We start from the raw sequence: 72,089 nt of genomic DNA on the forward strand, positions 1-72,089 counted from the left end.
TTTGGGATGAAGATGAGGCAGATGAGCATAGATCGGCCATTAACATTTGCCATATGTATATTGAGAATTTAAAAGCTAAAAAACAAATAAACAAAATAATTATATGCTAAAATATTATATAAAATTATAAATGCAAAAAATAATTAAGGGACAAATTGTACAAACCATGGCAATGGTGCACCCAATACACACAAAGTCATACGCATCGGAGGTAGCCATAGACGCCATCTCATGTATCACTGTAACAATTAAATTTGAAATGAAATCAATGAATACCAATTAAATAAAAATTAATTAATTAAAATTAGAAAATAAAATTAAAATAAAATAAATATCAGTTCCAGGCTGATCACCACCTTCCTCCTTGACGTCGGCCTCCTCATACTCAAAAACATCCAGAACATAAATTGGAGTTCCCTTGACCAAATTCTACGTGCAAATCAGAGCCTTTATAGTGGTAGGAGCTAATGAACTCCAAAATGAATCAAATACACGCCCTCCGGTGCTAAATGCCAACTCTGAGACTACAGTGCTAACAGGGATGGCCAAAAGACTGCAGGTTATTTCTCCAAGGACGAGATATTTCATGACATTCACCTTCCACAAACTTAATATATCGACGTCTCGTGAAAATGGTAGAAGCTCCGCTGCTAAGTATCTGTCTAAATCTGACTGAGCCTTTACAGAACTCCGGATGAAGGGGTCTACTCCAACCTCTCACCCCAGTCTAATCTACGTCTCTCCCCAACCTCGACTTTTGGAACTTGTGGAGGGGGGTAGGTGTAGGTACAACAATATTACCACCTCGTATGATGGTAAACTCATCAAATAATCTACTAAGGGTTTCTCGAATCCTTCCTGCAATTAGTCTCGCCCATGCTTGCCTGTACGCAAGGCCCAATCCAAATATCATACCATCCACCTTAAACCTTGGGTCAAAGACGACAGCTGCATATAACAAAATATTAATCTTAGTAAAATCTCCCCAATACTTGTCGTACTTTGTCCTCGTAACCAATGCCATCTTTCACAGCCTAATGTAACCACCCACGACCATGTCATCTAATTCTTCTTTTGCCCTACATATTTGCTAACAGAATTGATAGGATGTAGGATACAAAGTTCCAGATAGCGTCGTGGTGACCTTGTAAAAAAACCTCAAAAACTCTACGAAACAGATACAATTTCTCAATCATCATCTACAAATATCCCCAATCCTCCGTGATTATAAAAATATTTAACATATTGGATGTTTTCGTCATCCAATAATACAAATGCCAGCTTATATTCATGGGCTGCTTCTAACATAAAAAATGTTGAGTTCCATCATGTAGGCATATCAATACAAAAACCCTTCTTGGATGTTAGGCATGCAGACCTTGCAGCAACCTTGAATTTCTCCAACCTCGAAAAAGAAGATCCCACCCATCTCACAGCAGTCCTGACCCGAGCAATCACGTCATGCAAATCCCTCAAACCATCAGTGAGAATAAGATTCAGAATATGTGCCGCATATCTCACATGCATACACTCGCCACTCATGATTGTCTTATTTGCCTCTCTAAGATAGGTTTTCAAATGTCCCAATGCGACATCATTAGATGAGACATTATCAACTGTGACTGTAACATCTTGAGTCAACCCCCACTCCTTTATTAAGGCTTCCAAGGCCTTCCCAATTGTCTCACCTTTGTGATCGGTGATTTGACAAAATTTTATAATTTTCTTATGCAATGTTCAATGACAATCAACAAAATGCACGTTCAAAGACATACAATTAAAATTTTAAACTGATGTCCAAGTATCAGTGGTGAGGCAAACAAATTGACCCGCCAATTGACCATTTGACTTTTCTTTTTCAGATCAAAAATATTTTTTTACATCATTTGCCATTGTGTGGCGAGAAGGAATATTAAACTTTGGTTCCAAGCAGCGAGAATACGTTTGGAACCCTTTTCCAATCAACAACTTAAAAAGGTAACTCGTCCATAATGATCATATGAGCTAGGTGTCTTCTACACTCATTGGGATATGCTTTGTAAACCCCCTCAGAGTTGCACCCCACTAGTCTCATCCGCCATTTTTTGAAGTCCAATTTCTTGCCTAGATTGTCTCTTCTATTTTAATGATCTTAATATTCGACTTTTGTTGCATTGCTCTTCTAAGTGTACTTTTAATTGTGAGGTATCATGTTTCCTATAGTGGCATTCATAATTTTTTCACAATGATTACACTTGGCTTGAGGGTAATTGGAGTCACCACCCTCTAGTTTGATGAAATGAGCCCAAACTATTAAAGCAGATTTCTTGATATGCTTAGGGCAGGGCAAGGTACCACTGTTTTTGATACCGTTCCGTACCGGCCGGTACGGCCGGTACATACCGTACCGGTCAGTTGGCCGGTACCGAAAATATGCTATTCCGTACCGGTTTAAAAACCGGGTGTATCGGCCGGTACCGGCCTGTACCGGCCGGTATTTTATGTTTCGGCCGAAACATAAATTTCGGCCGGTACATATTTCGGCCGGGTCAGTCGAGTTTAAGGCTGATGGCATTTTCGAAATTATGGCAAATAGTTAGGGGCAAAGTTGGAATTTCACCTCAAAATTAAAACCTACATTTCTCTTCTCTTCTTTCACGTTCAGACTTCTTCAGTTCTTACTTCTTCCTTCAAGTTCATCACACGCAGCCGAGTCCCATAGCCAAACAGCGTAGCGCGGCAGCGCCAGCCCAGCAGCCGAGTCCCAGACCGCAGACGGCCAGCCAGCTGCCAGCGTCCACCGCCCTCCGTCTCGTCGCACCGCACGTCGCCGACCACCGCCCTCATCTCGGTATTTTACTATTTTTTTTGTTTTCTACTTAGTTTGATTTTTTTTTTGTTACTTTTTTATAAATAAATCATAATTGTATTTTTATAGATGTTTTAGATTATAAGTTTGTAGATGTTTTAGATTATATTGTTATAGTGTTTATTTTTATAGATGTTTTACATTATATTTTTATAGATGTTTGTTTATATTTTTATAGATTATGTTTTTGTAGATGTTTGTTTATATTTTTATAGATTATATTTTTGTAGATGTTTTAGATTATATTGTTATAGTATTTGTTTTTATAGATGTTTTAGATTATATTTTTATAGATGTTTTATAGATGTTTATTTATATTTTTATAGATTATGTTTTTATAGATGTTTATTTATATTTTTATAGATTATATTTTTGTAGATGTTTTAGATTATATTGTTATAGTGTTTGTTTGTATTTTTATAAATGTTTTAGATTATATTTTTATAGATGTTTGATAGATGTTTGTTTATATTTTTATAGATTATATTTTGATAGATTATATTTTTATAGATGTTTGTTTATATATTTTATAGATGTTTGTTTATAGTTTAGATTTGATTGAGTTTCTTCTTAATGGCTTACTTATAAGTGTTAATGTTTTATACTTTAATAGTTATAAATGTCTAGTTGTCAATCAACCGGTAGTAGGACTTCAAGTTCAACTCCAGCACTTGCTCCTGTAAGATCAGAAGATGCAGCTTGGGCCCATGCACGTGCAGTGCCAGGGGCAAGAAATAATACCGAATGTTTATACTGTAATAAAGTAATTAGAGGTGGCGGAATCACTCGGTTGAAGTATCATCTAGCTGGGATTCCAGGCGATGTAGAAGCATGTAAAAAGGTCACTGAAGATGTAAAATGGCAAATGAATGAGTTGCTTAATGAAATGAAAAAAAGTAAAGAGAAGAAAAGAAAAATAAGTTCAGAGATTGGAGGCGATATAGATTTAACATATGATGATATTGATGATGGTAATAGTATAGAGGGACAGTCTCAGCTTTCAAAAGGTAAGGGGAAGTCGAAAGAATCTGGAACTGGAAAGTCAGTGGGTGGATTGAGTAGATTTTTTGCTCCAAGAACAACTCCTGGGGCCCAACCTTCAATTAAGAGTTCTATGTCTTCAAATGAGATGATTGTAAAAGCAAAGATGGCTGTAGCACGTTGGTGGTATGATGCTAATCTGCCTTTCAATGCAGCTCAATCCAAGTTTTATCAACCAGCTATCGATGCCATGACTGCCATCGGGTCAGGATTCAAAGGCCCATCTTTATATGAGTTGAGAGGAAATTTGTTAAAGATGGCTGTATTGAGGTTCAAGATTATTTGCAACAAATTAAGAAGGTTTGGAATGAGACCGGTTGTTCACTAATGGCAGATGGTTGGACAAACCAGAAGCAACAATCAATAATCAACTTTCTAGTTTATTGTCCGAAAGGTACAATGTTTTTGAAGTCTGTTGATACATCTGGCCTTCGAAAAGATGCTGAAACATTGTTTAATATCTTTGATGAGGTTGTTCAAGAAATTGGAGTTGAGAATCTTGTGCAGTTCATAACGGACAATGATGCAAGTTATAAAGCTGCAGGAAAAAAGTTACAACAGAAGTATGGCTCTTTCTACTGGTCCCCATGTGCAGCTCATTGCATAGATTTAATGTTGGAGAATTTTTCTGATTCAAGATGTTTTCCCCTTATTGATGATGCTATAAAAAAGGCAAAAAAGATAACAAAGTTTATCTATAACCATGGTTGGGTTTTGGCATTGATGAGAAAAGACTTTACTAAAGGTCATGATTTGTGTCGTCCTGCAATTACAAGATTTGTGACAAATTTTTTAAGTATCCAATGTTTGCTATTGTTTAAGAAAGAACTCAGACAAATGTTTACTTGTGATAAATGGATTGCATCAAGTCATTCTAAGAGTAACATAGGGAAGGAGATAGCTGAGATCGTTTTAGAAGATAAAGAGTTTTGGGCTCAATGTCAATTTATTGTCAGAGTTAGTGAGCCTTTGGTTCGTGTTCTACGACTTGTTGACGGGGATGAGAAACCTGCAATGGGATACTTGTATGATGCAATGGAAAGAGCCAAAGAGAACATAAAAGCAAGATGCAATAATAAAGTTGGTTTATTCAGTCCATTCACCAGGATCATTGATTCAAGATGGGATAGGCAGCTTCACAGTCCATTACATGCGGCGGGTTGTTTTCTTAATCCTGGAATTTACTATAGCCCCAATTTTAAAAATAAAAATGATGTTGTAAGAGGCTTCAACAGTTGTGTTATGAAGATGGAACTTGATCCCGATAATCAAGATAAGATCATTGCAGAACTTGACTTGTATAAGAATGCAATAGGTGAGTTTGGACATTCTTTAGCAATCCGCCAGCGTGATAAGATTAATCCAGGTATTATCATTTATCAATATCATTTGTTAAATAATGTGACTTTGTACTTTAAATTTTATCTTATTTTATTTTTACTGATTAATAATTTATAATTGCATTATTGTTATAGTTGCATGGTGGACCCAATTTGGTTGCGAGGTTCCAACGCTTCAAAGGTTTGCTGTTCGAGTGCTAAGTCAATGTTGTAGTGCAACTGGATGTGAGAGAAACTGGAGCACATTTGATTTTATTCATTCAAAGAAGAGAAATAGATTAGTGCATAAACGTTTGAATGACTTAGTATTTGTTCGTTATAACTTGAAGCTGAGAGAGAGGTAAATTTTTTTAATACTAATGTTTTCACTCTTGAAAAATATATAATATTTTCACTTATGTTTGATTTTATTTTTACAGGAGCATAAAAAAGGGAAGAGATGCTTTAAATCCAATCAATCTTGAAAACATTGATTTGATGGAAGAATGGGTGGGTGAAGAATCTGAGCTTCTTGATGGAGAAGATTTGGATTGGGCAAATATTGAGGAGCCATTAGCCTCACTAAATGAGGAAGACAATGATAATGTTGGTATTGATGTTGATGACAGTGATGACGTTGATGAAAATATTTTGATTAACATGTCGAATCTTGATCCTTATTGTCTTTTTGATGAGGATGAGTATCTTTGATGACGTGGTGACGTTAATGACTTTATCATGATAATGTTGATGTTTATAACTTTATGTTAGTTGTAACTTAAAACTTAAGACTTGTATTGAGAAGTATTGAATTTATGATTTATTCTGTTGTTATTTTAGAATACAGTTAATGCTTGTATATATATAATTTATTCAAGTATAAATTATTCCGAAACGGTATACAAAACGGTACCGGTACCGGTACTGGTACCGAAACGGTATCGGGACCGAAATATTATCCCGAAACGGTACACGAAATGGTACCGGTACCGAAATATTTCGTTCCAGTGCCTTGACCGGTACGACTTCCGGTACGGTATTCAAAACTTTGCAAGGTACCGTAGGGATAGGTGTTGGGCCAGGGTAAGAGTAGGAGTAGGAGTAGGGGTTAGGGTACCCTGGGCTTGAAAATGAGAACTTGCACTAGAATCTGCTGGCATATCCATGAACTCAAGCAAACAAAAAATCTGAAATTATAACAAACATAGCAACATGCAAAACAATTAACATCCAAGCATTAACATATATATTGGAAGTTGGAAGATCAAACATCAATGATCAAACATCAAACGTAAAAAAATCAAATACACAAATTAAAAATATCAAACATAAAAAAATCAAATACCCAAATTAAAAACATCGTACATAAAAAAAATCAAGCACCCAAATTAAAAATATCAAGCATAAAAAAGATCAAATACCCAAATTAAAAATATCAAACACAAAAAAAATTCTTAGCTGAGTCAGAGCTAAGAAACAATGTGAAATCACATGTATAAATTACTGTACTTAAAGAAAAAAATTTTAAGGGTCATAAATTTATTTACACAATCACTATCGCTTTTATTTTCTTGTGCTTTTTCAAAACAAGTTACTTCTACCAACTTCATTGTTCAAATGGTGCCCTATTGGAAGAAAGAAAACACTTGTTTCACATGAGAAGTTATGGATGAGTATTCTGAAAATCAAACAAAAGTTTTCTATTTGGATTTGTAAAACCAAGTGTAAGAATTACTATCTAGTAAAAAGAAAATGACAAGGCAAGAAGAGAATGCATATTCACTTGCATCCTGGAACAAACTAAAATGTTCAACATAAAAGGTTTGAAATAATAACTTTGAAAAACAAACCAACAAAGAATATAGAAATAATAGCGAAGAGTTGATTTGATGATGATAAAAGGGTTTAGATTCCAAACATATATAATTTAAGGTATTTCAAAACCCTAAACTAATTTAGGAGTTTTCAATCTTTGAAGCTCCTAAATTAATATAGGGTTCCAATTCGAATTAATTAGCCACAAATCAACTCATCAATGATCAAAATTCACACATATTACATAATACAAACCAAAATAAATATAAAAAACACGTGGACAGATTCACACACAGTCACACATCGATTATCAATCATCAACAATTCAAACCATATGCACAATCAAGCCTCCACAGCACATAATTCACAAAATCTCATCCTACATCTCCAATTAAACCCCATCTTTCCTCCAATCTCCATTCCATAAAATATCAATCACAAAAAATTAAACCTTAATTTAGGGTTTTTTACCTTCGGCGACAGAGATGATGACAGAGTCACGGAAGGCTACGGTGACAGTGATGACGACGGCGACGAAGATGTAGATTGTAGAGAAGGAGCAACCAAGCGAGACTCAGAGAGGAAGTGAGATTCAACTGGGTAGGGTATTGAGCTCGCCGAAGGGTGGGATTTAAACAAATAACGAAACGACGCCATTTTTCCATTGAAAAAACGACGTCGTTTCATTATTTGTTATTAAGTAAGAAAAACCCAGGCATGAAACGCGTTGTTTCATGTCTGGGTTATTTTATATATATAATTATATATATTAATATGCGAGGTGGGGCGGGGGTCACCCTTATCCCACCCCCGCCTTGGGTGCCAGATGCGGGCGGGGCCACCTGCCCCCTGCATCTAACGGACGGGGTAATTCACCCCGCCACACGGGGGCAAGGCAAAAGTGGGGTGGGGCAACGGGGGCCACCCCTAATTAGGCCCATGAATTTCTTCATGAATGATATTAGAGCCTGCCACAAGACGAATATGGATCCACATTACTTACCTTATGACAAGGACTAGGAAAAATATTGGTCTGCACATGAGGGAGGGTGCTAAGGAATAATTTCATATTGCCTGTGAATAAGGTTTTGGGCATATTTATAAGGAATGAACAATCATCTCTTGTGGAACTGGTTTTATGAGATGAATTAGGCCCATAAATTTTCTCTGAAAATGTCTTAATTTGTGTGACCTATTTGCAGACAAAAACTAATAAACAATGCTAGGAGTTTGTTGCAGGAGTCTTAAGGGTTAATTTTCATAACAGTGACTTCAGAGCTCATAAATCACATGTAGGAGGAAAAAGACAATATACAAAAAATTCGTTGTCCAAAAGATGATGTAGGTTATATGATCGTATTTCACAGACAACTAACATTAATCTTAAGGAGTCACTTTTACTTGAGCTTTTATGCTGAAACATTTTTTTGTCTTTCTTGTCCTGAACAATTGAAGGACATGGCTGAAAGGCTACTTTTGGAGCTGCTCGGAGCATCAAATCACATTCTCTTGCTTCTTTTGGCTCCAGTCCAGCTTCCATTAACATTTCTAACATTTCTATTGGCCAAATGAATGGTCAAGCGACATTCCAAGAGTAAGACCCAAATGGATCAAACAACCAGTTACTTTTTAACGGATCAAGCACCAATAGTTACCGTAGTTTAGGCCACAACAAACAATCCCATTCAGATCCAATGACTAGAAATGGAAGCAGAATAAAGGAGTTTGAATCTAGTCTAGATAATGATGTCGAGCAAGATGAGCCCGAGCCCGGTGTATATATTACACTTACATCTCTTCCAGGAGGTGGCAAGGATTTTAAGCGAGTTCTCTTCAGGTACATCACCTGCAGTCCAATTTTCTTTCCATTTAAAAGGGCAGTTATATTGCATTGCTTACATGTCTTGATTATCATTTTCCTCTTATTGTTTTAATACTTAGTTTTGTTTTGGGGGGGGGGGGGGGGGGGGGGGGGGGGTTTACTTTGCATTGCATCTAAAAACCCAGAGCGCGTTGTCTTTGCCCCTTTGGGTTTTGAAGAGATGTAGAATTTATTATGCACCCCTTAATCGAGTTTAAGAATTAACCATATCATAATCTTAGTTATATAGTAGAAAAAAAATCTTATCATGATCTTCCACATGGATAAAATGTGAAGTGTTCTTTAAATGGTGAATGCAGTCGGAAGCGATTTATTGAGAACGAGGCAGAACAGTGGTGGGCAGAGAACAGGGTGAGAGTATATGAACAATACAATGTGCGCATGATTGACAGGTCAAGTGTTAGCGTGGGAAGTGGGGACTTGGCTAGTTGACATATGGGAATGATCATCTGTAAATGAAATGATCTTTTCCACAATACAGCTTCACTTACTGGGAGGTTGATACTAATCGATTAGATGTGGCTTCCATCTGCTATACAAGTTTGAGGGAAGCAAGGTTTGGTATAAAGGGTTTGATTTGTTTTTGTATTTTCGCATAATTTTATTTTTATTTTTTATTCCTTTGAGATTTTTAACTTTCATTTTTTTTTCCTAGATGTGTCTTGTGTGGGGGTTGAGAGTGATGAGAAATGTAAATTCTTGGTAGGTTGTTGTGGGGGTGAGCAGTAGGGGCCCGTCCCCCGCTACCCCTCCCCCGTATGGGCGGGTGGGCGGGCTACCCATCACCGCCCATGCAGGGGCTGGGGCACCCCACTCCACACACTTCCTATATTTAATATAAAAAATTATATTTTTAATATTTATATAAATATATTGTATATAGATATATACAATTTGTTAAAAAAAATTGAAGCCAACCTTTATACAGTAAGTCTCACATTGGTTAAGTATGACTATTGCATTGTCTTGGCCTCCTATATAAAGGTTGGCCTAACAGGTCAAGACAATTCAAAATACAAATCTAATCAGTTTATATTTTTTTAATGTAAAAATTTAAATTTATAATTTAAATTATATTATAATTTGGGTCTAAAATAAATTTTAGACCCAAAAAAAATTATAGATCCAATAGATCATTGGATTGAGCAGGGGGCTGGGCAAGGTGCGGTTTCAACCCCACCTGCGGGTACCAGGGCGGGGTCGAAAACCTTACCCCCCCCCCCCCACATTGTGCGGGGCGGGGGCCGAGGAGGGGGTGCCCCCACACCCCCCTAGGTTGCTGGCTCTTGTAGTTGTGGATACCATGTAAATTCTATAAGTAAAATATATCTGCTTATAATTTCTATTAGTTTATAAATTCATTAGGCTCATACTAAAGGCAACAGTTACATACCATTTAGGGGCAAATGCATCTTTCCATTCATCTTCTCGGCTTGTTGTTACAAGAGAAATTGCATGTTTTTTTTTTGTATTTATAAAAACTTGTAAGAATTATGCTACTTATAGAAGCTCCAAATGAGCGTGAGAAGGTCACACAAATGACAAAACTGATAGAAGATTGAAACCATAATGGTGGGGTTCTTTTTTTTTCTTTTTTTTTTTTTTTTTAATGAAGCTCATTTGGGCTTTCATTTAAAGAAAATAGGTCTAGTTTCACAAAGACAAACAACGGCTAGATAGATGTTCTTGAAAGTAATGGATTTTAAATGGTACCCATTGGTCCAATGCTCTTGTGGAAGAGATTGAGATGTTGGATGGTATTCAAAGAGAATGAAGGACCAAGATTAATTGCAATATGCGAGTTCAGAGGGCGGAAACAAGTCTTGAGAATCTGAGATACCGAGCTTCATAGTTCATAGATAGTATTGAGGCATGCTAACTTTCTTTAGTAGCTGGTGAGGATAAAAGTAGATTCGAAATTGAACATGTGAAATGTGGCTAAGATAGCTCCCTGAAGGAAGTGTTTCTGCTTGTAAGTTACTGGTTGGAGCTAATTTCTAAGATAAGTTTAAAAATTTGAATTTTAAATTTCTTCAATCTAACAGGTCAGCAGTGAGTAGTGTGTGTTCTCTAAATCGGCTACAAATCAAAGTTTTCCCATATGGCCACTTGGGATGTTAGCCATGGAGCATACCATAAACAAGCATATGGAGTATGTGTAATGTGCTTATTGAGAAACTTCTTGTGCCGGGGAAATTGAAAATCAATAGGCACGAAGAAGAGTGAAAAGAATAATGAAAACAAAACTATACTTATCATGCTCATCCTTTTTTTCTATTTAAGTGTGTTCTATCGACCCTAATGCATTATGCAACTAATATTTCCATAGTTCCTTTGTTCATCCTACGTGAAGCCAGGCATTTCGCTAAGAGGCCTGGAGTAACGGGGATTGATGGCGTCTTGGATGCTTCTTCATCATCCCAAGTATCATCCCAATTGTTTTCCCATCTATTTATTGTGTCCAACTCTAATTTTCCCCCACTGGAGGCTGTAAGTTCCATGTCAAGCTTTAGATACTTAGAGCCTTTGCCTGACAAATGCCTCCGCCTGAAGCGGATGCACATCCAAGCTGATACCAATATTAGAATTGTTTCAAAGAAGACAAGTGCAGTAGCAGGGCTTCTTGTCAGAAAGCTTATGAACAAGGGGTTGGAGGTGCTGTTGAATGCCTTATGGGAACTGTGTGCAATTAGATTCCTCACGTCAAGGATGCAATTGCCACTTCCTACTGTTAAGATGATCAAACTGTCAGGTCCTCCATCTATGACAGAAAGCTTCACCTGCACAATTTAAATATCTAGTCACAACTCACTAATAGAAAAAAAATTTAGATTTCAAGTCAAAACCCTATAAGTATTATTAACTATTACTTCATTGGGCGACAAGCTGACAACCAAGCAAAAAGTGCCAAGTAAGCTCATCGATATTTCCAAGTGAATTTGTTGGTTTTCCAGTTATTAGATGCTCAATGAGAAAAGTTATTACCATAAATACTGTCAATGCTATAAGGAAACATCTTATATGAGAAGTGCGAGCCACAAGTATGATAGTCCTTGGCAATGTGTATGTATGCTAACAATCATCTTTGAAATTTCAAGAATCTAAGTGGGCAATCTGCATAAAGGTATCGAGTGTCTTTTATTAAATGTGCTACATGCCCATGGAAAATCTTAACGACTAGATAATTAATTCTAATGTAAGTCCTGTTTCGTGCGTAAGAAGAAATTAACACAAATTTCATGTATATGCATTTGAATCCCAGTTCATCATGGAGCAGGTGCTGCATTTAGAACATAAAATGATTGATTCAACATAATAACTTTATGTAGTTTCCATTTAAGAGCTGGCCAATGAACAGAACTTGTCAGTCTTGTTGGATACTCGAAGTCTATGAAAAATATTTTTGTATCATGTTTAAACAAAGGGGAAAACACGATCATAAATCTTGTATCACTTCACATATCACCACAGGCTATTTAGTGGTCATCGCGGGGAGGGGAGGGGAGGGGGGACGGAGAGAAAAAAGAAAAAGGAGAATAGTCAAATTACATGTGGCTACTTCCTTAAAGGAGATGACTGGAATCAGATCAAGATATTCTTAATGCAACAGCTTGAGATAGTGCCATAAATTCATGAGTTATGATGGAAAATCAAGAACAAAAGTTACAAGGAAATAATCTGTTTTGGAGACAATGATTCTTCCTTAACAATTTTTGGCATGATGTTTGGGTTGGAGATATGGCTCTTAAGGATGTTTATCCTTCTATTTTCATAATTGCACGGGAACAAGATGCTATAGTGGCTGACTTGCGGGAAATTACTAATGGTTCGCATCAATGGAATGTTAGCTTCATTTGGGAGGCACGTGATTCGGAAGTAGGTGTCCTAGGGGAGTTCTTTAATTTTCTATGCAAAATTAGTCCTGCTGTTACAGTGGTGGCTAAGATGGAATGGAGACCTTCTAGCAAAGAAAATTTTCATGTACAATCTTTCTATGGGACTCTTACAATGCAAGCTAGGAATCATTTTCCTTGGAAGAACATATGGAGGAGTAAAGCACCTACTAAGGCTGCTTTCTTTGTTTGGATAGCAGCCTTAGGAAAGCTTATAACTATTGATAATCTAAGAAACCGTGAGCTTATCATCATTGACCGGTGCTATATGTGCAGAAATAATTGTGAACAATGGATCATTTACTCCTACATAGTGAGTTTGCTCGGGCCATATGGAATTACTTTTTTCAGCAAAGTGGGATTAGCATGGGTTATGCCGAGGATGGTGGTTGAACTGCTATCAAGTTGGAGAGGGATCACGGGACACCATAGATTGCAGCTATGTGAAAGATGGCTTCCATTTGTATATTTTGGTGTATCTAGAGCGAAAGAAATAATAGAAATTTCAAGAATCATGAGTGCTCCTTGGAAGAGTTTTAAAGAGCTTTTTCTAGAAGATTTTATTTATGTGGGCTATTGCTATAGATTTAAATGGTTTCAGCTTCCACGATTTCCTTATAACCATTTCTAGTTCTAAAATAGGAATAATCACATGTATACTTCATGTGTACTTGTGCTATGTCTATCTCTATATTAATAAAATATCTTCTTACTTATCAACAAAGAAAGAACTCCAAATAAATAGCAACAAAACCTCATCCCCAAAACAAGCAACATAATTCACAACACATCTTAAAATCACATAATTGATAATTTTTTTTTCTTCTATTAGTTTGTGGTATCATTGTACTATTACTATTATTTTTTTCCAGTTTCCTTAGTTAGCCATAATGACCAGGAACTAATTAAATGAAAGCTCATTTGTGACTGAAACTTCAATAAAGATACATTTTTGTGTTCCCTCTCTTGAATTTGAACTTTTCTTTCTGCTAGCTGGACAAAATCAGGAGCAGAAATGGTAACATCGAAAAGGCCTTTTCCCTTGTTCTGAATTAAAAGTAACAGATCTAGAGTCTGAAGAATTTCCAACCGACATGCATTCCGAACTATAAATATCGATCCTAAAAAAAACAAAATAAAAGGAATTGGAAACATATTTCAGTGTGTCAAACAAAGCAACAAAATATTATCAATATTTTCAAAAGACAAGACATTCTCTGATCCTTCATTTACATACATGGTACTATAAATCAGATCAATCTAGATTTAGAAAGATCGCTTTTCAAGTGATCTAGAAACATTTTTGGAATTAGGAATTGACACCACATTTTCTAGAAAGATCATACAAATCAAACCAATCCATAATTGACACCACATTTGGTCCTTTATCGTTAGAACATATAGTTCAAATTAGGAGCTGACAATATATGACTTCCAAAACCCTCTATCCTATAGTGTGAAAGAAATAATAAAAGTGTTCTGGCCTCAATACCAAAACTATTCCTCTGTTGCTATATTTATAGATATCTTCAATTGATAAGATTACATGAGTTTTGAAATACAAAAATACAATAAGTGCGGAAGGAAGATAAGAGGATGAAACAGAATATAATAGATAAGATCAAGTGCCAGCTCAGATGATTAGTTCAGAATTTGAATTTGGTGATGAAGAATCACATGCAGAGATCTTTACGGAAGTGGATTTAATCTCCTGGTTAACATCCCCCCGCAAGCTAAAGGGGGTAGGCGCACCTGCAGCTTGTTCCTGAGCTCACAAAATCGAACTGTACTTAAACCTTTGGTGAATACATCAGGTATTTGATCTTGGGAGCAAGTAAATTGGAGAGCAATATCTTTATTAATAACTTTCTCACGGATGAAGTGAAAATCCACTTCGATGTGCTTAGTTCGAGCATGAAATACCGGATTGGATGCTAAGGCCAAGGCACCGATGTTATCACACCAAATAGTGGGAGGAGCAGAGAGAGGTATACACAAGTCTCTAAGAAGCATTCAGACCCAATATATTTCTGCTGTGGTGATGGCTAAGGCACGATATTCAGCTTCAGTACTGGATCGTGCCACAACATTTTGTTTCTTAGCAATCCAAGACACCAAACAAGAGCCAAGAAATACATCGTAACCAGTGGTAGATCTGCGATCATCAGGATTTCCAGCCCAATCGGAATCACAGTAAGCTTGAAGAGTGAGTGAACCTTTCAGATACCATAGACCATGATTAATGGTTCCTTTGAGATAGCGGAGAACCCGCTTAGCTACAGACCAATGAGAGGAACTTGGGCAATGCATATATTGGCAAAGCTGGTTGACAGAGAATGCAATGTTAGGACGAGTCAAAGTGCAATATTGTAAAGCACCTACAGTTTGTCGATACTCAGTAATTTGGGCTGGTGTGAGAGGTTCTCCATCATGTGCAGAAAGCTTAAGACCCAAAGAACATGGAGAAGGATAAGGTTTAGCCCCAATCATCTTAGTGCGATGGAGAATATCTCCAATATATTTGGAATGCCTAAGATGAAGTCCATTAGAATCCCGATGAGCTTGGATACCAAGAAAAAAATTTAAGGAGACCAGGTCCTTCTTTTTGAATTCATTTTGCAGCTTGTCAATGAGAGAGAAGATGAGAGACTGATGTGTGCCGGTCACAAGTATGTCATCAACATAGATAAGAAAGAATAAATGAATATTGTCCTGATGATAAACAAACAACGAAGAATCCACTGGTGAAGAGGTAAAGCCAAACTCAAGGAGAGATTGAGAGAGTCTAAAAAACCAAGCCCTTGGAGCTTGTTTAAGGCCATACAAAGACTTTTGGAGCTTGCAAACATAAGAAGGAAAATATGGATGCACAAAACCTTGAGGTTGCTTCATATATACCTCCTCTTGTAAAACTCCATGTAAAAAGGCATTTGAGACATCCAATTGGCGTATACTCCAATCAAAATGAACAGCAAGAGCAAGAATAATCCAAATAGTGGAAGGTTTGATAACAGGACTAAAGGTCTCAGTGAAATCTAAACCACATTCTTGCTCAAATCCTTTGGCAACTAATCTGGCCTTAAGTCGATCAACTGCACCAGTAGATGTTTGTTTAACCTTGTATACCCATTTATTGTCAATCACGTTGTGATCCAAGGGCCTAGGATAGAGAGTCCAAGTGTGATTTGCAATTAAGGCATCGTATTCCTCTTGCATACCCGTACGCCATTCAGGAAGCAATGAAGCTTGCTTGTAAGAACGAGGTTCAAGTGGCATGGTAAGACTGGTTAGAGCTTGAAGGGGATGTTTAGTGGAATAGAAAATTTGATAATCTGAAAAATCATGAGGTTTGAGGTGTCCTATTTGGAAACGAGTAGTCATAGGATGAGTTCTAAGAGGATTGGAATGAGGTATTATAGATGAAGAAGCATGGGATAAGGGAAGGTCATTAGGCATGGTCAAAGGAAGGGATTGTGTTGGAACGGAAGATGGTGAGTGTTCAGAAGAAGAGAAAATAGGAGAAGTAGAGTTGGATTCGGGAAAGTGAGTAGGTGAAGAAGATTGACTCTGAGATGACATGGAGGGAGGTTCAAAATGAGGTTGAGAGTGATTTGATAGCAGGAGTGCTAAGGGATAAATCAGAAGCAATATTGGTTAGAGATAAATCAGAATCAAAATTTAAAGCAAAAGAGATAGAGAAATGATTACCATTAGAGGAGACCACTGTGGAAGGATGTGAGGACTGCAAGCCTTCCTTTGCAGGAAACGTATGCTCATAAAAAACCACATGTCTGGAAATAAAAATTTTATGGGATATAGGATCTAGACACCGAACCACGTTGATTTGAACTATAACCAAGGAAGATACATTTCTTTGTACGAAACATGAGTTTGTGAGAGGCATATGGACATAAAAGAGGATAACAAGCACATCCGAAAGTTCGAAGAGATGTATAATGTGGATGAGTACCAAACAATTTAAAGAATGGTGTTTCTTTGTTAAGAACATGTGTTGGCAAACGATTAATGATGTATATGGCAGTTAAGAAGGCATCAACCCAGGAGGTGGTAGGTAAATGAGATTGGGCTAGTAAAGATAACCCCATTTCAGTAATGTGCCTGTGTTTTCTCTCAGCAACTCCATTTTGCTGAGGAGTGTGAGGACATGTTACTCGATGGCTAATTCTGCTGGTTTCAAGGAAAGATTGAAATGGTTTAGACATGTATTCCCCACCTCCATCAGTTTGGAGTGCTTTATCTTGCAAGAGAATTGATTTTCAATGAGAACTTTGAATTTGATAAAACATACATAGACATCATATTTATTTTGGAATGGATAGAGTCAAGAAAAATGAGAAAAATCATCAATAAAGATAACATAGTAACGACAACCATTAAGAGATTTAGTCGAACAAGACCAAACGTTTGAATGTATAAGTTCCAAAGGAAAACTTGTTATTCGATTAGAATTTAAAAAATGAAGTTGTTTGCCTTTACCAAGTTGGCACGGCTCACAAACTTCAGATTTATTAATGGAACCAATATATGGTAGAGAATGTTTACTCAACAAGTGAGTTACAACTGAATTTGAACCATGTCCTAATCTAGAATGCCAAATTGAAACTGAAGCTTTGACCCCTACAACTGCTGCCATAGCAAGTGGTTTATTGAGAACGAACGACTGCAAATTAATAGGATAGAGTCCATCACTACTCCGTCCTTCCAACAGTGTCTGTCCCGTGTAATTGTCCTTGAAAAAATAATGAGTTCCAGTTAGAATAAAGAAACAATGATTCTCAAGACAAAATTGATTAATGGATAGTAAATTTGCAGATGCTTGAGGACAGTGAAGAACATTATTGAGTTTAAGTTTAGAAATGGGAGTATGAATAGTCAGTGAACCAGTATTTTTTATATGCAAACCTTGTCCATTACCAACAGCAACATGCTCCTGACCAGTGTACAGTTGTTGAAGAGTTAGCTGCTCAAGATTGGCTGTGATGTGCTAAATAGCACCACTGTCAACAAACAGGGTTCATTTGCTGTCTGAAGAGTATTGGTTTGAGCAACCATAGCTGCCAATTGTGACAGAGGATGGCGACCTTGATAGGCATAATCCATGCAGTGAAAACAATCAAGAGCACTATGGTTTGATTTGCCACATCTGGCAAGGAGATCTGGAAGTAGTAAAAGGCTGCTGGTTTTGGTTTGGTCTAGGAGAGTGATAGGAATGATTGTTTGGTGAGGGCGAGGCTGACTGTTTGGAGTAATGTTGAGAGTGGAAAGGTTGCTGATGTTTGGCAGGATATTTTGGCTTGCGGTTGAAGGATTGTTGGGAAGGTTTTGGAGTAAACGGGGCAAACTTGTTGGTTTCAGGTGGTATGGTATGCAGCTGGTTTTCTAAGAGTAATTCACAGGACATCAGTTCAGCTTGGAAGTCTTCAAAAGAAAGAGGCTTTTTCTCGGGTAGCAAGGGATAGAGAGGTAACAAAAGGGTAATAAGAATGGTTCAAACCACTGACAATATAAGAGATTAGATCATCATCATCAATAGGCTTACCAACAGCACCCAACTGTGCGACCAGTTGCTTAGCAGAATCAAGGTAGGCTGCACAATTCATGGAACCTTGATTCAAGGTTTGAAGAAGTCTCTTTAAATGGTTGATATGAGATCTGGATGGGGAAGCAAATTTGTTGGCCAACACAAGCCAAGCAGGTCGGGCAGAGGTAATACCATACACAGAAGGTGCTACCTTATCAGAGAGGGTGGCATTAATCCATCCTAAAACAAACTGATCCTTTCGGTTCTAGAGAATGTATTCTAGATTTAGAGTAGTAGTTTGTTTCCTATGTTCATCAATGAGAAACTGGAAAGGGCACGGTTCAGAACCATCCACAAAGCCCATTAAGTCATGGCTCTTAAGAACCAGGACAAGTTGAGACAACCACATAAGATAGTTAGTCTCATCCAACTTAGCCGAACCAAGATGACTAAGATTGGGAGCAACAAAGGTAGAAGATGAGGCAGCCATTAAAAAAAAAAAAGGATCGATCAAATGCGTGAGCAGAGTGGTTGTGATACCATGAAAGAAATAATAAAAGTGTTCTGACCTCAATACCAAAACTATTCCTCTGTTGCTATATTTATAGATATCTTGAATTGATAAGATTACATGAGTTTTGAAATACAAAAATACAAGAATTGGGGAAGGAAGATAAGAGGATGAAATAGAATATAATAGATAAGATCAAGTGCCAGCTGAGATGAATTTGGTGATGAAGAATCATGTGCAGAGATCTTTATGGAAGTAGATTTGATCTCCTGGTTAACATAGTGCACCATTTTCTAGAACGAAATACTTAAATGCATGTTGATTTTATAGTCCAGAAGCAAAGACTAACGAGATAGTTGAAAAACATATATATATCACTGTGTTTAAAAAGGATTAATGGATTCTCCAAACCCATGTTGATTTGACAGTAAAGTATCACAAGATGGAACTTTTTAAAAGGTACATCCTCAATCTCTACCTCAAAGACGTTCATGAACATTTCCTCCCATGTTATCCTACGTTGTGATTAGCCATATACTTTCCAATAGTTGCAATCTTGTCAATTTGTTAAGAGAAAACAATTTAGCATAAATGGAATGTTTAAATTTGGCCGCTTAACCAAAACAGAAAGACCTACTTAAGGAGTTAACTTCAATAAATATGAGTGGATAACATCAAATTTCACAACCCAACAACTAAGACAAGCAATATTACCAATTAGCCGGTAGAAAAACAATCATAGTTACAGTGTCAATACTCACCATCCCCCGGAACTCTCAAACATGCAACCAACTTTTTCTCCCCATCCATACATATATTAGATGAATCACATTCTTCACCCCGAGAACCTTTATTCCACACTGATGTCGAAGAGATAACAACCCTTTCACTGCTCACCACCTTACTCACATCCTTGGATTCCACACCATTTCTCAACTTCTCCTTTTCATCACCACTCCCATTCCCTTTTGATTCTTCACTCGCACCGCCCTCACCCTTTTGCACATATTCAGCTTCCCTCGATACCAAATGCTTACTGGAATTGTTTCGATCTATGCCATTCTCAACAAGAGGACCCTCTTTTGATCCGTCCACTTGGTCTCCCCTATTATATACCTTGTCAACTGTAGTAGAATTCAAAGCCAAGCTCGACCTACCTGTTTTCTTATTTGAACCATCTGTTTCGTTCTTAGTGGGAGCAATTTTGGGATCCAAACCAGTGTTTGCACTTGTATTCACCACCTACATTCAGAATTTATAATTAAACAAACACTACCCACTTAAACAATTTATATTCTAAAAATCAAATAAAGTTTCCTTTCTCTGATGTTTACCTTCAAATAAGCCCGAGAGCAATCAATGACAGGTAGTATCACAAAGAACCCCACAGAAAAAAAAAAAAAAACAAACTTTGACTCCCTATTCTAAGAAAAAACCCACTTGTTTGCATTACAAGAGGACCCTATTGTCATGACAATATGACATGAAAATTGAAGGAAAACGCACAGACACAAGATACATAAAAAATGTATAAGGAATATTCGAAGAGACCAAGTGTGAGATTTCTGACCTAGAAGAAGACAAATTTTCTGGACAAATTTTTCGCATAGGCGTACAAAAAATTGAACAAGCTATGGTTCTCATGGAGCTAGTCCAAGGTTGGACAACAGACCTTTGAAGTCAAACATGAGAGACTGGGAGATGGCCGAGTTCCCAGAGAGCCAAAACCCTGTGTAAATGCCACTATTGCGAATACCATTTCGTTGAGGTCGAGATCATCCAAAAGGCATTGAGCCAAGACTAGGAAAACGATTCAACCAACTGAAAAATATCGCTCAGTGCAACTGGTAGTAAGTTTATACACCGCACTTTCGTCTTATTTTCTTTCATATCATCATATAAAGAATCCTAATAATAATAATAATAAATATGTAATATCTTACGTGATATAATGAAAGTAAAATAATAGAGTGTGTATAGAATTTCCAAAAACATATTTTTAAAAAGTATTATATTTACAGCTTGATATAAAGAAGTTTAATATCGTAGGATTTTATTTATAAAATACATAATATTGTATTTTCTGCGTCATTTTATAGGTAGAAAAATAATTTATTTATTTATTTAGAAGGACATAAAATACAAATTTCAATTTTAAAAAGTTAAATTTTTTAATTTTGAATTCAATTCTAATATAAGATGTGGACGGAAGGTACATATGCTTAAGGGTGTGTTTGGTAAGTGAGAGTACTTGAGGTACTCTCACTACTATTTTTTACTTTATTATTACTTTTTACCTACTTTTCTACTATTCATTACTTTTCACCTACTTTTTAATATTTTATTATTACTTTTTCATTACTTTTTTACTACTATTCACAAACATTCTCAACACTTCTCAGATATTCTCACTATCCAAACGTACCCTAAATCTCCTCGGGAGACATGGAATAAAGCTAGAGGGATTGCCCAAGTGATGAGCTTCAAACGAATCAAAACAGCTAAATTAATATTATTGCCGTGACGAGAGAGCAGCTCGAATGCTGGTTGTAAATGAGTTAGGGACATAATGAAATTAAAAGATAAATGTTTGCACATTTTTTTAAAAAAGATTGTATAACGTTTACGTACTCTATAACTGCAAATATCATTTCTTATTCTCTTATTTTACTAAAAGAAATCTTGTGATTAAAATGATTTTACAAAATTAAATAAAAACATATCAATTTATAAGATTTTTGTATGAGCCTAGCACTTCAAATCCATCACGCTGAGAGGCTTTATTAACAGAAAAATGGTGTGTAGTGCATATTTATTAAAGGAGAAATGATTTGTACAAGTCTCAAATAAACAAGCCTTATACAAGTCTTTGTAAAAAAGTGGACCCCACTTTAAAAAAGTATAAAAAAAACTATTATTTATTAGTGGGACCCATTGTTTTATAAAAGACTTGTATGGAGCTTGTCTATTGGGGGCTTGTATCTAGCATTACTCAAATATTATTAAAATATTATTTTTTTAATATTATTATTGTTTTGAGAATTGAAAAAATTGAATTATTTATTATATTTTATATAGAAATTTGGAAAAATTATAATGATGAGATGAAACATTTTCATTATCCAAACGGTGCCTTAAAAAATAAATTTTAAAATTTGAATATTATAAATGAAATATTATTATTTAAATAATGTAAATAATGTGCTATACATACCAACTAGAAAATAAAATAGAGTGGGGCTACTATGCCGCCCCACTTTTACTGGGCATACCGCCCAGAGTTTTTTTTTTTTTTTCCTTTTTTTTCACATTTTTTTAATACATTTAAATATTTTTAAAAAAATAAAAAAAATACATAAATACATTTAAAATCACTTCCTTAATCATTAAGTAAAAAAAAAATTAACTATCAGTCAACTTGACCGATCAAACGAGGGAGATAAAGTAACTTTTTTCAATAAAATAACTCTAATTAATATCACTGTAGTTGGTCAATGAAGCAAAATATTTGCAAAAAGTCATTCTCAAAAGCCTCTCCAATCTGTTTATATAATTTGTTGTGTAAAGTTTTCTTTTGTATAATCAATAGGTAGGCTGATCGGTTCTAATTCGGGCCCATGAGGCAAATGACATCGTTTTGGGCCAACAACAGAGAAATTAAAGTTTAGTTGGTCTATTCGTACAGCCCATATTCAGCTGAATAGTTCTGGGCCAATCTGTACTCGCACATTTTTTTGTTAAACTTTTGTGGCAAAGTCTTAAAATGTTCCCAATATTTCTAATCAATTTAAAATATTCTTATCATTTAAACATTCATAAAATAAGAAAAAATCGTCTAAAAAATATGGGAGTACAGAGGTTGGTCAGGTACTCAGACGGTACGTACCTCTTCCTTAAAAACAACAAATTCTATAATAAAAATAATATTAAAAGACTTTATAATATAATGAGGTGGTATAATCCATCAAGTTTTAGATTTTTTTTAATAAATATAAATGACGATCCAAAGAACCAAAAGTGATGAAAAATATCATATTTTACAGAAAAAAATAAATGAGTAATACTATATATAATCATAAATTATGTAAATATTATGCATTTCTTTTGAAAAATATTAGAATACATCATTAAAAAATTAATTTTTTTATATAGGTCTCATATTTACTCTTTCTTTCAAAATGAGTGCATGATGCTTATACATTCTATAATTACAAATATCATTTTTCAAAATAAAAATGTGATAGAAATACGATTTGTAACGTTACTCTAACCTTTAATATGATTTTTTTTTTTAAATTTTGTTTTCTTATTTTTTAAAACTCAATAAAAATATCTTGTATTTTACCATATTCATAATGAGATATTCTAAATATCCCATCCACCGAACTTTCCTTAAAAGAGATAGTATGTAAAATCATCGATCTTTCTTTGATTTTTGAAGGAAAAACTCCTACTGATCTCACTCACATGCAGAACATGAGAATGGGTGAAAAAAGAAAAGAACATTAGCCAGAGAACGTCGACAGTACCATTTCATGTCTGACGTGGCAGAAAGAATCATGAACCTTTATTGCTTCAACAAACTCCCTCCTAACACCTCTCAACCCCCACAGATAGATACAAAGATCGATAGATACGTGCGAGTGGCGTCGGTGTTGGACTGCAAAAGTCAGCTTACCCTCATTTTCAGGGCTTGAAAACATCAGCACGAGTTTTTTCAACAAAGTCGGAAACCACCTTTTAGCCTATATATATATATATATATATATAGAAGAATCTAATTTCATTATCAAAACCTCTGAACAAGAAAGTGGTTATCTCTCAAAATCATTAAAGACGTACGTTGCAGCAGACAAGAGGTTGGATCACTCTTAAAAGTCCACTGTAGTCTTTAAAAATATGAAGAGGTCATGCATGCTCATTCTGCATATTATATATAATTTTCATGTACTGCTGGGGCCTAAAACTTATTTCTATAAGCTGCAGATGGTTTAATGGAATTGTCAAACCGACCTGATCCAACATACCATACATATACCCTGAGGATAATATAAACTCGAAGATGACCAGGGTCTAAAGACAGCTCATTGCACTGAAAGAAAGGGTATCCTGATGAGACTCGATCGATCGGGGGCCACACTCGTTATCCTATTTCTGGTCTAATCTAACAGGCTGGGTGGGAAGACTGAGATATGTCCAAGATTTGCGTTTTTTTTTTTGGTTCGGTTCTTTTATGCGTGATTTGCGAGAATATTTCTCGCACATGCAGTTGCATGCATTTGAAGCAACAGTTTTCACAAGCTGAGGCATCAAATACAATGGTAGTTAGAGTTAGTACTGTGTGTTTCTGACGAATGAAAATCAGGGTAACATGAAAATGTGTTTGCCATCTTAAGGTGGTTTTGGGCCAATGCATAGCTAGGGAGGTGGTGGTGCAACAACAATAAGTGCTGGTTTTCATCTGATCTTCTTCACATGGCAGCTTTTAGTGCCGTTTCTTCTCGCCATTCTAAGAGTATTGGCAATAGATTAGTCAAATGTCAATGCAAGTCTAAACTTTAGCTAGATATGAGAAAAAGCTTCCACATCGGACTAGCCAATGGTCCAAAACTTAAGACTTGATGAATAGTAAATCTTAAGTGCTCTCCAAACATGGCTAGCTACTATTCACAATAAAAAATAATATTTAATTATTTCATCACTTCCCTCTCTCTTTGAATGGTAAAAGATGTATGGTATGCACATTATTTCTACAAAGTATGAAGATCAAAGAAATATATAAATTGTATTTATAAATAAATAAATAAATAATATTATATTATATTATTATTTTAACTTTATAATGACTAGTCCAATGTAGACTCACCTAGTCAAAAATTGATATTATAACTAAAAATTAAGATTCTAACCAAATTTTAAACTTGACAATAGCTAGACCATTGCCAATGCTCTAAAACAATGCAATAGCTTTAGACCCTAATTAATGTGGAAAAATATGAACACATCAAGCTGGCTATAACTTTAAAGATCATAAATACTTAGAAAAGGTTGATAATGACAAGAAGTTTTGAAAAAAGTATTGCTGTTGTTTATTTATTTGTTGGATAACTAATGGTCCCTCTAAAATTTATTGGGCACTCAATGAGTTTATCTTTCAATAACCATTCCAAATAGTCAATACTCTGCTTCTTTACGCAGGCGCATCTGCTGATCCCCTTTGTCCACTATCTTCTCTAAACGATCCACATCAGGGTGAATGGAAGGAGTCCCACAAGATGTTATATGGTGTTTTTTCTTTCTTTCCATAGACCATTAACACATGACACAGCAATCCGGCATTAATTCATTGGCAGCATACATATATAGGACACTCTATTGAATGGAATTATCAAATCTCAAATATTACTAGTTTTAAATTAAGAAAAATTCTATTATCACGCCTAGTAAAGTGTTTATATATAAAAGATAAAGTTTAAATTTTAATTTTAAATTTTAAAATTTAAATTTTAAATTTTATAAATAAAATCTTATTATTTAAATGATCGACATGAATGATGTGCTTTAAACATCGGTCTGTTTGAGAATAAAATATATAGCTCTTAAATTAAATAATTGAGATATTGTCACAACATAATTTATAACATTTGCCAATTCAACACTATCATTCTTGGTACTTATATGTGGTACCCAACATTTCAAAAGTGATAAAAAATAAAATAAAATATGATGCAGTTAAATGTTGTAAATTTAAATTTGTACGGTTTATGTTTAAGGGACTTCAAACGAAAGAATATTCTGAAACTTCTAGGTGGAGCTTTGTCTGACCATCAACATGGAGAATGAAAGCTTTGATCTATATTTATTCGACCCAACTCATCATATGATTAAGCTCTGAAAAAGAAACAAAATAGAGAGATATCCAAAAATCTTTTATTATGGCCCAATCCACACCAGCCATTTGTTGAGATGTGGTGCTTGGAAACCATGCTGTGTATTCCACACCCCCTGCATGCAGTCTCCCAACCAATGGCGCCGTGATTCAGTCACCTACATGCTGACAGATCACCATCACAATTGAAATGGGGCCCCAAGCCCATGTGAGAGGCTCACTGGGCCCAGACCTTGCGGTCAGCATGACATCACAGAAGAAACTCGAAGCATATAGAAGAAAAGAAGAGAAAAACAAAAATAGTTGATAGAATAATGGAACGACGCGTGGAGTAGGAGTTGAGTGTGGGCAAAAGAAAAAGGACTTGTTAACGTGTCGAGCTCAGGAGCAAAAGGACCACGCAAATAGTCGGCGTCAAGCGGATTGATTGCTTTTAGGATTGAGCAATGACCAAGTCCGCATACCGCCAAAATAGACCTTTTTCGGCGATTTATTTCGACTCAAAACTCCATTATTGTTGGCTTGACCAAACTCCATTGCTGTTCTAAAGCACAATTTTTTTTTTATTATTTCAAAAAAATTCCTAAAATATTTTATTAATTTGTATGACCATATTTTTATATCAGATTTTACAGATTTTTTTTGTTTTTTTGAAACCTCATAACATTCTCATTGGCTTTGAGAAGGATAGCTAAAATTTAAATAATCAGTATTAAAAAGATCTTATATTAGGTTAAATATATCTAAAATAATTTGAATTTCGTTACAGTGATTGATTAAAGATAAAAGATTATTATTTAGTTATTAAATATTAAAATATTAATTTCTCACTTTAAACAAATATTAAAATAATAGTTTCTAACTCCAAACAAAAATACTATTTTGATTTGTAATTAAGAAATCTACATAGAATTTTATATGATTTTAATCAAATAATTTTTTGTTATTAACAATATTAAATAACTTTTGAAAATATAATTTTTAATATTAATTTAATTAAAATATAATTATTATTAATATTTAATTGACAGAATTATAAAATATGATAAAAATAAATTAAATATAAAAATTATTAAATTAATAATATTTTATTATTATATATAAAGTGATTGAATAATCGGAATATTAAATTTAAAAGAATTAGGCAAATATAAAGAAGTGTATTTTTCCTTTACGTCTTTAATGCACCATTTGGTAGGACCATGTCCCACTGTGCTGTAGGGGCACCCATATTTTCATAAAAGGTCTAATCTACCTCATTCAGCCTTTGTGGTATTCAACGCCAGAATTTTACTTTCGAATACTTATAATTCGTTAATTTCGGACATTTTAAGTAATTATCTGTAAATAGTTAAGGTATAATTAAAATATATTATATTAATCTGTGTGAATAAAGATGGCATCCATCCTAAATGATTAAAAAAAAAAAAAAAAAAACCTCTCTATATATTGGTCGTCTATCACAGATCTCTATGGTTTCATTGTTTTCGTAAATGAGGTGAAATTAAAATTAAAAAATTAAATAAAAAATTGTTAAAATATATTTTTTAAATATTATTTTTATTTTAAAATTAAAAAAAATTAAATTATTTATTTTATTTTATATGAGAATTTAAAAAAGTTGTAATGATTAAGACTACGTTTGGATGTTGAGTTGAGCTCAACTGAATTGAGTTATTTATGAATAGTAGTGAGTTGAGTAGTGAAGAGAATTATGTAAGATCTATCTAAAGTGAGTTTAAAGTGTGTTTATATGTTAAAATGAGTTTTGTATTTTTTATGAGAAATTGAAAAAGATTTTGAATCCTACGTATAAAAATGTTTTAAGTTGAAAAAAGTTATAGGTCTCATGTGTAAGAAGATTTTGAGTTGGAATGAGTTTAGTAATTTGAAAATTGAGTGTTTGAATATTAGACTCAGTTTAAAATTAGACTGAACTCAGTTGAATTCAGTAACTAAGCGAAGCTTAAATAAGATGAGATAAAATGAATTGAAAGAAGTTATAAATGAAGAAATAAATTTGGACACGTGGGGTTGAGATTTGTTAGTATCCTTTTAGAAGTTGTCACCCGTGAAATGGAGAGAGGCAGGCAGTAGTGTTAATTATTCATTTGGGGTGTTTCATCTTTGTAGGCGATCTTCGAGGGACGATGACTCCAAAAAGTTTGCCAGCTCAAAGCTATGCAAATGAATGATGTTGCTTGCCATTGTACGATAAGATCTTTCGTATTTGATTTATTTTATTAAATCATGGATGATACCATGACTAATCAACATGCATGATCACCATCAAAATTATTCTTGATCACTTGATTGCAAATCGCATCGACGTGAACTTTTCTTCCACGACTGCTTAAACATGTGAGGATAATATCATTCTAACTATCAATTTCAAATTTTGTTCAACTCTTACCCATCTTTTTTACTTAATTACATGTTGGTAAAGCTTTATCCGTATTAACTCATGTAGGTTGCTTATTTGATATTAATCTTTATCTTTTGTACTTTATTTATTTTATTAAGATCCCGTTTGAATATAGAAACGGTTTCATTTCATTCTATCAGTATAATTTTTTCAAATTCTCACATAAAATATAATAAACATTTTAACTTTTTCAAATCTCAAAATAATAATAAAATTAAAAAATAATATTATAATAATATTTTATTCAACTTTCATTTAAAATTATATCATTTCATCTCACTATCAAAACGAGATCTAAATCATGGATGCACACATGACCCATTAGCATGATCATCATCCCCAAGTCATCCAACCAATTATTATTGGTCACTTGATTGAAAATGGCATCAACGTGAACTTCTTTTCCACGATTAATGCTTAAACATGCAAGGAACATATCATTCTAAATAATCAATTTCTAACCTTGTCTACTGTCTAGCTCTAATTAGCCTTCTTTCGTACCTAGTTACAGGTTAGTCTTTACCCATATTAACTATATCATGTGGGTTGCCTGTGTGATATGGCATTCGTTAGGTTGATCTATCTTTTTGTAAGAGTAGAAGGCCGATCGAACATCGAAAGTTGAAATGGGTTGATCAATCCCATAATCGTGCATGGAGGAAGTAGATGATACACTAGTACTCCATCAAATAAAACTGATTAGTATATTAAATAAGTTTAGAATTAATAGTAGAAATGATATTTACAATTTTAAATTATATAAATCTCGTATACTTATTTAAAAAAAAAAAGATAAATTTAAAACATACATAAAAATTTTATTTTTTTAATAATAAATCTCATTTTTTTTTTCACAGGAGTGTGCATGATTCTCAAACCTTAAAAAACCCAATGCTAATAAAGGTGAGTGAAGACTTGAACCCAAATATTCCTTAAAATTAATGAGAAGATAAAATCATTTAGAACATAGAGTACGAGCTGTTATAATATATATATATATATATATATATATATATATATGTGTGTGTGTGTGTGTGTGTTGTTGTCCATTTTAGTTTGATCAGTTTAATCATATATATCTTATTTAAGATATTATTTAGTTATTTAAATAATTGGTACACTAACTCAATAGAACCGAGTACGGTTAAACCAGTTTGGATTCAGAGATAAGTTGAAATGAGTTGAGATGATTTTAGATGAGTTAAATAAAATATTGTTACAATATTAATTTTCAATATTATTATTGTTTTGAGATTTGAAAAAAAATGAATTTTTTATTATTTTTTGTGTATGAATTTAAAAAAATTGTAATGATGAGATAAGATGAGTTGAAATGAGTTTCCAATCTGATTTAAAGAATAATGTTAGGTATAAATTTTAAATAGACAAATTTTGTAAACATCTTTTTTTTAAAAAGTGGATCTTCTAATAACAAATATTTTTTTTTTAATAATTCTTCAATGTAGATTTTTTTTTTTTTTTTTTAGCAAAACTTGCACGATCTTATCTATTTAGAAATTATATAAATCATTTCTCAAATCTAAATAGTAAATGGTTGTAAGGAGAAGAAGACAAATAATAATCCAAATGAGCCATAGACGAACAAAAATGTATAGGGTAATGTTACAGATGATTAATAGATGAAATTTGATCGAATGTACTTTTTTTTCCTTTTATTTCAGTCAGTTTTTTATATATTTTTTAAAACTTGTAAACAATAAAAAAATATAAATTTATTAATAATTACTTTCTTAATTTTTAAATAAAAAAATTCAATCCATCACTTTCATCAATTTAAATAACATTTTTTAAATGTTAAAATTTTAGAAAAGGAGACGCGTGGCAGACAAGTTATGAGGGAGAAGACTTTAGAGACCAGGTACTATGATAAATCGAGAAAGTAGCTTTTTACGAGCAGCAATTTATGTATTTTTAAAAATATAAACACTCAATACTTTATATAATATTTTATATAAAAATAAAAATATTTTTATAAAATATTTTAAAAAATTAACATTATTTTTATAAAATAATTTTTATTTTATAATATATATTATACAATATGTTGTACAAATATCATTATTTTTTTTTATCTAAATTGACGTGATAATTTTACATATAATCAAAATGTGTGTGTATATATATATAGATATTAATAAATAAATTTGTATTAAAATAAAAATTTGAAAAAATAGGTTAGGAGATGTTTAGAAAATTAAAATTTTTATTGATTCTTAAATATCATACAAATATAAATATTTTTTAAATTTTTATCTAATAATTAAAAATTTTCTAAATTTTTAAATAAAATATAAAAAATAATATTTTTCAAATTTATAAATAAAAATAATATTAAAAAAATTTAATCTTCACAAATTATTTTTATCAAATCTCTTTCTCCTATCTTGTACTAGTGAGGGGCAGAGGAGTAAGAAAGAAAGAACAAGAAAAATAATTTTCGTAATTTCCTCACACTCTGTATTTTATATTTTTTTTAATTTTTATTATCTTTTAATCAAATATTTATTATATAAATAATGAATAGAAAATTTGAAAAAATTTAAAAAGAATAATCCTAAAAAAATTTATAAAAATATTAAAATTAAAAAAATATATAAAATATAGAATGTTGCGGAGGTTGTGTATTAAAAGTCAAGAAAGAAACAAATTTGAAACCTCGAGATGGAGAAACTCTCTCTCTCACACTCATGATTCACATTTCACTGTTCTGACTCCGCCACTCTGACTCGGTACTTCTTCTAGATCAAAAAATTGGCGCCAGCTAACCATCGTACCATTCAAGTTTTACGAGGGGAAAAAAATTGGCAAAAGGGTAGAAATACATTTTTTTTTTTTTATAATTGTCTATATATATTTAAATTAAAAATATCTTTATAAAAAATTTATAAAAATAATATCACTTTATATAAATACACTCATTTTAAAATATGGTTATAAAAAAATATCATAAAAAAACTGTGCATATATATCATTACTAAAAAAATATCATGTTGCTTATAAAAATAAAAAAATAAATATCATGTTGAATTTTACTATTTTTTTTAATTAATTGCATAAAAACTAATATATACATAGATTATATATATTGATCTTTATTTTATATATATATAGATAGATAGATAGATAGATCATATTCTCGTAATTTTCGCTCATAACATGTTCTAGTACTCATAACTTGGCATCAACCGCAGTATGCGTTGCATCCCTCCCCATATGTATTTGATCATGCATATTGCATACGATTTCCCCATCCGCGTCACAAATGCTTTCTTTATAATATTTTCATGTTCTTTTGAGAAAATGAAATTATAAAATTAGATTGAATGCAGCATCTAGCTTTCCATACTCATTTCTTAAAAAAAAATAAATAAATTCTTTTGTTTTTAATTTTGATAAGGTTGATGATTTATTTGTTTATTCGAAAAAAGAGGTGGGAATCTAGATATTAATTTTACAGTTTACAAGAGTTTTGGGTCATGTTTGGATAGTAAGTTGAGATGTGATAGTTTTATATAAAAGTTAAATAAAATATTGTTAGAATATTATTTTTTAATATGATTATTATTTTAGAATTTGAAAAAATTAAATTGTTTATTATATTTTGTGTAAAAATTTAAAAAAATTATAATGATAAGATGAAGCAATTTATATATCCAATACTTATGACTCATTTGGATAGTGAGATGAGATAATTTTAGATGAATTGTATAAAATATTATTAGAATATTATCTTTTAATATTATTATTATTTTAAGATTTAAAAAAATTAAATTATTTATTATATTTTATCTAAAGATTTTAAAATTTTAAAAATTTATAATAATAAAATAAAATAAATTGAAGTGAAAGAATTTCTATATCATCCCATTTGGTTGGTTAAATTTGGTTGGTTAACAGGAAGCCAACAAAAAGAAGTAAGGAATTAATTATCAGATCTTTCGCGCAATCTTTCTACTATTGTACTGCAGACAAAGTGTACCTTCCAAAGGATCTCAGAACATTCAAACTAATTTGTATCCAAATAAAAAATAAAATAAAAAAAGGTTGTAAACTCATTTACATAATTTTTCCAAACTATATCCCTGGTAACACTATAATTTGAATATACGAAATGTTTTATTTTATTTTATTATTATAATTTTTTTAAATTTTTATATAAATTATAATAAATTATTAAATTTTTTAAATAATAATCATATTAAAAATAATATTTTAATAATATTTTATTTAATTTTTAATTTTTATTTTAACTCTTCTCATTTTAATTCACTGATACACCTACCCAAAAAAAAAAAAAAATGGTATTTGTTGGAAAGCCAGTCATCTCCTTTTTAGGCGAGACTCTGTAAAACTCAAGTTCAAACTAATGGAGATTTGACTGTTATGAATAGAGAGAGAAAGAGAGTTAAAAATCAATGTGGAGGGCTATGCCTTGGTGATCTCTGCAGCTATAAATTCATCAGAGAAGGCGACCGAACTCGGTCTCAAGTCTCAACACAGTACTTCGAAATATTTGTTGTGAGAATGCGGAAAAGGAAATCTCAATTGGGTCCTCTGCCTCTTACTGCCAAACCTTCTAATGCTTCTGTTTTCTTTCATGGTAACTCCGTTCCTTTGTTAAGCCTTCCTTAAGAACCCGAAACTTCTTCTTTGAACCCTGTATCCCTACAGTTCTTCAGTGATCCACGAAACTCCTCTGATCACTCTGTTTCAGAGCTAAAAATTAAGTTCCTTTTCTCTTTCTTTTTCATCTTCTCTCTGTTTTTGGTAACGAAAGACCATCATAACTGTTCGCCCATTTGCAGTTTTTCGTTTTCTTAACCCTTCTGTTCTAATTTCCACCATCTCTCGGGAAAAAAGGACAGTTTTTAGTGGCCTCGTTTACTGCACATTGATTTCCTACCCATTTGTCTGTTCCAATTTTCACGGAAAACGAACACCGAGAAAAATTTTCATCCACTATGGATACAAGTCGAGACCACAACCTTCCCGTCGCATTCACCGACTGTGCCGACATCCGATCATCGTTATCTCAACTCATATTAACAGGGGGCACCAACACCTTAGATTCAATTTTCTCTCGTTGCGATTCATCAAACACCATCACCAGCCCCATTTTTGAGCCTCTAGGCTCTTCTGTTTACCTCCGCCAAAGAGATCTTCTCCAGAAGTTCTGCCAAGAAAGCCAAGCAAACGGTGCGTTTACTCGCAGTTCGGCGGCCTACCCATTACAGAGCTCTGTGTGCTCAAGCGCTTTCATAAATCCATACAAGAAAAAGTTATACAGAGGAGTAAGGCAGAGGCACTGGGGCAAATGGGTCGCCGAGATTAGACTACCCCAGAACAGAATGAGAGTCTGGTTGGGCACGTTTGACACTGCTGAAGCCGCTGCTTACGCTTACGACCGTGCAGCTTGTAAGCTTCGTGGCGAATATGCGCGCTTGAACTTCCCAAATCTTACGGATCCAAGTGTGTTAGGATTCGGAGATTGTACGAGATTGAATGCCGTGAAGAGCTCGGTGGATTCCAAAATCCAAGCGATTTGTCAGAAGGTGAAAAGAGAGAGAGCCAAAAAGAATGTTAAGAAATGCAGTACGAAGGTTGATGCCAATGGCAGCGAGATTGAGAAGGCAATGAAGGTTGGGCCGTCGTCGTCGTCGTCGTCGTCTTCTTTATCATTACGGGTGAAGCCGTTGGCTCTCCCTGATAGTTGGGGCAGCGACTTGTTATCATCCGAAGTTTCCGAGGACGAGTTTCTGAAGTGCGAAAAGTCACCGTCCTCTGTTTCAACGGAGTGTCCGATGGCACCGGCAAAGGAACCTGAAACCGAAGGATGTTCGCTGGAGAGGATGCCGTCTTTCGATCCCGAACTGATCTGGGAAGTTCTTGCTAATTAGAGGAGAACTTGTTTCTCAAGCTGAATTTGTGAAAAATGTTGCAACTTTTTGAGGAGAAAATACCAAGTCAAGTGTAAATGGTAGTGTTGCGAGGGTTCCGTAGCTATGCCAGAGGTTCTTATGGTTATATTTTCGCCTTCTGCTTTTAGTATGGAGGCATTAAGAATATGTTCTTAGAGGGATTTCATATGTGAATCCTGTTTACCTTTACCTTATATTGCTATGTTTTGAGTTCTGGAATAAAGTCTTACAGTTTTTTTTTTTTTTGGTTGCCTGAGCATTTAGAAGTACGTTATATTAAATAAGAAGATTGCAGCGAGAAATCAAAGAGGGTAGTAGATTACAAAGATCAGGCCAAGACATATATATTTTTTATGCTCAAAGAGGACAGATTTCTGAAATTACAAGTTGGATTTTGGAACACAAGATTGAATTGTTTACTTGATCAGAATGTAAATGAAAATTTGCTTTGACAAGAATGGGCAAAATGTGCCCGGCCGTGCTCCCCCGGGCTGCTTAGACAAACGTAAGAAAGCTTTAGGGGAGGAGGTGGTCCAGATCATATGTGGTTCTAGTCTAATGCCTATACAACTGAGATGGTGATGCTGCTTTATTAGATTGCAAGGACAAGCACACTGTAATCGAATCCGTGCAGTATTTGTCCTTTCTGACTTTTGCAAGTTTGCGATTAAAGAGCATTCTTGTAGGATTATCTAAATTTAAATTTAATAAAATATTTGGTTAATAGAATCTCAAAATGTGTTGTATTAGATTATATAAATATAAAAAAGGATGGCTTTTTACTACAGTAAATTAGTGTTGTGAGTCAAATTTGATAATTACTATAACATGACTAAAAGGAATAAAAAATATTTTTTTCCGTACTTCTTACCATGATTTGGTTGCAGCAGTTTTTTTAAGATTATAATATTATTACTAATTAATATATAATTGGTAAAATGGTAAAATATAAATTAATAGTATTTTATTATTATATAAGAAATATATAGATAATCTGGGAATTGGATGCGAATGAAATAAAAATAAATAAATTCATGTCATATTAAGAAACTTGGATTTAAATTTAACTATTCCAACGAGTGCTCATAAGAGAATAAAAATACAAACGTCAAACACAGAAGTGACCACAAAGTGCTTCATTGTATGTTGGAGGGCCAATCTCATCTGGTGATGTTGAGTACAAAAATGCCCCTATCTGCACGCCAACTAGAGATGGACTTGATGTCCATTTCAAGCTAAAACTTTTATGATCCTAATTAAAATTGAATTTAAGATGAAAGCATTCGTTTTGTCAAGAACCTGTTTTAATAGGTAATCATGCAGAATCCAAGACAAAGTTAAAGGAGCTTTTTGTTTGTAGTTACTCTAGAAGTGATTATCTCACCCTACCGGCAACGACACAACTCCACGGAGAAAAAAAAAAGGAAAAGAAATTCCTAGTACCTTGCTTAAGAAAATTGATGTGTTTGCAGCAGCTCACATGCAAGTAGATTCTAAAGACCTTCTCAAGGTCAACAATGGAGGCTAATCGGATGCCTCGCTTCGTAGTAAGAAAACCTAATTGAAACTCACTTTTCAGTATTTACGCATCCTTCTAGATGGCCCTTTCTTTTCTTCTTTTCAAGCACTCTATTGAACAGGTTGCAGTAGGCAATAAATCTAGGACAACTAAGGGCTTTCAATGAACAGCAATGCTTTTTTTTTTATTGTTATAAACATGATATGGAATGGGTACACTTTTAATAAATGAAATGTCTCCTAAATGGAGAACCACAGCATGAGATTTTTGCGCCCGGGGGGGAAGGGGAATGGGGGGGATTTTTGCAATATATCAACAATCAGCAGAATATACGAGATGAAACTTTATAAGTTCTTTCAAACCAAACATTGACATCATATAAACAGAATGGGGTCTGCCAGCAACAATAAACATTCATCCAGTTCTCTGGGCAACAGACTGACATTCACAAACCTTTTGTTAAATTTCCATCATGATCGTTTCAGTTCCTCCATATATAATCATAGCAATAATCAGACCAACTCTGATAGCCGCCGGATATATGGTGTGATGACTTGATTACAGAAACACTACCAATTCAGGGAATTCTTTGAGTGTTGCAGTTTCGCATTGTATGAGTTTTCTATCTCTTCCTGCAACATTTCATGAATTGCATAGTTAATATAGTACTTCTGTAAAACTAGTTGCTTCAGCAGAAAAATCTAAAAGGATTAGGGATTTATATATTTACATATTAAGCATATGTATAAGTGGAATGAGTAAACATAAATAAGTAAACCCCTCAGTCATTCCTTGAAAAGGCGTAGGAAAAGAAAAGGACAACAAACTTCATTTCAGACCTCTAGAAATACAGATAGCAACTTTCTACTACACAGTAGTTGGGGAAGTTCTATTAGAATCATGTACAAGACCTACCTTTCCTCAAATAGTCCTTGTTTTAGCAGACACTTGATATTCTAAAATAGGCATAGACTAAAATAAAACATAGAGCAAAAACCACCCAAGCAAAACTCAAAATTGCAGCCTTAAATTCCTTACTAAGCAGAGACATATCAAAGCAAATCTGGACATTTCTCATATTGACACAAGGAGCAACAAGAGAATTTGAGATATACCTTGCAAACCTTCAGTAGAGGCTGCAAGAATGATGATCTGAAAAACCTAACTGATTTCCCCAATGAGGTTCTATCCCATTCTGGCAACAAGAAAACTTACAACACCGTCAATGGTAGTGGAAAAAAAAATACCAAATGGCATCAGTGATGAAGGGAGCAAGCATTGTATTGGCATACCATTATCAATATCTGCTTTCAAACTTCCCATGTTAATTTCCTCTAAAAGCTGCAAATTCAACAAAAATCAAATGGGATGCCATGAGATCCAGGAGACAAATTCCACTAACTGCATTAAATTAAAAGTATTTATCCTTAATATTTCCTCACGCAAATCTGATAAGGTGCAAGTGCTATTTTTCTCACCCACGACTCCACAAAACCATGGGGTTCTAGAACTATTTTTGGTTGATCCGAAGATATTTGAACTTTGAGGGGAGGATGGAATCGCTGTGTTATATATTACTTGGGAATATTGTTCAAGAAATCTTCCTAAGAAGAATCAGTACTTAGTTGCTGGCGACTGTGGGGGAGTGTTTTAAATCTGAGGGAAAATCTATAGTGCATTGATCCCGTGTCATAATATTAACTTTCCATAGAAGTCCATCTGCAGGACTAAACCCCCCTGAGAGCGGATTTCTTTGTTTGGACGGGTACACTAGGGAAGATTCTTACCTTAAAAAACGTACAAAAGAGACATGTTATCGTAACAGAGTGGTGTTGCATGTGTATGAGGGATGAGGAAAATGCTGTCCATCCATTACTTCATTGTGAGTTGCTAGAACTATGTAGCGTGCAGTTCTTGGTTCTCTTGGCTAAATTGGGTGATGCCTAGACTGGTGGCAGATTTACCAGTATGCTGGAGACGAAGATTTGAAAGTGATCACAGCAAGATCTTTTGGAGAATGATCCCGATCTGTTTAATTCGGTGCACATGGTGAGAGAAAAGAAACATAGCTTCGAAGACAGCAAAGGGACAATGGAGGAATTCGAAGCTTTCTTTCCTCTAGCTTAAGCTTCCATAATTTTCTTGATCTTTTTCCTTTCTCTAATTAGGTGTTATCTGATGTATACTCCATGTGTACTGTTAGTTCCGTCTTGATCCTTCGATAAAACTTATCTTACTTTTGAAAAACAAGGTGTAAATGTGCTCCAACAAGGAGATTTCTAAAGAGAAAAACAATCAAATGTGTAGTAAAAAAAAAACTAGATATTTGAATAGTTTAATCACATGTCTATTAATCAAGAGGCACATTAACTGGATGCTTTTAGCTCACATGAATGAGGAGGCATTTAGGCAAGGAAGCGTGAGTAACATTCATTCATAATAGCAAATGATTAATAGAGTTGAGTTTTAAAACAGCATAAACAAGAAAACCATTGAAGTTCCCAAGAAAGTCCAAAATAAACTAATTAATAGCCCAAAAGTAAGTCTATAAAAGAGTTCAATTATGCTGAAGATGAAAACCCACCCACTAACATATGATTCCAAATGCTAAGATGCTATTGGTGGAAAAATCAAGATGCAAATGGCACAGCTCAGATGGAGTACTTATGGATGAGCTATGGGTTCAAGTTACCAAAGCTTTTGTTCACACGACTTGCAGTTGGCTACGTGAACAAATATCAAGACTAAAAAGATTAAACTAGAAATAATGCTAGAGGTGGGAATTGGCTAGGCCCTATCTTCAGATTTTACAAAGCTTACACCATTACAATAAAATAGGGAGAAGCCACAATTGCACAGTTTCCAATAAGCAGTCTCAGAAATCAGGAATTATTCAAGATCTGCATTATTAGGGAAAAAAAAAACTTATATTGTTCTTAGATGAAAATTTTCCTAAACACTTCAACTGGGTTTGAAAAAAAAAAGTTGTACCGGAAAGCATCAACAGAAATGAATAAATAGTAATAAATACGACCATTCCATACAAATTTACCTTGGAAAGGGTTGGTACTGATGTGGGGTCAAATTCTTCGCAACAGTTTGGATCAATAGGAACACAAACACGACCTGGAATAGGGAGATAAATGACTATGGAAGTACTAAAATCACACCACAACTAATTAATATCTGCCATAAAAGATGTTTGCAGATATCACATATTCAAAGTTTCATGCAATAAGCATATGATATTATGAATTCCATCACCAAAGTTTGAACATCTCTTTAATTTTAATAATTTTTGGAGTTTGAGGCGTATAGAAAATGCTTTGCAGTTTTAAGAACATTATCCAATAATGTAATATCCAGTCAATATTTGTATTACCATGGCCGTTCATATTCAGTGCTAACAAATATTCCTGGCCTAACCTGTTTTTGGATGTACGCAGAAAGGTGCTTTTAGCAAATGATTCATGTGTTTTGAAACCTAGATCACAAACAGATAGGCCAGATGACAAGAGTTATCATAGTTGTTAGTACTTGACTGAGGAATATAGATTTCTTTATCCATGCTGATATATGACCCTGAGAAGAATGTAAGAAACAGGGAGGGGATTATACTAACCTCCATATCAAGCCTGGGGTAGGTAAAAGAGAATACAATCTCTTTGACACACCTTTGCAGTCCTTGTGGCTGAAACAAGGAAAGAGGCCAATCAAAATAACAAAGTCCATAAAATTGCCTTGCACTTTACTAGATTGGAGAATTCCTCACCCAATAGTTTACATGAATCCATCATTAACTCTGTCAAAATTTTATTCATCCTAAGTATTCCCAGATTAGCTCCTTCAAAACCTTACTATTGCCTATTTGCTATCCATTGGATAGATAGTACTAAGAAACCACAACTTGACATTTTTAACATCAAAAATAAAAATGTGAAAGTAACTGACCTCGTTATAACCAGACAACACATCACCAAGGTATTATTAGAATCTAAAGTAATTGTAGAAAAACAAAACTACCTGAAATATCTCCTAGTCCAATCTAATGCATCTGGATGCCTTAGATAAATGAAAAATTCTAAACCCAATGTATTGTATAGAAATTTGTTTTTTTTTTTCTACTATTCATGCTAGCATGGCATAGATGCTGATTTTCAAGTACAAGGTTCCTAGAGAGACAGTTGTACTATATTAAATATTTCATACCTTTTGTTTTCCTGATTGCAGTATATGTTTTAGTTGCTCCCATCTAACAACATTAGTGTCCTCTTTTGACATGGAGGATCGCTTATTGTCCTGCCACTTTCCCCGAAGTTCAGAGGTGATAGCTGCAAAGATGACGCCGTGTATTATGGTTAAGAACATTTTTTTACACAAGAAAGGGAAAAAAATTTCATACATTCATCCGGAATCATCTCTAGGATCTTCTCATATCTCTCTTCAGTGGAAAAAAGTTTTTGACTTAAAAGCAATTTTGACTCGAAGAAGTCATTTAGAACTTCAGTGTATGATCTCCTGCAGAGATACAACATGTCTTAGAACAGGAAAAATGGGCCCAGAATTAGAAAGTAAAAATATTAACACTTACCCAAGGAATGGATGCAGAGGAACCGTTAGAGACACCTTTTTATGACTGTTTTCATTTCCCTGAACAGATTTAAGAAATTCCATAAATCTCTATACCATGAAATATCTTTCAAATTCAAAGTATTTTGAAAAGAATGGTATACCACCTTGTATACACGGAAATATTCGGCAATAGATGCCCTCTGTTCATTTGTCAACCTGCAGGAGCGACCGCAGTACAGTTTGTGTAATTTTGTGTCATGACATAAGGTAAGGAAAATGAAATATGTGTTCAAATTATTAGAATGATCAAATGTCTGTGGCATAACCTTCTTGCTTTCCCATCACAAACCCAACAATGAACACCACGTCGACCGCTATATACCCAGAGAATATGATTAAAACCAAAATCATCTGCAACAGAGGAGTTAAAAGCAAAGTGTAAAGCTATGGCATTTGTAAAGGAGATGATAAAAATAAAATAACATATAGGGCCAATATTGTACTTTATTAAAACTAATAGTAAGTAGCTTCCGACACTTTATATTAAACCTTCTCATTAATGTTAGTGGAAACTTATAGCAAAGGGAGTAACTTTCTAGCATCATCTGTCCATATAACACGACGCCTTACTATTGCAACATTAACAAGAGCTAAAAGCCACTCCGATTGTGTTCATTTAAAATACAATTTCTTAAAGATGCCCCCTCTAACTATTCAAATAAAGAAATCAGATACCAATCAGTCTGTCTTCTTTGTTTGCTTGGACCAAGGAGGAAAACAAATGTCACCCCTACCTCTGAGGGAAGCATCAATCACTTTGATAGCAACTGTCATTAGTGGCCAGCAGTCCAAGCAAACATCAGCTCCTGAGCAGCAGTATCTAACATCATCATAATCCGTAATATCCTGCCGAAGGAAGTACAAGTCAAATAAACAAGCCCTCATAGTCAAGATTTCAGTTAAATTGTGATTGTTTTTGTATGTTCACAAGTTAAGTAACTTACTATATCAAAAATAAGCTCCCTCTCCACTGGAGCGAAAACATTATCACCACTTTGTGCATATGCATGTCTCTTTGCTGGCTGCAGCAGAAAAATGATTTTAAAGTCAACATTACAGGCAAGAAAATTGCAAAAGCTAGTTTAAGAGGTAGTTTTCATCTTTGATTAGAATTGTATGATTAAACTTCTTAGTTCATTATGCAACTTTAAAACTAAGACAAAATCTAGCGTGAAACAAGTCAGGCATTAACTGTCACAGAAAATATGCATCAGATCGACATAATCAGGAACGATATCGAAAATCTTACATCCACGCTGTATACAGGCCCGATATCTATTTTAAAAGGACACTTTTCTTTGATAGAGTTTTCAAGTTCAGATGCGCTGTTGAAAGACTGAAAGCGGAGATAAATGTCATTATCTAGTGTGAACGAAAATTCTCTTCGGCCAAAGTAGGACTGATCACAGGCAGGATGCTTCCCATCTACAAATATAAATTAGGTAATCTTCAGCAAAATTACTTTCGCATGCGCGCACACACTAAACACGCACACGCAGTGATTAGGATATGCAGTTTCACCGTTTCCATAGGACATCCATTTGAACATATCAGCGTGTGGAAAAAGCTTTCCTGCCACAAATAAAAGCAACAAAAAAATTATCGATGTGAATGAGCTAATCCTAGAAAAATGAAATCTAGCTAGATCAACACAATCCAGAGGAAAGGAAAAATCGCATGAATAATTTACCGTAATAGACTTTGAGATAATTGGCATTAAATCCTTCAGGAACGGCGTTCCCTTGCATCCGTTCACCGAATTCAGGTTTACCCTCATCAATAACCATGTCCTCGCTTCCATTTTCGATGTCCTCTCTGGTCATGTTTGAGAACTATACCTGTAATTATTTCAGATCCCCAAATCCATCAGGAAGATAACGGAATAAGCAGAACGAATCAGGTATAGTAAGTAACAGATCAAATTAACAACTCAAGGGTACTAAAACCTAAACCCACAGGAGGAAGATAAACTACAATTCATATCGAGACAAAGCTTGGTAAATTATATGAAGAAACTTAAAAAAAAAAATGATGTTTACGAAGGAATCCGTTGCCCAGGGAAATCGCAGCTGCTTGTCGTGATGGCAGGGTCGGGGGAAGTGGGATTTGAAATGGCGGGAAGAGAGGATGAAGACTCAAAGAGTAGGTCTTCTTTGGCGGGAAATATTTTTTATTTGGGGCACCGGCACGTGTGAGTACGAAGGTCCCGACTCTTTGAAAAAATAATGTTAAATTCGTATATATTTATAGGAAAATGATGCGGATGCATTATGATAAAAGCTACCCATTTTTTTTTATTTAATTGTTAAATAAATATTTTTAAATGAGGACTCGTATTTATAAGTTTTTTGCACTTTTTTATTTAGAATCTATCATAAAAATAGTATATTAGATACAATCATATAATATATTGAATAAATATCATGCACTGATTTCAAAAAATAATAAATTTTATTATTTAAAAATTAATTTTTTAAGTAAATTTTATTTTTTTTTTCAAAAAATTATGTGACATAAATATGATTTCTCTTAAAAATATAAATTTTTCTTATAAATTTCAAATTTGTCTAATTTTTTCATACACTTACAAAAATTATTTCTCACCAGAAAAATAAAAGTAAAAAAACTAAGGTCCACACTCCAGTCTCTTGAGACACCAGGCTGGCATCCTCGCCTCTCCCAATTTTCCTTTTTTAATTTTTTGGAAAAAAGCTTTCCCAAACCTTGTACACTAGACCGTTCACAATTTATTCTTTATCATAATTTATTTTTTTTAATTTTATATACTGACTTTTATAGTATATCATAAATTAATTTATTTTTTTATATTATTTAAATATTATGTTTTTTAATATTTTTTATTTATTTCAAATATTTTAACTACTAATAAATTTATAATATCTCTCCATATATAATGTCATACAATTATGTCCTATACACATAAAATAAAGATTTATAAGCCAAATAAAAAAAGAGATTATAGTATGAGAATATTAAAAAGTATATATACATATTTATTTTATCTAGCACATTTGTAATGTCTTTATTCTTTTAATATTTTTAATAGTCTTTGTTAATGTGATTGTAATGTGTCTATTCACACTCTAGATGATAAAATTACCTAAATCAGAAAAATAAAAAACATAAAATGAAAACAAAATGAGTGTATTAAGAATTTTTTTCACGCACTTGACTTCTTAAACATTGATATAGGATGCCACTATAGCAGGAAATAGTAAAAAGATAGCAGAAAAAAAGCTGGAAATAAAGAAAGAGAGAATGAAAGATTAATAATTAACAAACAAATTTTAGATAGATAACAGTTTAGTACTCTACTTGTTGCGGGTTACTGAAATGAATTGTATTTTAGATTTTCTTTTATATAATTGGATGGAACTCATTTTTTGAGCAATTTTTTAAATAATTTATATTTATGTATTTATATTAAATTTGTGATTGTGCATAAAATACTATACTTGCCATGTACTTATAGCTTAATGGTCTTAATCTTCTTCATATATGAGGCAAAACAAAATGTGGACAGTTGACTTTAAATATATAAATTACATATTCATTGAAATTATTTATATTCATATAATATTTTTATTGAAACTACACAATGAATTTACATTTTATAATATTTTGAATATGATATAAGATGATTGAATTGCATTATATATGATTGTTAGTACTTTTCAAATAACCGATTAAAAATTATTAACAATCATCCGATTGATTGAATCGGTTATTACTTAATTTCAATTTTTGGAGTCTTGCTTGAGACAAGCTATTTAAGTTAGACACTTGGCCTTTATAAATAAAATTTAAGACACACTGAGGTAGCTTCTGAACAATATAAAAATCGAAACACTCTACACACTTTATTCGAACGAGGTATATCCTCACCACATTGAGTCCCTCTTATTTCCTTGATAAAAGTTGCTAAAGCCATCTCTAGGTGTACTAAACACGTCCATAACATAACATATGTCAATTATTTAAAGGTAAAGGATAACCACATTATACTTTTTACAATATCTTATATAATTATATTTTAAAATGAGAAATATTTTTTATATATCTCGTAAAACTTTGCGAAAAAAAACCTCGGTCACTAAGTAATCGGGTCCGATCTGCATGGAAGCCTATGAATCCATTACCTTAGGAGTATTACCCGCCCCCTACGGGGTGGGGGCACCCCTTCCTCGCACCCCGCCCCGCATGGGACGGGGAGTTGAGTTTTCACCCCCGTCCTCAGCCCCCAGGATGCAGGACGGGGTGCTGGGCGGATTCCCAATCCGTCCTGCTTATTTCCACTTAAAAAAAACACTACATTTATTTGATTTAAAAATTATTTATAAGTGTAAAAGTAATTAAAAATATATTTTTAGATCCAAATTATAAATTTAAATTTTGTAAATATGACTATAATTTAAAAACTATGTAATTTTTTAATTTGCTAGTGCATATTTTGTGTAAATTATAGTGTATTAGTTTTTAAACTATGTAGTTTTTAAATTTACCAATACATATTTTGTAAACAAGTCTAACAAATTGTAATATATATTTATATATACACAATTTATAAAATATAAATATATATGTATATAATATATATATATATATAAATGGGGGCAGGGCGGGATTGGGCCCACCCGCCACCTACCACCCGCCACCACTAGGGATCTTAGATGCAGGGCGGGAGGCCCACCCCCGCATGGGTAGAGCGGGATTGCCTGCCCCACCATACACGGCGGAGCGTAAGCAGGGCGGGGCCCGCTGTCCACCCTATATGACCTATTGCTGCAACTTGCTAGCCGAAAATATGAAACAAATACTATTAAAATGAAGCGCGTCCAAGATGCGCCATATTTTTATATTTTTATTATTTTAGTGAGGCTAACGGGATTGGATTGGGAAAGAGAAGCTCAAGCTCTGGGACCTTTCGCTATCGGAGCTTCAAGTGGGCGGTGCATTTTGGACGCTTCCGAGAGGATACTTCCCAGAATCCAAACTCATATCACAACCAAACATCGCTTTTTTCCGGAGATTTCTGGACAATTGGTTATATTAACCGGCCACCAGTTTCCGGTCAGGTACGTTCAGTTACTTAACATTATTCGGACCCTGATGGTGACCAATGACTATATCGCCATGAACGGCAACAGGTACAGAACGATGGAGGACGAGTATATTAGGAGATACCACCGGCACGAGATCAAAGAGCACCAGTGTAGCAAGTCCCTCGTTAAGTATATCAAAGCGCCCGTTCCTCTCGTAAGCCCCATTTGTTTCTATTTAATTCTTTAGATATGTTCCTTTCTGTTTATCTCGAGGTTTTTTTAATTTCACCAAGACCCACATGCATATCCAAGAGCATTTGGGTTCGTTTTCTATTCGATCGATATGGTAAGTTATATAGGGTTATAGACAATTATTGGGTTCTGTTTGTAAAAGTTCAATTAATATTCAGCTCAAAGAATATTTGAAATAAAATAGTCTTATTTAAATCAGCATAGGAAGAACAATAAATAGTCCTAGTTCTTGATGTTTGTTACTTGGAGATTGATTGGTGATGTTTGGGCAATAGGTGTGGTCTTTGGTGAGGCGATTTGATCAACCACAGAAGTACAAGCCGTTTGTTAGCAGGTGCATTGTGCAGGCCGGTGATCTTCAGATCGGGAGTGTTAGACAGGTGAATGTTAAGTCAGGATTGCCCGCCACTACTAGCACTGAAAGATTGGAGCTTCTTGATGATGAGGAGCATATCTTTAGCATGACAATCGTCGGCGGAGATCACAGGCTGAAGGTATAAATTTCACGCTTTCTTTTCGTTAACAATCTTTTGGTTTAGTGGTGAATGGGATTAATGTTCGCGAATGCAAATTCTGGCCTCTAACGATGGTTGCACTGTCGTTGTTTTGGCTTAATTCAACTCCTTTTTATATTTCTTCTTTGGTTAAATTGCTGGAATTTGTGGACGCATTGCATGTTTACCCCACAGTGTAGTTTGGTGATACATGGGATGGCCCTGCAGTCTATTATTGCAAGGATAAAGGAACATAAATGCATAGTTGTTTCACATGTGATTGAGAGATAAGGTTGAGTAAGCATCATGTGTTTAAATTTTTTATTCCAATCTGTTGTATGGTGAAGACTGCTTAAAGAATCAGACCAGATTTTATTATTGGCATTACTTTATGAAGAATGAAACGGTTGGGTAAAGATAGGCCTATTATAAATTATAAAATGGTGTTTTGAAGGATATTAAGAGGGGGAGGGGGGAGGGAAGGTATATAGATCAACATACTATACCCGGAAAATAATATCGATTGCCATCCTTGGGACAAGCTTCTAGATTGCAATGTTTTCCATACAGTAGTATTTTCCTTTTCTTTTCACTTTCGACATAAACAGGCTTTCATTTCTTATAAATATTATATATATATATATATATATATATGTATGTGTGTGTGCCTAGTGTCCTACTAGCACCTCAACCTGAACCTTTATGTTTTTCACTCGTGCTGGATTTATGTTATATGGCAAAATCATATTACTTGTATATTTTTGTGGAAATACCCATTTATTCAAACAAATTCATTGGCCCTTATTTGATCCTATGTCTGTTAGTTATTGGCAGTGTGGGCCGACATTGATATTGGTATGGGAAATTCATTCTACAATGTTCCAACTCTTTACCCCTTTTCCCTCAATTTTGCAGAATTACTCCTCTGTCATTACCGTCCATCCAGAGATCATTGATGGGAGGCCAGGGACATTGGTGATCGAGTCATTTGTGGTGGATGTGCCAGATGGGAACACAAAGGATGAAACCTGCTACTTTGTGGAAGCCCTTATCAAGTGCAACCTCAAGTCACTGACTGATGTCTCAGAGCGTTCAGCTGTGCATGCCCGGACAGAGCCAATTGACAGAATCTAAGATCATCTTTTGGGGAGGATGAGGATGCAGTGATGGAAAGTTCTGAGGTGCTGGATGTCAAAAGCTAAGCAGAGTTTGGTATTTTGGAGGTGAGGTAAACTTTCTATACTCCATATGTCAAGCTCATTTGCTTCTTTCCACTGTAAAATAATATTGGGATATCTTGCATCTATAGTAGCTGTTGATCAAGCTCATCATGGCCTACAGATTTCTCGAAACAAAACTACAGATTATGTTTATTTTCTGGTTACAATAAGGGGCATGTATCCAACTCAGTTTGTAAATATCTATGTTTGACTGGAAGGCGATGTTCATGAATCATATATTCTTTGTTTGAATTTTTCAGTGGAATAAGGTTGATACTTCTTGGCGACACATTTATAGGAACTGAAATTACTTATGCTATCTATTGATACATATTCAGAAGCGGATTTAAAAAGCAAGCATCGAGACATATTGTGACCCTTTGCTCCTGCAAGGTCTAGCTTTACAAACACTACCTACCCTCTAATATACACACAATTGTGAATCTCTGTATTCAAGTCTGGACCTAACCATTCAAGTCTGGACCAATGGTTAGGTCCACGGATTAAAGGTTATAATGAGTTGGTACACCTTAATGCTGTACTGGTGTATAAAGATGTCACAACATTTAGAGTGCTGCATTAAACCTTCATGCATACAGGCAAATGCACCTACTACTTGTTAGGAACCTAAGGTTGATGCACATGATACTCGTGAAGAAGAGCCTATTTCAGCGCACGCTATTAATTAGGAGCATATTTTTTACATAATCGTTGGCCAAGAACGTTTAGATTTGTTCACCACATTCTAAACGAACGTTGGTCAGATTTTGCTAAAAAATTATGCAGCACATGTTCAGTTGCCAGGTTGAAAGTGTTGCAGTTGCACATTCCAAACTGAGAGATGAAAGGAATGCTCAAGCATTTAGGGTACATTTTATTATGTGGAAATGTGTCAGATTTTGGGTTTTCACTGATTTTTTCGTTAAAAATTTATGATAGTTATTAATGGATTAGACATATTTAGGCCAAGTTTAGATAATAAATTCCTCTCAAGTCATTATATCTCATTTCAATATCTAAATATCATAAAAAAAAGAAAAAATCAATTTCAAATATTTAACGTTTTCATCTAATCATTATTTAATCATTATAATTTTTCTAAATTTTTTAAAAAAATATAAAAAAATAATTTAACATTTTCAAATTTCAAAACAATAATAATATTAAAAAAATAATATTTTTATTTATCTTTTTCTCTTTCCAATATCCATAAAATATATTAACTCAAACATTTCATAACTATTCACAAACTATTTTACTATATCATTTTTTCTCATCTCACTATCTAAACGAGATCTTAAACTCTACATACTATCGAAATTACCCAGTAATTTATTTTCGAGTAAATACCAATATGCCATAATGCATAAAACTTAAAGACTTCGTAATAATCGATCAGATTTTTCATTACATTGAATGGTCTCTCTATTTTGAGCAACTTTTCATAAATTTGGCCTCAATAATTTAGAGGTCCGACAAACAATTTTGTTTCTCCGATGGTATGATCCACTGAATGGCATTTAAAGATTCAAGCATGATACAGTCGAGATATGGTATCGACAAACGGCTAGTCGTATAAAATTGAATCAAATTTGGATTTGTATGGTTTAACTATTCAATAATTATTGCACAACTTTATAATAAAATATTATTAGTTTCTAATTTAATTTAAAATTTATTTGATTTTGATGGGTTTTTATTGAAAAATATATAACATTTTAGTAAAAAATTGTTTTAAGACTTCCTTTTCTTCTTGATAACGTTGGGATCTAAAAAAAAACTCTAATATCTAAAATCGGTAGTTTCAGGTGGGTCTATCAAATTATCTTCTCGAGGCAATCGGCGACAGTGGACTTGGATAATATTGAAAAATAAATTTATTTAATATTTAATTTACTGGAGGAAAAAAAAAAGAAATTAGGAAAATGTTGAAGCCCATGTCATTACCGTACGATAGGTGTCCGTTACACTGACTAGTGACTACTTTCTACTAGTACGATACAGCATTTATTGAGAAGAAACTATTAGGACCGGCCGAGCTCCTGCTCTCCTCCTCTCTCCATCTCTTATTGAAGACAAGCACTGCTGCTGCTGCACAAAAGCTGTGTCATGGAAAACTACTCTCACCCGTCTTCTCATAACTCAATCTTACAGGTCACTTTCTCCCTCTTTCTCAATTTGGCTCCTGTTGGTGAATTTGTTGCTCATTTGCGTAACTTTTCTTTCCCTTTCAATTATTTTAATGCAGAATAATCGCCATTAACACTTGCGCTTGGAGCTTTCTCTTTGTACCATTTTCCAGATCTCCCATACGTACTCTCTCTCACACGCGCGCTTTTCTCGAAGATTCTAAACCAAATCTCGAAGTAATTTTGGTTTTTTCTCGAAGTAAGTTTTAGTTCAAACCTTGTCTCTCGGAAAGAATCCCTTTTGTTTTTTGTATCTCAATTTTCTCTAAAGTAGCTTTTGTGCATTTTCTCGTTGGCTCTCTCAAACCACTCCCCTAAAAACAACACAGAAAATCCACACATCTACTGGTCACCCTTGAAAAGAGTTGAAAATTACGAAAATGCTTCTGTTCGTGGTCTCCATTTTGCTCTGCTTCTCAACCATTGTGCCGTTTCTGAGCTCCATCGCGATTGCGGAACTGATAACGTGCTCGGGAATGGTACCGATGATGCATCGGAACGACAAGATCTCGATAACGGACTTCGGGGGTGTTGGTGATGGACGGACGTTGAATACGTATGCGTTTCGGGAGGCGATATATCGGATTCAGCACCTGAGGAGGAGAGGTGGTACGCTGCTTTACATACCTCCTGGGGTGTACTTAACAGAGAGCTTCAATCTCACTAGCCACATGACCCTCTACTTGGCTAGAGATGCTGTTATCAAAGCCACTCAGGTACACAGTCTCATTAATTAGCTATACCCATAAAACTCGAGTGTGTCTCAGCGTCTGTGCGTGTATAATTTTCCTTTGTCATATGGTTAGCGTGAATGCCTGATTCGTTGTGATATACAAAATTCCCAATTTGCCATGGATCACGTCTACCGGTGCTATGTAATTCGCTTAATTAGTTTCCGTTGTTACTAAATGAGAACAATGATACGAGTTTGGGATATTAGATTATGGATTAGAGTGCACAGTTGAAAATTTGATTTTGATTGGTAACGTTTTGCTTAGAGCACTGCCATTGGCAGTTCGTTCATCTTCAAAATTTGAATAAATAGAGATGGAATCATCAGCAGTGGAGTAGTCAAATACTAGTAGTTTCAACTACGAGCTATAATATTTCTAAGTGTTTCTTCAAATATGAAGATGTACTATTCATTTTCAAAAGTAATATTTTATTCTAAAATATCAAACCCAACTACTTTAATATTTTACACATTTTATTCTAAATGTGTTTGTTGAATAATTAGGTTGAGAAAAAAATTAGTTGAGAAACAATAATTTAAATAAAAATGAAATTATTAATTAACATATAATTAGTGTAGGAAAAAAAAATTAAAATAATATTATTAAAAAATTAATATTATAGTATTATTTTAACTAATCCAATGTGGAGTTATGGTTTGAATGGTTTTGGATTTATGGAAAATATGTATTGTTAGCTAAATTTTAGAGAGACTTTGATGAGACCAATGCTAATGCTCAGGGAAAATGATGGTGGAGAATTGTGGCGGTTAATAGATCTACGTTTACCATGGTGGGTCCTGGCTTGGAATGGAAAAGAATATTGTGGGTCAGGTGTAGCATGGTTGCATGTGCATTGCATTTTCAGTGGGAATAATCAAGGTTGTTGGACAGCTAGATATGGTGCTGGTGGGCTTGTCGTATTTGATAAGCACGTTCCATAAGCTGGTGTAGGATCAAAATACTTTCCATTCGTCTGATACATAAATTATATAACCAAAACATACCATCATAAGACCAAAACATCCGCGATTAGCAATATTAATACATTTAATGTAATATTTGTTACAACAAGCATCAGAAGAATTTCAAAGTTATGGCCTGATTAACAATTTTTATGGCCAAAAACAAGGCCGCCCCCCAATCACACCGTTTGGGTCCCATACCTTTTATACTCGGAGCCCTTCCTTAGTCATTTGTCCTGTCTGCATCTGTATCAAGCTTTGGGGTTTTGTGGTAGCTCATTAGCTCACCACAAACAGCTTTGAGTTGTGGCCATGATCTATGCATTTCTGCCAAAGTAACATAAATATTCCCCTCCTCCCCCATGGTTGTTCCTTTTCTTTTCTCTTCTTTTTGTTTTAAATAATACTTTGATTCGTCTACTGGGTGAAGGTACTTTTTAATTTCTGGATTATTCACAAATTCAGAGGACTATAGCTGGTTTCCCTGATTCTCATTTGCCACTGTTGGTGTTGAGGCCTTTAATTTTATTACCAACAATAAATGGATGGCCGTTTTTTTTTTCTCATTGCAAAACTAAGTGAATTATTTATGAAATTTAGGACTGCAATGGCTTCAGATACAGTGGTATGGTTTGTTTCTTGCTAGCAGGCCCTCATGGTAACGGTCTCCTATCATTTCAGCATGACCATACATTATCACAAACTGACTGGCTATTTGTCTGATTATTGTGTGCATGGTTTGGAATATTAAGGCCACATCTAATTAGGACCCTTTTCTACCTATGGTCAAGGAGCACAAGTGAACTTCATCCTTTGATCAGGTCAGGTGGAGGGATGTAACAACTCAAAGAAAGCCCAAGCCATATCTAGACCTATGCTCCAAAAGGACTGGTCAAGGGTAATTGGAGTCTTTGGTATCGTTATAAAGGGCAATAACTTCTCCCTCCCGGTCAATGTGAGATCCATTTACCACCCTTATATCCTAAATCCGAAGTATATAAGGGATACCTAACACCTTCCAGCCTCAGTATCCTGATTACAAACTTGGGTTTCGGTAATCAATAGTTGGACCTTCATTGTCCTCGGATAGTTGAGCTGGGTAGTGACTTTTTTATCCACCTTAATCCCTGAGGCTTGTGGCATATTCCCGGGCCAATTTTAGCATGCGCCTAACCTGACTGAATTTGAACTAATACTTCTAGTGAGGGGTGCTCACAAATGTGATCTCCTGTGGGTATTGAGTCTTGTGTAATATTCGTTGCAATATTTACGTTTTCTATTCAAGAAGGAAAAGTTAAGAGAACTGAAAGCTTTAGATGACTACTGCTTTAGTTAATTCTACACTGTTCAATTTTTCTTCCTTTCTTGATGATTCAGGATACTGGAAATTGGCCTTTAGTTGCTCCGTTGCCATCTTATGGAAGGGGTAGGGAACTCCCTGGAGGAAGATATATGAGTTTTCTTCACGGAGATGGACTTCATGATGTCGTAATCACTGGTGGGTATTAACAAGAATTTTTATCATTGCTTGTGGTGGCTTACAGCATAATCATTTATCCCTTCTGTCCAATGAAGCATCTTAAATCACATAATAATTAAAGAACCTTCGCCCTTCAGTCATGTACAAGATGCTGCTTGGCAGTGAAGCTCACATGCAAGTAGCTAGCTGGAAATATACCACCTGACGTGAAATGTTTTTGTTTTTAAATTTGGGTGAAGACTATTAAAAAAATTAAACATATAGAGCAATTATATTTAGTAATGAAGCTCACGTTTATAACATGTGGGTTTTTTGAGATGCAGTGATTGTAAAATCTCAATCTAGAACTACATGGTTTAGTACCAAATGACCCATTTGTCTTCTTTTTATTTTACTGTTTATCTGATCTTTTTTTCATAGGTGAGAATGGGACAATTGATGGCCAAGGAGATGTCTGGTGGGACATGTGGAGGCAGAGAACTCTTCAATTTACTAGACCGAGTCTCATTGAATTTGTGAACTCTCAAAACATCATCATTTCAAATGTGATTTTCCGGAATTCTCCATTTTGGAACATTCACCCTGTCTATTGCAGGTAATCGCCTTAAACTTTATTTTGTAAGTTTTTGTCTAAGGACCGGGCTGCACCATAATAGTATCTTTGAGAAATTGATTATGTGTGGCTCCATGGGCCCACGTACATGGAACTAATGTCTCATCAAACCGGTGGGTCAAGCTGAAGCATTGGTCCAATTTTTATTACGGAGTTACTGATTATAAGGTTTAGAAGAGTTTTTTTTTTTTTTTTTGATGTCTAGGTAAAGTAATTTATATAGTGCTGAGCTAAACGTACCATTTGGCATTTTAAGTTTTTTTGAGGGCGGCATGAGAGTCACAAGAACCAGTTTGGCAAGTGTTAGAAAGACTTTTATCACCATCCAATAATGTCAAGTTGGCAAAATCCTTTTATAGCTCTTACAGAGTTACAGAGACTTACCAATTAATTAGAACTTTTGAATTGGATTTACATTAGATTCACTGTTAGATTTTCATATCTTTCACGGGCCTCCTATTGTTCCTTGCCACTAGCCTGATACAACCTAGGATTAGAAGAATAAAGCTATAATCCCATCTCATACACCTGTCTTTTTCTGCAGCAATGTTGTTGTCCGCTATGTCACAATATTGGCTCCTGCAGACTCTCCCAACACTGATGGTATTGATCCAGGTAGTACTTCTTTTGACCTTTATATGTAGCCTTTCTAACTTGTTCATTAATTTGTTCATTCTTAGATTTTTGGGTGGGGCAGGGTAAGTCCTGCTGACCCTTCCTAATTCTTCTTAGTGGTAAGATATCTGAATAGTGTGCTATATTAGAGGGAATTGCTGATGGCTAAGATAGATAGGTTGGCTTAATTTTGAATTTAGACCCCAGAACTGTCTGGCCTACTGAGAATGTGAGAATGTTAGCTTTGGTTGCTGAAGCATGGATAGAATGATAATCACGTATTGCTGTATGTCCGTTTGAGTTATGATACAGATTCAAGCTCTCATGTCTGCATAGAGGACTCGTACATATCAACTGGAGATGATCTTGTGGCAGTGAAGAGTGGGTGGGATGAATATGGAATTGCTTATGGTCGTCGTAGTTTTGGCATCACAATCCGTCGGATAACAGGATCATCCCCATTTGCCGGGATTGCTATTGGAAGTGAAACTTCAGGTGGGGTGGAGAATGTCTTGGCAGAACACATACACCTTTACAACATGGGAGTTGGTATCCATGTGAAAACGAACATCGGTAGGGGAGGGTTAATAAGAAATATTTCAGTATCTGATGTGTATTTGGAAAATGCTCGAAAGGGGATAAAGATTGCCGGTGATGTTGGCGACCACCCAGACAATGGATTCAACCCAAATGCCTTCCCGGTCGTCAAGGATATCGCTATTAAGAATGTTTGGGGTGTGAATGTGCTGCAAGCGGGTTTAATACAAGGCCTGAGGAACTCCCCTTTTACAGGGATTTGCCTCTCTAACATCAACCTTGCCGGCGTGACACCAAAAGGATCAAGGAGTCCTCCTCCTCCTTGGAAGTGTTCTGATGTAAGTGGAGCTTCTCATCAAGTCAGTCCGTGGCCCTGTTCAGAGCTCTCCAGCACCATTCCAATAAATTCATGTTCCACTCACTTCTGATAATTGTTTATTCTTTCAATTCTGTCAAGGCAAGATATAACGGTCAAGTCGTTTATTTTATGTTTCAGAATGGAAAGCGAAGAACTGTTTCCCTCCCTATCAAATATAGGCTTTCCAAAATCCAGATTTTCCAAACAACCCCAACAATTTGAGATTTAATAAATATAGAAACAACCAAAATAATTAGAACCATTAGTGATTAATCCAAAGAAAACCAAATTAAAAAAGAAGAAGCATAGTATCCATTTCATAGCAAATATAGACCTAATTATACATATAGTACTTCTACATCTCTCATGGATGCAAGATTATTTACAAAAGATAAAGCTCCCAAATGATAAATAGGTATATAGAGCATCAAAGCAAGAAAAGAAACAGAAAGAAGCTACATGTATAAGCGCTTCATAAACCAGCCAGAGTCAACGCACAGCTTCAAAACAAATCCAAAAACTTGCGGACCCTCTTCATAAACCCACCGTGCTCGTGCTCGTTCTCTTCTCGCTCCCCGTGTCGGTGATGCCTCTTCTTCTTCATTATGTGCTCCATTCCCTCCACGTCATCGTGCCCGTGGTGAAACCTGGGGCCCTCGTGGTTGAACTTGACCCACCTCCCGGGATCTGACGCACCACGCCACGAGACTTCGGATCCGAACCTGAATCCTTCTCGTTGATGTCCTCCTCCCTTGCCTCCACGTCACCGTGGTGAAATCTGGGCCCCTGGTGACTGAATTTGACCCATCTGCCGGGGATCTGACGCACCACGCCCCGAGACTCCGGATTCGAACCCGAATCCTTCTCGTCGGCCACTATCATATCGTTACCGTAAGGAACCTCGCGGTCAGGAAAGCGCGGGCCCCACGGCTTGAACTCGTGGCCTTCGTGTTGTTGATCGTGGCGGGGGTGGCGGTGGTGGCGGCAACGGTGACCGTGACGGAACATAAACGGGAACGGACGCCTGGGGAAGTGGCGGTCAATTGGACGGATGCTGATCATCGTCAGCGGGATTGAATTAGATTCGGCCTCCGGCTGATTCGAATCGGTTTCCTCGGGAACCGAGACCATGGTGGCGAATTCGGGCTCGTGTTTCTCGCTGGGGAGGAGGATGGTGGTTCTAGTATTTTCGGTGTCGGTTGCGGGGGAAGTGATAGTAGTTTCCAGCTGCTCATCCCCAGCGACGTCGTTCTCTATGATACCTGTCGGAATTCGGGCATAACAGAGGGCGAACAGGAAGAAGGTAACCGTAAAAGTGAAGGCGAGCTTAGCCATTTTGTGGTGGTCAGGGGAAACGAACGAGAAGTTGGAGGAATGCGTAGTGTGTATGTAATCTATATAGGGAGAGAGAGGGGATCGGGCAGGTGGTCTGGACTGTGGGCGGAGACTTGACTGGTCATAGAGAGAAAGACGGGCAGCGGGCGATAGGGTTGACCAACCACGTGTGATCACTGATTAGAGGGTGGGATAGACTTCGGGATCTACGTATGGGCGTGTTCACATCTGGTAGAGGCGTAGGTTAAACCGAGGGTAGCCTTAGCGTGCACGACAACGTGGGTGGGTTGACTTTGAAATGAAATAGCTCACAATGTTACGTAGGTTGTATACAACGTGGCCGCGTGCATTTACGGAGTGGCGACTCTGTCATTGCACAGTGTGTCAGCCCGTAGGATTAAAGTTGGAATTTTTGGTGTTCAATCGTCATTCGGCATAATAAAAAAAGAAAAATGATAAAGAGGAAATCTTATAGCCGGTTTACTTTTCTTTAAATAACAGTCATTTAGTAAAATTTTGCTACGTAATTTTTTTATTTCAAATTTCATATACTTGTTTCACACTTGATAATTGTAAAAAAATATCCTTCATGAAAAACCCTTCCTCCCTATTTCACCGAAGCCTCATCCTCTCCCAAAAAGAAAGCCTCACAAGTCCACTATTGCTGATTTGCTTACCCGTGAGGAAGCCTCACACGTCCACTACCGATTTGGTCAAGTGGATTTTTTTTCTTTTAAAATTTTAAATTTGATTAATTAGGGAACGATTGGGTGTGGATGGATTTTGTTTTGCCGCTTGTGCCTTTTTGCACATGATTTTCCATCTGAATCGATTGAGTATTAAAATACATGATTATGATCAAGTGGTCTTCTGTTGTTGTTCGAAAGTTGGTTTTTCAAACTATTCTGAGCACGAAAGGTTTAAGAACATGGGATTGCAAGGGGATTTGGATCTATTAGCTAGAAGCAAAGCAAAAAAAAAATAAAAATACCATGTTTATTTTCTCAACACTAACATACAAATAATAGAGAAATGGGTGGAACTTTTGTAGCTTTATGGACTAAATTAGCTGTTCTCATCCTTTTTGTAGAAGAATTTTTTTCTAGAGAAACAAACAACATGATCGAGTAGAAAAAAAAATTAGCTACCATGATAATCCAGGGGAGATGGTGGGCGATTGCAAAATTATTGGAGGGTGACGGAATTGGTGACGTGCAGCGGTGGGCGACGAAGACAAGAGCTGATTTCTATGATGCCGAGGTTGAGGTTCGCCTGGCTTAAAGCGAAGGCGAGGTTGAGTTTCTACAAAAATTTTCTATTTTATCTAGTGTGATGCTCTTCGGCTGACTTGTATTGGAATTACTGACGTGATGGAATTCTATTGGAGGCTGTTAAAGCCTCAACAATAGACGGATTGGTGCAAAGCAGAACTCAATGATAAAATAACTACCCATTTATAATTTTTCTACAATCTTTTAATAAGATAATAATTTTTTAGATATTAAATTTTAATTTTAATTTGATGTGTTTGAAATTTTAAAAAAATATTATTTTATTGATAAGTTGTTTATAAATTATAATTAAATTATACGATCATCTCTCTTAAAAAAAAAATAAAAAAACTCAAAACTCAATGTTGAAGGACGCGTTAAGTTGACCATTTTTTCACGTCTTTTCACGATGCCCTCTGTTCAATCCCTTATTGGTGGAACTAGAAAGATATTTATTTGTCTTTAATTGCATCCTTGGGAAAATAAAAGTTGATATTTTAATATCTACTGAAATCCATTAAACACTTTTTCTTCTTCTCCTTCTTTTTCTTTCTTCAAAACTAGCAAATTTTATTAGAAAAATAAAAAATGATATATGAGGAAGATGTTAAATTTTTCAACAAACACTCTAATACAATAACTACAATATAAAAGTGATGAAAAAAAAGAAAATACAACGAATTTTGATAGGGGCAGGGCCACCCATTCGTCCGATGCGGGGGTGGATCCCATCCGTCCGCCTCTCTTATTGGGCCTTCAGCTCAGCTCATTTTTCTGGATCTTAAATAGTCTAGAATCTATTTTTGAGACACTTTAAACCTAGAATTTAATTAAAATAAATATATATCTTTAAAAATTAAAAAAATATATACATATATATATAGATAGAATTATTAACTATATACTAAATTTCAACTATTAACTAATTAAGTAATGATCATCATTAAGCCACTAAACTATTACAAATTACAATTTATAATTATACAAATTAAGACTCTAAGAGAACTAATAAACTTAAACTATTACAATATTACAAACTCTTCTAAAAATATTAAATATTACAATTACAAATTGTATTATTAACTATTGTAGCAACATTACACTTAATTGTAATAATTATAACTCAAATTTTCAATTTGATCAATTTGGGATGGCGCTGTGGCAGTGAGTTCACTAAGTAGTGAGTTGTGTCGACTGCTGTGAGACTGAAAATCAAGATCATAAACGTTAATATGTTATAAAACTTGAAATATTAATAAGTTCAAAATAAAACAAATTAGAATTATAAAGTTATAAAATGAAACAAAAATTAAAATACAAAATATTAAAAGTACTAACCAAGATGAGATTGAAATTGGGCAATTGGGAATTGAGATGAAGATGATGCAAATGAGCATTGATCGGTCATTAGGAATCTAGGATTCGTCATATGTATATTGAGAATATAAAAGCTAAAAAATATACAAGCAAAATAATTAGATATTAAAATATGATATAAAATTATAAATGCAAAAAGCAAATAAAAGACAAATTGTGCAAACCATAGCAATGGTGGGTCCAATACAAAGTCATACTGCATCGGAGGTAGCCGTAGACACCGTCTCATGCATCACTATAACAATAAAATTTGAAATAAAATTAATGAATACCAATTAAATGAAAATAAATAAATTAATAAGAAATTAGAAAATGAAATTAAAATAAACACCAGATCCAAGCTGATCACCACCCTCCTCCTCGACGTCGGCCTCCTCATACTTAAGAACATCTAGAACATGAATTTGAGTTCCCTTGATCCAATTCTGCGTGCAAATCAAAGCCTCCACAGTGATAGGAGCTAGTGAACTCCGAAATGAATCCAATACACGCCCTACAGTGCTAAAGGCCGACTCTAAGGCTACGGTGCTAACAGGAATGACCAAAAGATTGCGGGCTATCTCTCCAAGGATGAGATACTTCACGGCATTCACCTTTCACCAACTTAATATATCAAAGTCTCGTGAAAATTGTATTACCTCCTCTGCTAAGTATCTGTCTATCTCTGACTGAGCCTCTACATAACTTCGCATTAAGGGGGTCTGCTCAAACCTCTCACCCCAATCTAATCTACGTCTTTTCCCACTATTGACTTCTTGAACAGGTGGGGGGATAGGTGTAGGTGCCACAATATTACCACCCTGCAGGACGGTAAACTCATCAAATAATCTACTAAGGGTTTCCCAAACCCTTGTTGCAATAAGTTCTGCCCATGCTTGCCTGTATGCAAGGTCCAATCCAAATACCATGCCATTCACTTTAAACATCGGGTCAAAGACGACAGCTACATATAACAAAACATTAGCCCTCGTAAAATCTCCTTAATACTTGTCATACTTTGACTTGATAACCAATGTCATCTTCCGCAGCCTAATGTGACCACCCGCGACCATGTCATCTAATTCTTTTTTTACCTTACATATTTGCTGATAGAATTAATGGGATGTAGGGTACAAAGTTCTAGATATCATCGTGGTGACATCATAGAAAAGCCTCAACTCTACAAAAATAGATACAATCTCCCAATCATCATCTATGGGTTTTTCCAATCCCCCGATCATCAAAATATTTAACATATTAGATGTCTTCATCACCCAATAGTGCAAATGCCAGCATATATTCTTGGGCCGCCTCCAACATAAAAAATGTTGAGTTCCATCGTGTAGGCATATCAGTACAAAAACCCTTCCTAAATGTTAGGCCCGCAGACCTTGAAGCAACCTTGAATTTCTCTAACCTCGAAGGAGAAGATCTTACCCATCTCACAGCAGTCTTGACCCGAGCAATCGAGTCTTGAAGATCCCTCAAACTATTAGTAACAATAAGATTCAGAATATGTGCCGTACATCTCACATGTAGACACTCACCACCCAATATTGTCTTATTTGCCTCTCTAAGATAGGTCTTCAGATGTCCCAATGCGACATCATTAGACGAGGCATTATCAACTGTAACTGTAAGAACTCGGATCAACCCCCACTCCTTTATTGTGGCCTCTAACGCCTTCCTAATTGTCTCACCATTATGATCGGTGATTTGATAAAATTTTATAATTTTCTTATGCAATATCCAATTACAATCAACAAAATACACAGTTAAAAACATATAATTAGAATTTTGGACTGATATCCAAGAATCAGTGGTAAGGCAAATAAATTGACCAGCCAATTTACCCCTAAACTTCTCTTTTTCAAATAAAAAATATTTTTTTACATCCTTTGCCACCGTGTGGCGAGAAGGAATATTAAACTTTGGTTCCAAGTAGTGAGCAAACTCTTGGAATCATTTCCTATCAACAACTTGAAAAAGTGCCGCGTCCATGATGACCATACGAGCTAGGTGTCTTCTACACTCATTGTGATCATACTTAGTATACCCCTTCAAAGTTGCACCCCCACTAGTCCCATCCACCATTTTTTGAAGTCCAATTTCTAACCTAGATTGACTATTCTTTTGTAATGATCTTAATATTAGACTTTTTTTATATTGCTCTTCTAAGTGCACATTTAATTGTGAGGTGCCATGTTTCCTATAGTGGCATCTATAGATTTTTCCACAATGGTTACACTTGGCTTGAGGGTTATTGGGGTCACCACCTTCTAGTTTGGTAAAATGAGCTCAAACTATAGAAACATGTTTCTTATTGGGCTTAGGGGCGGGGCAAAGTGCCGTAAGGGTAGGTGTTAGGCCAGGAGTAGGGATAGGAGTAGAAGGAAGAGTAGGGGTAGGTGTAGGGGTACTCTGGGCATAGAAAAGAGAGCTCGCACTAGAATCTGCTGGCATATCCATTAACTCAAGCAAATAAGAAATCTGAAATTAAAACAAACATAACAACATGCCAAACAACTAATATCCAAGCATTAACATATATATTAGAAGTTGGAAGATCAAATATGAATGATCAAACATCAAACATAAAAAAAATTAAATACCCAATTAAAATGGGTTATAAAAATTGTAAAGAATTTTTACATAAAAATATAAGAATGTGAAAGTATATAAATAAAAAAAAAAAGACTCAATTAAAAACACAACCAAATCATGTTATGACTATGCTTTTGAAACTAAAACAAATTAGATCGATAATTTGAATACTTACATTGACTGTTATCTTTTATTTTTGTGTTGGCAAATTCAAGTGTCAAAACATGTTCTTGTGTTAAAATATTCAGTGTTAAGGGGTAAGTTGGTGATGAATTCGATACTGGACTTGAAAGATTGCAGTTTATATATGTTGTTTTTTGGGAAAAAAACTACTCAAAGTTAAAACGAAAATATATCTTGATCTTTACATTGGATGAAGGGAAACTTGGTGACGTTGAAAAGTTTATTCAAAATTTTATAACTTTGTATTTCACAAAAATTTTCCTTTTTCAGTATTTAGTGTGTCAAAACTAAACATATTGAGGTGAAATTTTCCACCTCAAAACTTACCATATTGAGGATTGGAACCCTAATTTAGGGTTCCAATTCAAAACCCTCAAATAATTTAGGGATTTCAAAGATTTTAGGAATTAGGGTTCCCATCCGAAACCCCTAAATTATTTTAGGATTTTAAAAAAAATGAAAAAATAAATCAATCACCGAGAGATTCACACGAACACACTGTACAAATCAAACATCAATCATTCAAACCAGTGAACCACATGCACAATTAAGTCTCCACAGCACACAATTCACAAAATCCCATCATCTATCTCCGATTAAATCCCATCATTCCTCCAATCTTCATTCCATAAAATAAATATCACAAAAAATTGTAGTAGATTTAGGGTTTCTTACCTTCGGCGATGGAGATGAAGATGGAGTCAAGGAAGACTACAGCGATAGCTACGGTGACGGCAAGCGACAGAGTGAGACACAGAGAGCGCGGCGACTGGAGAGAGAGAGAGAGAGAGAGAGAGAGAGAGAGAGAGAGAGAGAGAGATTCTGGGTGAGTGGGACTCAGGGAGGGTGACCTCGCTTGCCGGGGGGGGGAGATTCTAAACAAAAGATGAAACGACGTCATTTCATTAATGACGGGGTTGCCCCTATCCCGCCCCCGCCCCCACCTTGGGGGTCAGATGCTGGTAGGGCCCCCTCCCCCCCCCACCCCCCCCCCCCCGGGGCATCTGACGGATGGGGTGCTCAGTCCCGTTGAACAGGGGCGGAGCGAAAGGGGGGCAGGGCAGCAGAGGCGAGGCCCCGCTACCCACCCCTAGATTTTGGAATCAATTTCTTGGTGTCCACCCATTCCTTCTATAGAGGGTTCTCCATCTTAAAAAATGGTTTGTAAGTAAGCCACTGTTGGAGGTGTTGTAAGCAGTGGGTGCACTGCAGTTTGTTATCTTGAGATATTTTTTGAAGAGATTCGTAATTCCATTTTCAGGATCATCAGTTAGGGAAAGCGAGAACATAGTTCCTTTTTCAAGACCAGCATCGAATGGACTGATCTGCAACGGATCTTCTATCTTGTTGCGCCTTTGTGATAGTGCGTGGAGGCCACATGCCAATTGTTGGAAGGTGAGGTGGGGTATATATGAAAGATCTCGAGGTGAGGAATCTGTTGGTGTGGTGCGTGTAATTGATGGGCTCATTGGGACGCAGCGGCACGTGAGCTCCACGTGCGGAAGCAAGCCACGTGTGCAGGTCACATGCCAACATTTTTGTCATGGTTCCACGTTGTTCCAGTAGATCATCGGCTATAGGGTTGCGCGGTGGGGTGCGTGTTGACAGGTGGTCGTCGGTGAGTAGTAGATCTGACCAAAACTGAATCGGTGGAGGAGAGAGGGAAAAAAACACTACCATAAAAGTATATACACTAAGCAATTTCGAAAAGGGAACGAAGAGGAGGGTCCACCCTCCTCTCCGGCGGAAACAATCAAAAGGATTGTGTTTTCTAGAAAACGTTCTCTCTCTCTCAAAGCCAAAGGAGAGGGAAGATAAGTACCCATTAAACTTTAAGTACATGTGTAGAAAGCAGGTAACCTGTTATATGATTGCGGCTATGAGCCATGAGATACCGCCATTTGCAAACAACTACAAATAAAACTCTTGTGACTACTGAGATTGATGAAAATATTAAGTGATGTAACTTCTAATCTTTTTGTGGTTGTGTTTTAAAGAAAAATGCATATCGTGACACTACCCTTTTTTTTTTTTATTTTTTTTTTTTATGGTTCTAAGATATAATATAGTTTATTACATAAAAAAGTTGTTTTTATTCTGAATTTCTCGGTCGTAATAGTTTATACATACATAATATTTAAAGCCATAGTATTCGCTCACCAAAAACTGATTTTTACTATATATCATATTTTTATCCCAATCTTATCACGTTATGTTGATACGGTATTATCCGTTAGCATAGTTAGGATGAGATAATAATATATGCATATCATCAAACTGTGAACTGTTTTTTGGTATTGTGTTTGTTAGGACGGAACATCTAAAATTTCAACTGTTTTTTTGGTATTGTTTGTGAGAAGAGTTTTGCTATACAATCTTTACTATACTCTATACTTCATATTTTTTTTTAATTTTTATTATTTTTTTATCAAATATTTTTTATATGAATAATAAATAGAAAATTTGAAATAATTTAAAAAGAATAAACTTCAAAAAAGTTTAAATAAAATATTAAAAAATTTAAAAATTTTAAAAAATATAGAGTGTAGAATTTGGTGGAGTTTGTATAACAAAATTAGGACTCCAAATCCAATTGCATCTGCAACTTTCATGATTTATCCGCGTGCACTCCCAGATGTACTGTGGGTATGCGACGGTCCTCTCTCTCTCTCTCTCTCTCTCTCTCTCCGGAATCTCAGATTGAGGTCCCCGACCTTTCCGATTGACATGTGGAGATTGTAGATGCTGGGTGGCCCAGCCAACTCTGCAGTACTGGCGCCGCAGACTGCAGCTTCCATGCAAGCAGATGAGGCGTTCACGTGCATGAGCTTAAAGATTTCGTTTCTGCTTTGAGGTATTAATATAAAATGTTTTTAAGTTCGCCATCGTTTTTAAACTTTCTCCATCCCTGAAAACTCGATTGTATACGAAGAAAAGGGTAAAGATGTGGCATGATCTCCGGCGCATGCCTTGATCTCCTTTAACGATATGTAAAATTTGGTAGATAATAAGTCAAAAAGGATGAATATGATAAAGGCTGCAGGCCCGCTTACTTCTCGTGATCAGAATAAGTGTCTTTTATTGCAGTGATGCTCGAACCCTGAGGAAACTTCAGTAAACACTTTTCGAACAAATCAGACATGATCCATTCATAGAGCAAGAGGAACGGCGAGTCGTTTTTATGAGTTTTATATTAATTTATAAAAAATTTACACATTTTTTTATAGTTTTATATTTTTTTATAAAAAATTTACACGTAAAAATTTTTTTTTTTACAGTAATTCCAACTTATTTTTAATGATATTTACACATTTTTCAATTATATATGAAATTACTCATTTACAAATAATTTATTATTATTATTATTCATAAATTATTTATTATTAAATTATTTAATATCAACTCAACACCCGAACTCAGCTAGCTTATTACTTCCGATCAACCATAAATTGCCTGCACACGATACCTGAAACCCATTGCATATATATCCAGCAAAAGCCACACTCTTAAAAAAATATGCAAGGAATCGCAATGGAAAGTACAAAAACTGAGTCATACTTCGTTTTCATGAACTACGACCCGGAATACGAGCGCCTTCGAGCTGATCGGTCTGTTCTCTACATACATTATGTTATACATGATGATTCTGTTTTTGGTTTTGGAAAATTATGTTATATCCTTTTTCTTATTATACGAATCCCTTCTAACGTTCTTTGTCTGATCAGTATAACTTGATCTCTTAGTTTCTTCCATTTGCCTTTATATTTCCTTTTCAATAGAACAAAAAGAAGGGAACAGGAGCTTAATTTATATCTAAGCAGGAAGCATGATGAGCTGTTGGCCAGCACCCTTGAGGCCGGCAGCTACAGGAAGACGTTATCTTTGGTCATTATTGATGGGTTTCAAGTAGAAATTACTGAGGATCAGGTGCTTCTATCACACTTTAAAGCTTACTGATCAGCAATATATATAGGATTTATCAGTTCTTGGTACATAAAAGTACTGATCAGAAACCGATGCTTTTCTCTAGTTTTGATGTTTCTGGATACTTGGTGTGTACTTTTGAAACAGGCCAATGTGCTTAGATCTGCAAAGGGAGTGAGAATTGTGGAGAAAAATCAAGAGCTTGCTTAGTAGTGTACCCGAGGAGACGTTTGTATCTGGGAAAATGTATGATTAACTATATCTGATTTTTCTCTCAAATGAGTTTTACTGAAATTAAGCAGGCCGAGAGAAACATGCATTTGATAATATCTCGTATGAATGCTTTTATTTATAATCCTATATATACCCATCTATCTTAAATCATGTGTTTTCGTTGTGTGATTAACATTTTTCTTAGTCCATTCTCAAAAGATTATGTTATTTATTGTTAGAACCCATAAAAATGAGCACAGCGGACGGAAAACATATCTCAAGCTCAATCTCAACAGTAGTTCGACAAATCTTTTCATCAATCAGCTTGATTTGAGAGAGATGATCAGTACGTATATTCTTTTCATGTATGTAGCTTGTCTAGAGAGGGCTGGCTATACTCATAGTTTGGCTAAAAATACTGATAATAATGACATGACCTTTTGACAGAATCAAATATTGGACTTATTTTTCTCGTATTTTGTTAATGTTTGGTTTTAATGCGAGTGGAATCTCTTCTTTAAGCTTGTTAATTCACCGTGTCTACTTTTTCCATCGATCTCAATGATACTCATGCGGGCTATTTTACAGCTAGCAAAGGTTTTTGATAAGGGGAACCTTTTTTTTTTTTTTTTTAATCTTAATGAAAAGCTTTTAAGTAGAGGTATCCGTCCGCTGTTGATTGACGGGCATATCTCTCCTTATCTGGTACCTGGTGGCTGCCAACCTATCACTCACACCCTTTTTGTTGATAATTTTTAGTTTTCACAAATGAATCTAAGAAAAGCTTCCAAACTCTTATGCTTTCATTTCTTAATATGAGAATATCTCGAGACAAAAAAATTAATCATTCTAAAAGTATATTCTAAAAATGCATTCAAACATTAAGAAGAATATCATTAAAGTTACTTATACGGATTTTAATGAGCCTAAATTTCCCATTGTTTATCTTGGTGCTCCTCTCTTTTATAAAAAAAACTCTCCATATTTGCTTTCGACTCTATCTTGAACAAAATCAAGAAGAAACGGCTGGGTGGAAAGGTCGTTTATTATCCATGGGAGGCAACTTAGCTTTTATCAAATATGTCCTTACCTCAATCCCTATTCATATTCTCTCTTCTCTCTGTACTCAATCCATCCAAAAAATTCATTGACTCTATTCATAAAACTTTTGCCACATTTTTCTGGAGGACTCTAGGGTCATAAGAAAAAAAAAAAAAAAAAAAAAAAAAATTCTTGACGTTAGATTACCCATCCTATCCTTGAAGGAGGCTAGCTCGGATATTAGAAATTCACGTGATGTCCTCAAAGCCCTTGATTATAAGCTTGTTTGGCTAATATGCAGCGCTTGCACATTTGAACATTATTTTTCTAATTATAAACGTGTCTCAACTGTACAGCTAACCTCTTAAAATACAACATTAAGTGCATATAAATTCAAGCAATGAACGGTGAACACAGCCCTTATCCCGCAATTACTAATTAACCACCATCACAGAATCAAATGATCCACAAAAAGAAGAAATTAAATGCAGCCAAGAATATTCTACCATCAGAATTTCTTTTAACGGCTCCGGCCACGACTCCCCATTAAATCCTGGATTTCCAAAACTACTCCATTCATCTACATTGAGCTTGACCCAACCTGGTTTTGGTCTTTGCTCACTCAACATTTGTGTCTTCCAAACGTATATAATATGCTATATTTTGCTGGTCTACATGTTTGGATCCCTTCGAAGGTGAGAGTCTCGCCGCTTGAGTTATGAAAAGCTAAATTTTCTGACTTCAAAATTAGGCAAAATTATTAACATCAACGAATTTGATATTAACAATGTTTTATCTTTAATAAAGCCAGAAATTATTTCTCCCTAAGAGATCATATCTTCAAACCTGAGTCAGAAAGCGAGGTAGTGCAGATGAAACAAGCTCATTTAACAGAAGCAGAACAAGCAGTACTAAAGCTTGGCCAAATCAAGAAAGCTTTGACGAGAGCATGCACCCAATCTGTGCAGTAGTATATCCACTTAACGTCGTTGCCAATGATCACGTAAAGTTATCGTGGCACTGTTTGTTCACTCTCCTCCCAAAGGCAGCTAAATTGCCGTCTCCGGCAATGCTCCAGAAGCCTTTGAGAGAAGAGTGAGCAACAAAAATGCCTCGGGTTTTAAAACAAACATCCCAAAACTTCTTGCAATTAGCAAGGGACAGCCTTTTCGGTCCCCCTCGAAGGGCTCCTAGCCTGAACCCATGCATGCAGTTGCCTTCAAAGCAAAACTTCAGCTTTTGGCTCAGGCTAGAAGCCCTTGAGAGAGATTGAATAACCAATGCCTTGAAAGACTCACCCCCTGTAATTAATTCCTACTGCCAATCTCTGCTAGCTTCTTCCAGCTTGAAGAGGAATGGAGTATATAAAGCCCTATTTATAGGGCATAAAAACGACTATGCGAAAAAAAAGGTTGACATGTCACACCTAGCCTAGATACTTGGTGGGGTCTCCATATCTTGCACTTGAAAATTAGTGGCAAAACCAAATCCTCTCTTGCCTTATAAGAGTTTTTAGCATATATCATAATCATAGTTGGCATCAGAAGGGTAAAACCATGATCAGCTTGCCACATAGCGAATCTCAACTGGATGAGAAATTCATCAAAATGAGGATGAAAATATGCTCCAGTACCTGTGCATCTTAGAGCCAACTGATCTTGAACACGTCTAAAGTTCATGATATTTAGCTTGGGACAGCCGTGGACTACCCTCTAAGCAAAAGGTGGAGGGGGTGGGGGTTGGCCCTTCAGACCTCGACGAGACAATAACCTTTAACTCCTAAACAAAGAATAAAGCAGCTTAGGCTGCTGTAGGCATCTCAACCTTATCCTTCATCAGACGAACTTACACCTAGGGCAAACATTTATGTATATATATGATTCCCCGCTGATCTTCCTCTGTTCCTACTTTTTATCCTTTTGCTTTCAATCTCTACAGCCACTGCATGGCATATTAATCTTCGGACTTGATATTATACGCTTAAACGGTCACTGTTCTAGTCGATGTTTCCTCTCTCAATTATAAAAAGTATATCGTTTGCTAGATGCTTCTGGCATGGGGCTGGACATGTTTAACACGGGTGTAAACTTGGTATGAATTGGACACTTAAATTAATTATAAGATTGTAAGATTTGTGTTATATTGATTGACTCGATTAGACACTTAGTTAGACATGATTAATAAACAAGCTGCCCATCCTCAATTGACCCGTACGTATATATTAATAATATATTTTACTAATAATTTAACCTCAAAACTCTAAAACCCTTGTATTGCTGTATGTTTGTTTATTTAGACAAATTTTATTGGGTTTTAATATTATTTTATTAGATATGAATTGAGAAGTTAAGTGACATTTAATATTAAATATATCACGACAAAAAAGAGTATTTGTGACATTTTTTACGATGAAAATGATTATTTATGACGAAAACATACTCATCTTAACTGGATATAACTGATCGTAAATAAGTAATTTTCTTATATATATGGTTATAGATATTGACTTGAAATTATTCTAACTAGCTGCGAACGTTGATAATTGATATGATTTATATTTATAATAAATAAATTTTTTATATGAGTTATGTTTACAATAGGTAAAGTTGTGTTATTCATCAAGCCAAATAAATTACTTGAATCAATTTAATTGATCGGTTATATTAAACAAATTGTAGGGGTACCAATATGTGACACGATCATTGAATCCTATATGAACACGACACGAAATTAGTAGGTTTAAGTTTGATTTTAACGGATTTTGGTCAAAACAGGTTGACCCGTTAAGATATGATTTATAAATGGGTCAATAACGTGTTAACCCGTTAAATGCAAAACCAACCCGTTATGATTCGTTTAGATTTTTACTCACAATCACAATTTTATTATTGTTGAATTGTAATATTAATATTTTTCGATATACTTATACTTTTATTATTGAGATGGTAATTTAGAACCTATACTCATATTTACTAATATTGAGATTGTAATATTGATTTTATTATAAGTTAAAATATGAAAAATATTGATATTTTTTATTAGTAGGTAGCCTAATTATTTTTTAAAAATATTGTGGCTACTAGTAAATATAAATTTTAATTTTTGTATGAAATTATGTTAATCATTTCAAATCGGTTATGCGGATTAGTTCAACTCATTTATATGAAATAGGTTGAAATGAGTAATGTTGTGTTGATCCATCTCTAATTAGTTACTAAATGGGTCAAAATGGATAATACGGCATGAGTCGTTAGTTACGGCATGATACCATGTAAAATATATCAAAGTTTGAGAAATGTTTTTGGTAGTCAATACCAAAACAGAACAATATATTGCAGTATATAGAGTTTTCTGTTACATCAGTATTTATCTAAATTTACAATTCAAACTATTTTATAATTTAAACTAGTAACGTGCATATCTATTTAACATTTGAATTTGAATGGTATTGTATATCCTTCTGTTGTGGATGAGCCTTGAGATCTAAAGTTTAGGGTTTACATGATGAGCCCAGAGAGGAAAGTCTAACATATTTGACACATTTAGCTTAATAGGTCAAGTTCGGGTTAAGCTCTATAGTCGAATATCCACGACTTGACATGACATGAATACAATCCGCAAATACTAAGTATCCTTAACAAATTGTAATGAGTTAAAATTGATCGTGCAATAATCATTTTTTTTTTACCCTAACATAATCGGCTTCTTAGACAAGCTACGTGCATGGATGATATGGACCGACTTGTTTATCTAAAAGATTTTGTCAGATTCACAAATCTAACTTATATATATATATATATATATGAAAAATTAAGGAAGTTACCGCTCAAGTATTTTAATTGTTTTTACTTCATAATTAAGGAAATGACTATTAGTGAATATGTAATTTTTTAAAATAATTAAGGATGTTAAAAAAATACTTAAAAAATAATAATAAAAAAAGTAATTACAAATTTATACTAGCGATACACCTAACAGTAAACCTGGACAACCTGTTAGCACCATCCTATATATACATATGTACACACATGATACCAATAATTTAAAGAGAAATGATATTTGAAGTCATGAGTGCGTAAACATTGTGCAATTATTTTTAAAAAATTGAATAAATACAAGATCCCATGAAAAGAAATTAATTTTCTTACTAGTGGATCTCACTCTTTTTCAAAACGACTGCACATTACTTGCATACTCAACGACTGTATGTAACATTAGTCTAACTTAAATAGGATACAAATTCGACTAATTCGACTTGTCAGTAGGAGCGTACAATAAAGTCGCATGATTGACCCGACCCAAAATTCTGACCCAAAATAACTGACCCAATCTTTCACTTTGACTAATCTATAATTGCTCTTAAACTGAATTATTTTATTTAGAAAATGGAAAATGATTTACACGATATTTTTTACGACACTTTACAAAATTAGGTTTTAAATGAGGGGTATTTTTGAAAACCATCTTATAAAAGTAACATCATTTTATAAAAATACCCTAATTTTATAACATTGTTATGCAATGTGTTTTGTATATATCATTACTCATTTTATTTTATTAGGCCTAGCTCGTCTTCTCTCAGAACATTTATTAGAAATTAACAATAACAATATTGCATCATGGTCCCAGTTACCAGTCAATAAAATTTGTTTATTGGATGGCCTGATAGCACCACCCTATATATACATATGTACACACATGATACCAATAACTTAAAGATAAATAATAGTTGCAGTTGTGAGTGCGCAAATACCATATAATCACTTTAAAAAAAGTGAATAAATATGAGATTCCATGAAAAGAAATTAATTTTTTAAATAGTAGACCTAACTCTTTTTCAAAGCGACTGCACATTACTTACACACTCTACAACTATATGTAACATTACTCTAACTTAAATAGGATACAAATTCGACTAATTCGACTTGTCAGTAGGAGCGTACAATAAAGTCGCAAGACTTACCCAACCCAAAATTATGACCCGAAATAACGGACCCAATCTTTCACTTTGACTAACCTATAATGGCACGTAAACTGAATTATTTTATTTGAAAAATGAAAAATAATTTACACACAATATTTTTTACAACACTTTACACAATAATGTTTTAAATGATAGGTATTTTTGTAAAATATTTTATAAAAGTAACATCATTTTAAAAAAATACCCTCATTTTATAACATTGTTATGCAATGTGTTGTGCAATATGTTGTGTGTATATCATTACTCATTTTATTTTATTGGGCCTAACTCGTTTTCTCTCGAAACATTTATTAGAAATTAACAAGTCGATAAAATTTCCACTATTGCTTTAATTTAACAATTTGTATGAGGTTTATTTTTCAACGAGACAAATATATATATATACTAGTTGTTGGTACAACGTGCA

General features: G+C 34.7%; 6 protein-coding genes and 1 pseudogene across 10 annotated transcripts; 4 read left to right on the forward strand and 3 right to left on the reverse strand.

The window, feature by feature from the left end:
• Positions 1–18,273: 18,273 nt before the first annotated feature.
• Positions 18,274–18,353, reverse strand: LOC121236268 (annotated as a pseudogene).
• Positions 18,354–32,613: 14,260 nt separating this feature from the next.
• On the forward strand, positions 32,614–34,345 carry LOC121236044 (ethylene-responsive transcription factor ERF061-like). The gene has a single exon (XM_041132537.1). The coding sequence runs from the start codon at positions 33,148–33,150 to the stop codon at positions 34,081–34,083; it is 936 nt and encodes a 311-aa protein (XP_040988471.1). The 5' UTR covers positions 32,614–33,147; the 3' UTR covers positions 34,084–34,345.
• A 1,608-nt stretch (positions 34,346–35,953) lies between these two features.
• On the reverse strand, positions 35,954–42,434 carry LOC121236202 (DNA primase small subunit). 2 transcript variants are annotated; one of them, XM_041132738.1, is made up of 17 exons: positions 42,295–42,434; positions 41,946–42,093; positions 41,777–41,827; positions 41,505–41,680; positions 41,200–41,277; positions 40,990–41,101; positions 40,522–40,606; positions 40,360–40,411; positions 40,215–40,273; positions 40,026–40,141; positions 39,833–39,954; positions 39,246–39,314; positions 39,050–39,107; positions 38,676–38,749; positions 36,916–36,964; positions 36,739–36,818; positions 35,954–36,255 (listed from the first exon to the last, which is right to left on the reverse strand). In XM_041132738.1, the coding sequence occupies exons 2-17, from the start codon at positions 42,076–42,078 to the stop codon at positions 36,193–36,195; spliced, it is 1,377 nt and encodes a 458-aa protein (XP_040988672.1). In that variant the 5' UTR covers positions 42,079–42,093; positions 42,295–42,434; the 3' UTR covers positions 35,954–36,192. The 2 variants fall into 2 exon arrangements, with proteins under 2 accessions (XP_040988672.1, XP_040988671.1); XM_041132737.1 differs by lacking the exon at positions 42,295–42,434 and having other exon boundaries at positions 41,946–42,284.
• Positions 42,435–45,085: 2,651 nt separating this feature from the next.
• On the forward strand, positions 45,086–47,560 carry LOC121235748 (abscisic acid receptor PYL8-like). Of its 3 annotated transcripts, none has more exons than XR_005934593.1 (4): positions 45,086–45,532; positions 45,846–46,064; positions 46,980–47,287; positions 47,374–47,441. XR_005934593.1 is itself a non-coding variant. In XM_041132134.1 (4 exons), exons 1-4 carry the CDS (start codon positions 45,101–45,103, stop codon positions 47,196–47,198), a joined length of 798 nt encoding a protein of 265 aa, XP_040988068.1. In that variant the 5' UTR covers positions 45,086–45,100; the 3' UTR covers positions 47,199–47,560. The 3 variants fall into 3 exon arrangements, 2 of the variants coding, with proteins under 2 accessions (XP_040988068.1, XP_040988067.1); XM_041132134.1 differs by having other exon boundaries at positions 45,086–45,351; positions 45,424–45,532; positions 46,980–47,560; XM_041132133.1 differs by having other exon boundaries at positions 46,980–47,560.
• Positions 47,561–49,315: 1,755 nt separating this feature from the next.
• On the reverse strand, positions 49,316–56,263 carry LOC121235750. 2 transcript variants are annotated; one of them, XR_005934594.1, is made up of 2 exons: positions 55,319–56,201; positions 49,316–49,349 (listed from the first exon to the last, which is right to left on the reverse strand). XR_005934594.1 is itself a non-coding variant. In XM_041132135.1 (1 exon), exon 1 carries the CDS (start codon positions 56,105–56,107, stop codon positions 55,376–55,378), a length of 732 nt encoding a protein of 243 aa, XP_040988069.1. In that variant the 5' UTR covers positions 56,108–56,263; the 3' UTR covers positions 55,067–55,375. The 2 variants fall into 2 exon arrangements, 1 of the variants encoding a protein (XP_040988069.1); XM_041132135.1 differs by lacking the exon at positions 49,316–49,349 and having other exon boundaries at positions 55,067–56,263.
• LOC121235747 (probable polygalacturonase) lies at positions 49,528–54,946 on the forward strand. The gene is made up of 6 exons (XM_041132132.1): positions 49,528–49,672; positions 49,803–50,189; positions 52,547–52,667; positions 53,070–53,244; positions 53,807–53,877; positions 54,190–54,946. The coding sequence occupies exons 2-6, from the start codon at positions 49,854–49,856 to the stop codon at positions 54,840–54,842; spliced, it is 1,356 nt and encodes a 451-aa protein (XP_040988066.1). The 5' UTR covers positions 49,528–49,672; positions 49,803–49,853; the 3' UTR covers positions 54,843–54,946.
• An 8,691-nt stretch (positions 56,264–64,954) lies between the features above and the next one.
• Positions 64,955–65,681, forward strand: LOC121235751 (subtilisin-like protease SBT2.5). Its single transcript, XM_041132136.1, has 3 exons — positions 64,955–65,129; positions 65,301–65,448; positions 65,593–65,681. The coding sequence occupies exons 1-3, from the start codon at positions 65,038–65,040 to the stop codon at positions 65,653–65,655; spliced, it is 303 nt and encodes a 100-aa protein (XP_040988070.1). The 5' UTR covers positions 64,955–65,037; the 3' UTR covers positions 65,656–65,681.
• Positions 65,682–72,089: the final 6,408 nt, after the last annotated feature.

This window comes from Juglans microcarpa x Juglans regia, chromosome 6D (genome assembly GCF_004785595.1).
Source record: "Juglans microcarpa x Juglans regia isolate MS1-56 chromosome 6D, Jm3101_v1.0, whole genome shotgun sequence".
NCBI lineage: Eukaryota > Viridiplantae > Streptophyta > Magnoliopsida > Fagales > Juglandaceae > Juglans > Juglans microcarpa x Juglans regia.

Coding starts and splice junctions, on each gene's coding strand:
- LOC121236044 (XM_041132537.1), top strand. CDS start 33,148: ATGGATACAAGTCGAGACCACAACCTTCCCGTCGCATTCACCGACTGT.
- LOC121236202 (XM_041132738.1), bottom strand. CDS start 42,078: ATGACCAGAGAGGACATCGAAAATGGAAGCGAGGACATGGTTATTGAT. Junction 40,142..40,214: donor CCTCTGCATCCATTCCTTGG/GTAAGTGTTAAT, acceptor GTATCTCTGCAG/GAGATCATACACTGAAGTTC. Junction 38,750..39,049: donor CTGCGTACATCCAAAAACAG/GTTAGGCCAGGA, acceptor TCCCTATTCCAG/GTCGTGTTTGTGTTCCTATT.
- LOC121235748 (XM_041132133.1), top strand. CDS start 45,101: ATGAAGCGCGTCCAAGATGCGCCATATTTTTATATTTTTATTATTTTA. Junction 45,533..45,845: donor TCAAAGCGCCCGTTCCTCTC/GTAAGCCCCATT, acceptor TTTGGGCAATAG/GTGTGGTCTTTGGTGAGGCG. Junction 46,065..46,979: donor GCGGAGATCACAGGCTGAAG/GTATAAATTTCA, acceptor TCAATTTTGCAG/AATTACTCCTCTGTCATTAC.
- LOC121235747 (XM_041132132.1), top strand. CDS start 49,854: ATGCTTCTGTTCGTGGTCTCCATTTTGCTCTGCTTCTCAACCATTGTG. Junction 52,668..53,069: donor TCATGATGTCGTAATCACTG/GTGGGTATTAAC, acceptor TTTTTTTCATAG/GTGAGAATGGGACAATTGAT. Junction 53,245..53,806: donor ATTCACCCTGTCTATTGCAG/GTAATCGCCTTA, acceptor CTTTTTCTGCAG/CAATGTTGTTGTCCGCTATG.
- LOC121235750 (XM_041132135.1), bottom strand. CDS start 56,107: ATGGCTAAGCTCGCCTTCACTTTTACGGTTACCTTCTTCCTGTTCGCC.
- LOC121235751 (XM_041132136.1), top strand. CDS start 65,038: ATGCAAGGAATCGCAATGGAAAGTACAAAAACTGAGTCATACTTCGTT. Junction 65,130..65,300: donor GAGCGCCTTCGAGCTGATCG/GTCTGTTCTCTA, acceptor CCTTTTCAATAG/AACAAAAAGAAGGGAACAGG. Junction 65,449..65,592: donor TAGAAATTACTGAGGATCAG/GTGCTTCTATCA, acceptor CTTTTGAAACAG/GCCAATGTGCTTAGATCTGC.